The 71,842-nt window shown below is 45.8% G+C and overlaps 3 protein-coding genes across 3 annotated transcripts in view; all 3 read right to left on the reverse strand.

Annotated features, from left to right (window-relative positions):
- Window positions 1-8,698: 8,698 nt before the first annotated feature.
- On the reverse strand, window positions 8,699-41,718 carry LOC146342917 (vomeronasal type-2 receptor 26-like). The gene is made up of 9 exons (XM_084808075.1): window positions 41,700-41,718; window positions 39,896-39,970; window positions 34,848-34,992; window positions 33,192-33,483; window positions 31,850-32,404; window positions 18,663-18,968; window positions 16,026-16,253; window positions 12,508-12,634; window positions 8,699-9,600 (listed from the first exon to the last, which is right to left on the reverse strand). The coding sequence occupies exons 1-9, from the start codon at window positions 41,716-41,718 to the stop codon at window positions 8,699-8,701; spliced, it is 2,649 nt and encodes an 882-aa protein (XP_084664201.1).
- On the reverse strand, window positions 19,078-24,782 carry LOC146342918 (vomeronasal type-2 receptor 26-like). The gene is made up of 3 exons (XM_084807081.1): window positions 24,568-24,782; window positions 19,986-20,296; window positions 19,078-19,124 (listed from the first exon to the last, which is right to left on the reverse strand). The coding sequence occupies exons 1-3, from the start codon at window positions 24,780-24,782 to the stop codon at window positions 19,078-19,080; spliced, it is 573 nt and encodes a 190-aa protein (XP_084663207.1).
- A 24,036-nt stretch (window positions 41,719-65,754) lies between the features above and the next one.
- Window positions 65,755-71,842, reverse strand: part of LOC146342919 (vomeronasal type-2 receptor 26-like) — a 12,478-nt gene continuing 6,390 nt past the window's right edge. The window contains exons 3-4 of the mRNA XM_084808076.1: window positions 68,479-68,605; window positions 65,755-66,665 (exon numbers count right to left, since the gene is read on the reverse strand). Coding sequence (XP_084664202.1) covers window positions 65,755-66,665; window positions 68,479-68,605 — 1,038 coding nt within the window. The remainder of the gene's footprint in view (window positions 66,666-68,478; window positions 68,606-71,842) is intronic.

Here is a 71,842-nt window from a genome sequence, read left to right on the forward strand (position 1 = left end):
TAAAAAAAACACAAAAAAGCGCATATGCAAATGGCGGCACCCATGGGCGCCGCCATTTGCGTTCCTTATTTTGGCACGTCTAGTCTACGTAAACATTTACGTAGACTACGGCGAAAATAAGGGGAACGAAAATAGCATAGATGCTACACTATTTGCGTTCCCCTTATTTTCACCATAGTCTACATAAAAGTTTACGTAGACTAGACGTGCCAAAATAAGGGACGCAAATGGTGGCGCCCATGGGTGCCGCCATTTGCGTACGCGCGTGTCTTTTTTTTTTCCTCAGCCATGATAGGCTACGTAAAGATTTACGTAGCCTATCATGGTATATTTTAAAAATCTAGCTGTGATAGGCTACGTAAATCTTTACATAGCCTATCATGTTTTGTTTTTACTGGAAATGGCGGCGGCGGCAGCTGGTCGGAAGACCGGCCGCCGCACCGCCGCCGCTGCACCGCCGCCGGAGCTGCCGCCACCAGGAAGATTCCCCAAGATAAGTCCAGTCCCAGGGGGGGCGGGGGGGCAGACCGTTTCACCACTGATTTCGGGGGGGCAAATGTGCTGGCATTTGGCCTCCCCGAGATTCGTGGCGAAATTCTCTGACATCCCTAATCTTAAACCTGCAAGGAGCAGGGACTTGCGGGTAGGGATGGATGAACTCACCCTAGTCCAGTCTGCGCATCGCTTGTTGGACCCCCACCAGCCCGCCACCCCTGCTTGCCACGCGCAACTAGTGCTGGGTGGTCTGCAGGCGCCCAGCAAATGGCACATGGCCACCTGATCCCTCGCCGAGCTGCCGTTTTGCACAAAATGGAGGCTTGGCCTTTTTTGTAAATGCCCATGTCATGTGCACAAATGGCAGCCATGAATCAGCCATCTACGCAAGATTGCCGGCATAAATGGTCCATTTACACCTGTAACTTTGCAAAAATGGCCACTGACAGCCACCATTTGCACCCATGGGCATGGACAAAGAAGGCTGAGTTGCCATTTTTATGCAAAATGGCAGCTCAATGAGGGATCAGGCAGCTGCACACTTGCCCAACCAGAGTCCGAGGGGCCAAATGGGGAGATATCTGCCAGACTCCACACCTTCCCAGACTCTTGCGACATCCCTGCTTGGGGGTGCCAGGAATTAATCTGAGAGGATGGAAGTGCCTTTGAACAAACCAGGCAAGGCCCCAATCCATAACTTTCCCCTTACCTCTTCTTAAAAGCTTGGACCATGGGTGAATGGTTAACTATGTGAGTAAGCCCCATCCTGTGGCTAGGCAGATACTGCAGGTTTCTAATGCAAGGATTTTCATTCATTTATTTAAAGGGATTCTGTATAAAGTGAGTGGAGAAACAGAAGTTACCAAACACAAATAAACCAGTGGGAAACCCCCCACCCCCACCCCGGGGTCTGGCTAAAGCTCACACTTTTATAATTGTAACTTGTCTCAATACTCTTACATAAGCACAGCCTCCATGTACAAGGTGGAAGCTTGGGTATGCTCTGATATATGTTTCAGACAAGGCAAATGGAGATGGAGACAAATGTGTGGGGAGCTCATTCCTTTTTTATCTCTGATGATTCAGGACAGGACATTGACAGGAATCCTTACACCATTGCTGTCTCCGTAGGGGTGGGGTGGGGGACCTCACCTGTTTTATTTCTACATGTTCAGCTGACGTTAAAAGTAGGGATGGCAGAGAATTCTGCCACGGATTCCAGTGAGGCCAGATTCTTTAGAATCCGCCCCCCCCCCAGAATCCATGGCGGAATGGCCTCCTGCCCTCCTGCCCCCCCCCCGCAGAATCCCCCCGGGACAGAACTTACCTGTGGCGGATGCGGTGGATTCGGTGGCGGTTCCGGAGGCAGCAGCTCCGGAGGCGGTGGCTCCAGCGGCTGGTCTCCTGGCCGGCCGCAGCTGGGCTGCTGTGGCTGCCATTGCTGTCCTTGCAGCTGTGATAGGCTACGTAAGTATTTACGTAGCCTATCACAGCTAAAAAGGTGATAAAGGTAAAGGTGTCCCCAACCGGTCATGTCCGACTCTAGGGTGTGGTGCTCATCTCCATTTCTAAGCCGAAGAACCAGCACTGTCCGAGACGCTTCTGTGGTCATGTGGCCAGCATGACTGAACACCGAGGTGCATGGAATGCTGTTACCTTTCCCGCTGAAGCGGTACCTATTTATCTACTTGCAATTTCTTGCTTTCAAACTGCTAGGTTGGCAGAAGCTGGGACCGAAGACGGGAGCTCACTCCGTCACGCAGCACTCGGGTCTCGAACTGCTGTCCTGCCGACCTTCCAGTCTGCAGTTCAGCGTCTTAACCATTAAGCCACCATGGACCCATCACAGCTAATCCCCCCCAAAAAAACCAGCGTACGCAAATGGTGGCGGCTACAGCAGCTGCCATTTGCGTTCCCTATTTTTCACCGTTCTAGCCTACATAAATATTTATGTAGAATATTATGGCAAAAAAAAGGGGAATGCAAATAGCACAGTGGGCACTATTTGTGTTCCTTTTTTTCGCCTTTCTAGCTTATGTAAATATTTACGTAGGCTAGAACGGCGAAAAATAGGGAACGCAAATGGCTGCCGCTGTAGCCGCCGCCGTTTGCGTACGCTGGTTTTTTTTGGGGGGGTTAGCCGTGATAGGCTACGTAAATACTTAGCCTATCACAGCTGCAAGGACAGCAATGGCGGTTGCAGCAGCCTGGCTGCGGCCAGCCAAAAGACCAGCCACTGGAGCCGCTGCCGCCAGAGCTTCCGCCGCCGGAACCGCCGACAAATCCGCCACATCCGCCACAGGTAAGTTCCATCCCAGGGGGATTCTGCGGGGGGGCGGGGGGGCAGGAGGCCAGGCAGGATTCCGGGGGGGAGGACTGGATCACCTCCCCCCCCGTCAAGGATTCCGGGGGGGGACGGACCGCCTCCCCGCCACCGCAAATCAATACGCGAAAAGGTAAGTGAGTTTCGTACATCCCTAGTTAAAAGGCACAAGAGGGCAATCACAGGACTCTACCTGTCGCTCTCACTCCACCTTGCTATTATTAATTGAATGAGGAACCCAATGACTGAAAGCAATGATCTTAGATGGAAACTGCAACCTTCAGAATTGATTCACAGACAAAATATATTTTACAGCTGTGAATCAGCCGCTCAGATGTTAGGGTGTTCAACAGTGGAATAGAATGGCTTGGGTGATGATGGTGGAGTCTCCCTCATTAGAAGTTTTTAATCAGAGGCCAGGTGGCCATCTATCAATGGTTCTGTGGCAGTTGAAGTCCATTTCACAGGGGTGGGCTAGATGACCTTTGAGATCCCTTCCGACTTTGTGATTGCATAGCTTCTACTTCTCATTTCAATTAATATAAATCAAAATCAGTTAGTTATGATCCCCAAACTATTGATGCAATGACTTATTTATGTATTTAATTGATGAATATACCACTGAACATATTTAAACTTAGCTCTATGTGGTTCACAGAATGCATTATAACAAACATTAAAATACAATTAAAATACATACGAATTGCTAAAATATTAATATAAAACATTAATAAGACATTACAATAAATTAACATCAATTAAAACAACATAGTAATTATGAACAGACTGGACACAGCACATTCACTCAGGGAAGGCCTGGGTAAAGAAATGGGTCTTTAATAGGTGCCTAAAGCATGAAACTGTTGGTGTCTCTTTAATTGCATATAAATTGGGCACCACCATGAAGAAGGCCCAGTTCTTGGTTGCTGTGAGATGGCAATTTGCAGATCATGGTACAACCAGCAGGACTTCATCAGTTTCCTACACACACACACACACACACACACTTGTGCAGAATCACTGTTCACAGGGCCATCTTTGCGGGAGAGAACACCTAAAGCAGGGCATTCTCAATCATGTCTCCAGGTTCACTTTTTTTCTTTTTAATCCCTGCCCAGCTTCAGGTGGCTGTCTAAGCATTTCTTTTCTAGGTAAACCTTTCACAGCAGAGGTGGATGGGTGTTGTGAGGTGATACATTTCTATTTGCCATAGGTCTTCCATTCTTTTGACTGAACAAAATGCACTTTCCACAGTCCTGCTTCTGTCCTGATTGTAAGCTGCCTCAGATTGTAGAGTGCCAAGAAGAAATGTTGCAAATCCAAGACAAAAATCAAATGACAGGTAACGTGGGTGATGAGTCTCACGTGACATCTTGTACTGGAATTCTTCAAATGAACTTGTTTGAGATTTTATGCACAGCCAGATCCAGAGAAAGGGGTGGATATGCAAATCACACAACAGACCTCCCCAGTTTATACTCTGTAGTGTACAATACTTAGGCTGTAGTGTGATCGAGTACAGACTTCTCAATCTGGGGGCAAGCTTCTTTCTACACCAGAGATTTCTATACAGTGGAGACATGCCTTGCTTTCATCTGTTTCTTGTTAGCATAGCACTCAGAGGTAGTCACCCATACTATCTTATTGGAAGCTACTAAAGCCTTTTTTTCCTAGTTGAGATCCTCATGAGTCATTGGGCTCTGACATCTCTGCCATAATTTGCAACCTCTTTTCCAGGTCTACTATCAGAGATCCTTCAGGTGGAGTCTGGAGGGGATGTGAAAAGCCAGGAGATACTCTCATGCTCTCCTGTCAAGCTTCCGGGTACACCTTCAGTGGCTATGCAATGAATTTGGTGAGACAAGCTCCTGAAAAGGGCTTGGAATGGGTGGCATATATGGGTACTTCCATATTACTCAGATGCAGTGAAAGGGCGCGTCACCAGGGATGATTCGAACAACCAGCTTAATTTGCAAATGAACAACTTGAAACTGGAGGACACTGCTGTGTGTTTCTGTGCAAGATGCACGGTGAGGGGAAATGCATCTAGCCTCAGACAAAAACTTTCCACTGCAGCTTTATTAGAGTCTGTGTGTGTGTGTGTGTGTGTGTGCGCGTGTGCGCGCATGCGTGCGTGCGTGTGGTTATTGAACTAGATATTCCAAACAAAAATCAGAACAGGCAATTGACATACTTTCTTAGCTTTATTGGACAGTAAAAAAAATAGTGTTGTGAGCAGTCCAGGGGGGTTGATGTACTTGCACAGTTCTGCCTTATCACGTTTGCACTACCGAGGCACAGAAGTCATAGTGAACTGCCATAAGATATAAAAGGAGCTAGTAAAACCTACTTGGAATGGAACAATTAAAACCTGCTTGAAAGCAGTGGGGAAATGTGAGGTATTAAAGGAGGAACAAAGGCAAATATTTGCTTCACCATTTTGCTACACAACCCCCATCTGCCATCCCAAACCATGGGCAATGCTTGTCTTGCGCTGCGGAAGCACCCATGGGAACGGCATCCAGGTCCTTTATGTCTCCACCTGTCTAGGAAACCTGGCTGAGAAAGCTGCAGGTCTTCCATATTCAGGCCACCAACATTTGGCAAGAGCTCACTGGAAATTTGGCAAGGAAATTAAGGAACATGGAGTTGGATGCCAAGATAGTAAAAGGAGACAACTCAAACTGAGACTTCAGTTGGGTTCATGTTAGGTCTACCTCTAGATATCATGAACAGCCACAATGAAGAGTTAGGTGCTAAGCATGTATGGGTGCCAAGTAGGATGATGGTGGCATGGTTGTGTATTCCTCCTCCTCCTCCGCATCCTCTCTCTCTCTCTCTCTCTCCTTTTTCTCCCCCTCCCTCTCTCTCCCACTAGAACTCAGACAAAAACCCTCCATTGTCTTCACACTGGATAAAAGTCACAAGAGGGGGGTGCCGGAGAGTACAAAACTGACACTCATGGAGCAGAAGAGTTACGTATAGTAAGAATATACATTATATAAGAGTTATTCTTTGTTAACTTCTTTTATTCTTTAGACCAGCTGCCTGCTCTGAATTGTTGCAGGCAATTCCCCTCCCTGTCCATCCCCCTCCTCTTCTACATAGGTAGGGATTTATCCATTTCGTACTTTCCAGACTGAACACAGACTCGAATGAAATCTGTGGCCAAAGTCCATACATTTCCGAGTTTGCAATGTGATTTATGGATTCCCTCCTCCCCCCCCAAAAAACAGTGTTCAACCGCATGGTTAAAAGCAAATATGCTTTAATTAATGTGAGAAGAATGCCTACATTTCAAGGATGTGCACAGCTGATTTAAAAGCAAAACAAAACAAAAAACAAAGGTTGCAATCTGATACAGAGATGAGACTGAATGAGATCATAAGCACATAAGAACATAAGAACCCTGCTGGATCAGACCCAGGGCCCATCTAAACCAGCATTCTGTTCACACTGTGGCTAACCCCAGGGACCCACAAGCAGGACATGAGAGCAACAGCACCCTCCCGCCCCTGGTCCCCAGCAACTGGTGTACATCGGCATACTGCCTCTGATCCTGGAAGTAGCACATCGCCATCAGGACTAGTAGCCATTGATAGCCCTTTCCTCCAGGAATTTGTCTAACCCCCTTTCAAAGCCATCCAAGTTGGTGGCCATCGCTACATCTTGTGGTAGCGAATTCCATAGCTTAACTATGTGCTATGCGAAGAAGGACTTCCTTTTATCAGTCCTGAATCTCTCACCAATCAGCTTCAGGGATGACCCCAGGCTCTAACATTATGCGAGAGGGAGAAAAAATATCTCTCTATCCAGATTCTCCACACCATGCAGAATTTAGTGCAGATCTGAAGTTAAATTTGGAGAACTTTGAACAACTCATGTTTTGCTGAATCATTCACACGTCTCTATTTTCCCTAGGGATACATGAGGAATTTGATCTTTGCAAATTCTGATAAAAATTGACTTTTTTAATTCAAAAGTCTCTCAGACTAATATGAAGACCCCATCTCTCAGACTAATATGAAGACCTTGAATGTAATGATCCACCAGCAATCACACTTTCTGGATGTTCAAGCACAGTTGTCAAACTGTTGTCAAAACACACACACACAACACAATGCATTTAAACAACAACAACATATTTGGAAACATGTGCTTAGAATTGTATGTTTCAGGGTTTTTTAAAAAAATAAAAAAAAATAAAAATGCTTATTTAAATGTACATTTCAATGGTGTTATTTTTGCTTTGTTTTTATTTTTTTCATGTATGCAGAAATGGATAGAACAGATTTATGACTGAACATAAACAAAATGGAAATAGACTGATTCATCCATCTCTGCTAGTTCAGCCCGGAGAACCTGGATGATGGTGGGTTCGCACATCCCTAGCCCTACCTGTGAGAAACTGTTGGAGAATTTTTCCTCAGTTTGGAGAAATTCAGCAAAATAGCCCTCCCACTTTCTCTGCCCACAAATAGGGTGGAGTATAATGAGAAGCCATTTGCACATAGCTCTAGGATGAACATATTAGGTAGCATTTTTGGAGTCATGTTTTGCAGACATTTAAATATTTTATAAATATCATTTGTAAATCTACTCACTTTTACTTGAGTATAAAATTTAGCCCAGACTGACTTTAAAAATCTAGCCATGATAGGCTATGTAAATCTTTACGTAGCCTATCACATTTTTTTTTTTTTTACTTTACTTTTTTCTTTCGTGGCCGGGGAGACAGGGCGCTCCCCGCCGGCCAGAATTTCAGCGGGGAGGGATGGGGTGCCTCCCCCCGGCCAGAATTTTGGTGGGGAGGGGCGGGGCACCTCCCCACCCACCAAGAATTTTGGGGGGAGAAACGGAGCACCTCCCCCCCCCAAAAAAAGCTGCGGGACCAGGTAAGGGACTTTCGTCCATCCCTAGTTCTTAGTGGACCTATACCAGTCTAAAGTAGGAAGAAGTGAAATAATTTTTAGTAACCCTGTTACTCTTGCTTGCTTTCTCAGATTTTGTTACCATTGACCATGGCATCCTATTGGACTGTCTGTGTGAGTTGGGGGTGGGACACTGTTTTACAGTGGTTCCACTCCTACCTGCAGGGCTGGATGCATCATGCAGTAAGCAGCACTGGGTGATTATATCCCCCTGCCTCCCCATCAATTGAGCCAGGGAGTTCCACAGGGTATCATCTTGTCCCCAATTCTGTTCACCAACTGTATAAAGCTATTCTTTTATTACATTACATTTCTACACTGCCCTGAAGCTCTCTGGGTGGTTCACATCATGATAAAACATAACATAAAATCTTTAACATACAAACAGTTAAAACAATTAACAACAAGCCTAACAGCACCTGAGAAAAAATGAACATTGGTTAAGGAGAGAAGAGTAGAGGGGAAACTTCTCTTGTTCTACATTATTTGTCTCTTTCCGGGTACCTGCTCTCCAGTGATTCTGGTATGCAGCTCTCCTCTCTTAGACATGCTTCTGTTCTGTTCTGTTCTGTTCTGTTCTGTTCCATTTCATTCTTTTTTCTTAATATTGTTTTGTTTGATTTCTTTCTCATTCCATCCCATTCTGTGCATTACTTTCCTGTTATGAACCTGGCACCTATGGCAAAGAACACCACAGCTCTTCCCTGTTTGGTTCATTTAAATGCCAAAAAAAAAAAAAAAAAATCACAAGCCTCGGACCTGGTGACACTTAATAAGACAGGCAGTTCCAGATGGGCTGGCAGGGAGTTGGAGCAGTGACAGAAACTTAGGAGACACTGGCTTAACTTTAAATACAGTTCTGTAATTAATGTTATGGTAACTTCTTTGCTCCTAAAAGCCTTGGACTACCCACATAATGCTATAATAGGAGGAAACACAACATATTATTTTAATTCTTTCTCCTAATTAGTTGCTCCCTGCTGTTCAGCTCTGGCCTCAGCACAATGATGTAGCATTTAGGGGAAAAGATGCAGCCCAGTAATCCAGCACTAGAGGACAAGATGGAGAAAATCTCCACAGCCACCATGTCTTTGCCTCTTGTGCTCAGGTAGGTGGGAACAAAGGAGATCCACACACTGCAAAATGCCAACATGCTGAATGTAATAAACTTTGCTTCATTGAAACTGTCAGGTAATTTGCGGGCCAGGAAGGCCACAATCAAGCTAGTGATGGCCAGGAGGCCCATGTAGCACAGGACACAGTAAAACAGGGCAACTGACCCTTCATTACATTGCACAATGATTTCTTCATTTAGCAACTGCATGTCTGTATCAGGGAATGGAGGAGAGGTCACCAGCCATACAGTGCAAATACTGGCTTGAACAAGAGAACAGTAAAGGACAATGGAGGTGGCCAGTCTTTTTCCCACCCACTTCCTCATGCTGGAACCTGGCTTGGTGGCCATGAAAGCTACAACCACAGTGATGGTTTTGGCCAACACACAAGCAACAGCCACTGAGAAGATGATGCCAAAAGTTGGTTGTCGGAGAAGGCAGGTCGCTTTCCCAGGCTTTCCGAGGAATAACAAGGAAGAGAGGAAGCAAAGTAGGAGAGAAATGAGGAGAGTGTAAGTGAGGCCCCGGTTGTTAGCTTTGACTATGGGGGTATCTCTGTGTTTAATAAAAGTTCCTAACACCAAAGCTGTTATCAGAGAAAACCAAACAGCAACAGTAGATAAACTAATCCCTAAAGGCTCTTTATATGATAGAAAGCTAGTAGTCTTGCGGATGCATCTATCTTTGTCCTTGCTTGGATATAAATCTTCTGAGCATTTGAAACAGTCATCCATATCTGAAAAATAGAGAGGTCAAATGGCAGTGTCAGTTGATGTGTGGGTTTTGGATAACTCCTCCCACATGGAAGCTTTTGCTCATGCTGACTTTCTATTTTTTTAAAAAAGCCTTCTAAAGCTACCTGAAATATGAGTATTAATATGATAATCATAATTACAGTTACCTTCTGTTAGTTTCTAAAATATAATATTAAGCTTTTATTATTAGTTATGGTTTATTACATCTTAATTGTGATGTATTTGTATTATTTATGAATTATACAATAATATTGTTTATTATTTATTTTCTACATATAAATCAAACATGTCTCAGGCATGGTTGGAAGGCGCATGAGGCAGCCACTTTGCTGAAGCTAAGCAGGTCTTGGTCTGGTCAGTGCTTGGAGGAGAGACCACCTGGGAACTGCATATAGCCACCTTGAGTTCCATGGCAGAAAAAGGGTGGGATATAAATGTAATAAATAAATAATAAATGTTAAATAAGATCATATTGACTAGATGAAAAAAAAAAGAGACGTTTACTGTTTATATATCAAGGCACCCCTTTTTAATCAGGCGTGTGCACCGACCACAAGATTCAGCTGAGATCCCACGTCAGCACTCCAGAACAACCCCCTTGGCTAGAAGCAATTCAGAGGCTACCTGTTTCAACTTGGATCTGGAATGGATCTTGATTAGGAAATCCAAATCTCTATGCCTCCCTTTGACTATCACTGGAAATCAGTACACAGCTATAGTTTTTTGGGGGTTGTTTTTGTTTGCCAGAATTGGGTGGAATTTGCAGGTTTAGTCTTCTCTTATTTGGGAGTACACCTGCCAAATTTCAGGCATGAAATCTTCTCATACATGCTTTCAAGTTTTCCTTTTCTAAAACAGGGAACTTCTCATAACTTCAACAACAATTTCTCCTTCTTCTCCTTCTCCTTCTCCTTCTCCTTCTTCTCAGAATTGGAAGACCTTTGCAGGGATAGTTCCCCTTTTTGCAGTGATGTCTCCAGCCAGGTGAAGATGAGTGGGTGCAAGGAGCTTTGTGCAAAAGCAGCCTTTGGAGTTCAGAAGCTTAGGATGTGCTTATCCCACTATGTTTCCTGTGGGCAATTGTTATGAAAATGTCACACAACATAAATGTGGTCCTATTTAAGAAACCTGGAACATTTCAGAATGATAGGTGGGAGGAGAGTGTTCAAACATTGTGTGTGTGTGTGTGTGTGTGTGCATGTGTACATGTGAGAGAGAAGTGTTCAAACTTGGGGGGGTAAGCACTTCATTTCCCTTACCTCCCCATCAGATTTTTTTTTTTTATAAAAATGATATGTCATAGAGGTGTCCCTAGGTAAGAAAACTGCAAAATTTTAGAAGGATTGCTGAAGGGGCTATGGAGTTATGATAAATGGGTTCCTCGAGGAGGAAAAAAAGGCAGGATATAAATGAAATAAATAAATAAATAAATAAATGATTTTTAGATTTTTGTTTATTTTCTGCTCAATGCGCACCAAGTTCACAGAAAGTGCAATAGGACAGGGTGGGTGGCTGATGCGTGTAGAGCTTATACTGGAGGAAGTAGAAGGACTTGAGCATCCAGAATTTTCCAAGCAAGCACCCAATGCTTGGAAATACCTGGGTCCCACAGACTCCATCAAGCTTGCCCCTTGGAGAGTGTACTAACAAAGAGCACTGAACAGCAGATCAGTGCTGTTATGTATTATTTTAACATCTCTCCTTCCAAGCACAGGGATTGGAGAGCCCTGGTAAAACTGTTCAATGTGATTAAAAGCTAGAGGTACCAGTCACAAATCTACATTCAACATTTTTATTAATGACTTGGATGAGGAGGTACAGGGAATGCTTATCAAATCTGCAGATGACACCAAATTGGGCAGGATAGCTAATACACTGGAAGACAGAAACAGAATTCAAAGTTATCTTGATAGGCTGGAGCACTGGGCAGAAAAAAAACAGAATGAAATTTAATAGGGGTAAATGCCAAATTCTGCACCTAAGAAAAAAAAACCAAATACACACACAGTTACAAGATGGGTGATACTTGGCTCAACAATACTACAAGTGAGAAGGATCTTGGAATTGCTGTAGATCACAAGCTGAATATGAGCCAAAATGTGATGTGGATGCAAAAAAGGCAAATGCTATTTTGCGCTGTATTAATAGAAGCATAGTTTCCAAATCCCAGGAAGTATTAGTTCCCCTCTACTCACCACTGGTTAGGCCTTATCTGGAGTACTGTGTCCAGCACCACACTTGAAGAAGGATGCAGACAAAGTGGAGAGAGTTCAGAGAAGGGCAACAAAGATGATCAGGGGACTGGAAACAAAGCCCTATGAGGAGAGACTGAAAGAACTGGGCATGTTTAGCCTTGAGAAGAGAAGACTGAGGGAAGATATGATAGTGCTCTTCAAGTACTTGAAAGGTTGTCACAGAGAGGCCAAGATCTCTTCTCAATCATCCCAGAATGCAGGACATGGAATAATGGGCTCAAGTTCCAGGAAGCCAGATTCCAGCTGAACATCAGAAAACACTTCCTGACTGTTAGAGCAATACGACAATGGAACCAATCCCCTAGGGAGGTGGTGGGCTGGACAGCCATCTGTCAGGGATGCTCTGACGTGGATTCCTGCATTGAGGAGGGGGTTGGATTCGATGGTCTTATAGGCCCCTTCCTGCCCTACTATTCTATGATTCTATGATCCCTGTGTATACAGGATTCTGGCCTTAATTTTGTAAGGTCCCCTGTGCAAAGAACTGGAAATGTAAGAAAGACTGTATTTGAAGCATGTGGGTATGGTAGCATAATTTACTGGGCATAATTTGCAAGTGTAAAAATGGTCATTGCACAGAAAAAGCTGAATTTAAATTCTGTGATCGAAAAATCAGAGAACAGCATGACCTACCTTTCTTGTTTGAAATCTTTCCTTCTGGGCATGGAGTACAATCATAGCAGCAAAATTTTTCCCCTTCCTTCCTTTTCTTCTGATAACCGGGAAGGCAGAAGTCATTGCACAGGGAAATGGGCATCACCTATCCAAACCACACAAGGAGTTTAGGATGGGAGAAATCTGTGTGCCTGTGTGTTTATGTGGGGCGTTCTCTTCCCAGCACCGCTACCACCTATGCGGAAACTGCTCTTCACTGGACAACCCCATCTATAGGTTTTCTTATTTCTAGCAAATGCGTATATTTCTCTGTCAGTATAATTCGGGGTTCCTCAAGCTGACCCTTTTCCACTGCCACCAGTTCTCTTAGAATGCTTTTAACATCTATTAGCCTGGTATAAGAAGCTTAGGCATGGGATTGGCACCAAAACCAGAGACAAGATGAAGTATGAAACCAACAATGTGTACATAAGGGAATAATAATATTTACTTCAGCTCTTTCAAAAGAATGTTTCTTAAGGACTCAAGAAACGCTGTTGCTAATACAAGCCTTTAATTACTTCTTTTACCTCAAGCCAAAGGCCCTAACCCTTCACCCTAAGAAGAACATATGAACATAAGAAGAGCCATGCTGGATCACACCAAGGGTCCATCTAGTCCAAAATTCTGTTCACACAGTAGCTAACCAGCTGTCGACCAGGGACCCACAAGCAGGCTATGAGTGCAACAGCATCCTCCCACCCATGTTTCCCAGTAACTGGTGTATATATAGGCTCACTGCCTCTGGTACTGGAAGTAGCTTTGATGAGCTTCTGCCAGGCTTTAAAAACCTGGTTATTCAGGCAGGCATTTGGGGTGGGGTGGGGTTTTTTAGAGCAGTGTTGTTTTGTTATGTTTTTGGTTTGTGTTCAGTTGATTATGTAAATTTGTTATTAGCATTGTACGCCAACTAGAGTGGCCGGGTAGCCGGCCAGATGGGTGGCTAATAAAGCAAATTAATAAACAAACAAACAGATAAACAGCCATCAGGACTAGTAGCCATCAATAGCCTTTTCCTCCAGGAATTTGTCTAACCCGCTTTTAAAGCCATCGAACCCAGGGGACTGGAAACAAAGCCCTGTGAAGAGAGACTGAAAGAACTGGGCCTGTTTAGCCTTGAGAAGAGAAGACTGAGGGGAGATATGAGAGCGCTCTTCAAGTACTTGAAAGGTTATCACAGAGAGGAAGGCCAGGATCGTTCCTCGATCATCCCAGAGTGCAGGACACGGAATCATGGGCTCACGTTACAGGAAGCCAGATTCTGGCTGAACATCAGGAAAAACTTCCTGACCGTTAGAGCAATATGACAATGGAACCAATTGCCTAGGGAGGTGGTGGGCTCTCCCACACTGGAGGCGTTCAAGACGAGGCTGGACAGCCATCTGTCAGGGATGCTCTGACTTGGATTCCTGCATTGAGCAGGGGTTGGACTCGATGGCCTTGTATGCTCCTTCCAACCCTACTATTCTATGATTCTATGATTATATGAAACTGGTGGCCATCACTACTTCTTGTGGTAGCGAATTCTATAGCTTAACTATGTGCTGCGTGAAGAAGTCCTTCCTTTTCTCTGTCCTGAATCTCCCACCAATCAGCTTCATGGGATGACCCCGGGTTCTAGCATTATGAGAGAGGGAGAAAAAAAATATCTCTTATCTATCCACATTCTCCAAACCGTGCAGAATTTTGTGCAGATCTGAAATGAAATGTGGAGACTCACAGCCAGGTCTAGCTTTTGTGTATAGTCTTCCTGCGATGCCAGTGTTCCTCCCGTTGTATTTCTGGCTGCTTAAACAAGTTTATCTGGGTTTTTAGTTAAGCCTTCAGTTGGCATTAATAGGACTCTTTGCAGCTGTCAGCTCCTTGCACGCTCCTTGCAAGGAAGGAGAGCACAAGGGACCACCGCTACTGATCAACCGCGCCTCCTTCTGTTGGTGTGGTGCCCGGCAGGGAGAGGCGCGGGTGCTCAGTGGTGGTGGTAGCGCCCCCTCGTACTCTCCCTCTTTGCAAGGAGAGTGCGAGGGGCTGACAGCTGTAAAGAGTCCTATTAATGCCAACTGAAGGCGTAAAATGGTCCATTTAGAGCACTTGCACCTGTAAAGCTGTGTAAATGGGCCTCTTTACATCTGCCAAGGGCGGCTCGGAGGAGGAACGGGGCCTTCCGTGCTTGCCCGAATCGGCGTGTGCCAAGTCGGGCAAGCGCGGCGGTCCGCAGGCTCCAGTCCAGGGGCCTGAGCTGGCAGTAAACCAGAGCTGAAGCCTGCAACCGGACTCTGCCATTATTCTTAGCTTTGTCTAGCTAGGGATGTGAAAACCCATCCCAGCTCTGGGTGCCCGCCAAACTCTCCCCCCACTCACTGGCCCTCCGGGCTGCAGTCAAGCCCCCTCCCCCCCGCTCAGTGAGCAGCCCACCACTTACCCAGGCCTGTTTGTCTGTTCATTTAAAAAACATGGTGATGGGCAGCGAATGCCCATAGACTTATACGCAAGATAGCACTGCTACCTCCTCCTTAACTCACATAAAGTGCATTCCGTTTTCAGGGATTCTTCTCCACCATCTCAGCTCCTGCACCATAGTCTACCCCATTCAGCAGTGGGGCCATCCCTTTGTGCAGTACCTTCTGAAGGCTGGAGGGGCTGCTGTGGAGAAGAGGTGGCCAAGAATCCCATTTCCACCACCCCATGCCACATGCATAAATGTGGATCCAACACATTGTTCAAATGCTAACCTGCAGCAAAGAACTTGGCTATTTCTCCCAGTACCATATCCCACAGAAAATGTAAACAATGCATATGTAAACAATGCATGTTAAATATTCACTATGATGCTCTTGTCTTGTACAGAAAATAGTTGCAAGGAATAGAGGTAATTCCACACTTTAGTGTTACTTCTACCTTTTGAATATGTTAGCTAGCACTGAGTTAATTATAAGGCCTGATTATTCACAACAAGATCAGGTTATGCAGAAAAAAGGAAACTAATGTGAGGAATGGGTGAACTCACCAAAGCTCACCCCCCGCACCACTTGGCTGACCCCCACAGGTTGCACAGCACAATGAGCCCCCAAGCAGTACACAGGTGAGTGGTTCATGCAGCTGCCCACTCCCTCACCAAGCCGTCATTTTGTGCAAATAACCATTTACGCAAATGATGGTCTTAAGGGGGGCATTTACACAACATTATGGGCCTAAATGGTCCATTTAGCCCTGTAATGTTCTATACATCACCAGTTCACAGCTGCCATTTGTGTAAGTGGTTATTTATTTATGAAAGAGTCTGAACCTCCATTTTTACTCAAAATGGCGGTTCAGCGAGGGAGTGGGTGGCCAAGTCAGGCAAGTGAGGGGATCAGTGGACTGGCATCCAGGGGTCCAAGCCAGTGAGAAATCACTGAGCTTTGAGCCCCAACCAGATGCCCACACCATCCCTAATTAATGCAACTCAAGAATGTCATCTGGAAAACAGAGAGACCCCAAGAAAATCCAAGAATCCATACCTGGTTAAAACCTCTGTGCCACACAATAATATCTGCATTAATGATGAATTCTTTTCCTTGAGGAGCCTTTGGATCTACCCTTCCAACTTTCACTCTCTGTAAGGAATTATTGGGGAATGCTACCATGTTCATGATGTCAAATCCACCTCCCATTTCCCAATTATCATTAAAGGACATGGTTTCTCCAGCTGAGTTGTTAAATGAAATGCCTTGAAGAAATGGGTGGAGCTAGTTCAAAGAGAAAAAAAAAGCAAAAAGATAACACAATATATTGGAATCTTTGTGCTGAGATCTACCAAACAAACACATAAAACATTTCCTTGCTGATAAGTAATTTCATCTCATCTCAGATATACAGCTATATTTGCAACGGCTGAGGACTTAAAATTCCCAGTTCCCTGGATTTCCAGGCTCCAAGTATAGGATTGCTACTGTTTTGTTGGGGACTTTCACAACAGGAGATTCTGCCAGTCCATTGGTAATTTGCAGCCACAAACAGAATGTGGTACATAAAACAGACTTTATTTGTAATCACACAAACCAGCTTTATTAGAAATTACTCAGTTTTCAGCATATTGCTTCGAACACATGCGGTCAGTAGAGGAAGCTGAATCAAATATATATCTCTGTTCCCCATATATGTTAAGCATTACATAGCAGAAGTTCTTACTATTCCTTAATTTAGTCCTTGCAGCCATCCAGTTCTCCAACTAAGCAGAGGTCATTTGGACCTCTTTCTCCTTCTAGGACCCATACCAGTGTGTGTGTGTGTGTGTGTGTGTGTGTTAGCCACTAGCTCCAAGACCCAGGTGACCTGATGGGCCATCTTCATCTTGAAATAAACACAGCCCCATATTTCAGATCATATAACACACAACTTTGTAGATTGGAATGTCCTTATAAGGGATTATAGCGTGCCTTGATCATACATATGGAGCATGTCATGATTTGTGTTGGATAACCTAATATTTCTGGCCTATAATAACTTCCATCAGTGTTCCCTTACTCTCCCCTTCTGTATTACATTACACTTCCCTCTCCTAATCAGCTTAATTATTTATCTAAGCATTTTTTTCCCCTACAGGTATCCACACACATGCACGCGCACATGCACGCGCACACACGTCTTAATCAGGCTTCTACATTTGAAACTCTATTTGTCATTTGAGTTCTTTTGTTCCCTTTCACTGGAATAATAAGCTAAGTGAGCAGCTTACAGCAACATCACAAACTCAGGCACATGCATAATGGTCATGGCCTTCTGCAACCTGGCGCCCTCCAAATGTGTGAGGACTACAATTCCCATCATCTCCAGCCTTAGCTGTCCTTTATGAACCTGTGAACTGTCCTTGTTCCATTTCAAAACACTGCAAGGACAGTGGCATTAAGAACCTACTAGATTCTTCATGGTGAGATGTAGAAGCAATTTTCTGTGATGTGGGGACAACAATTGTGTTTTAGAAATACATTGCTTAATAAAATTAATCAAACTGGAAACTGGAATGGATACAATATAAGTCAAGCCTAAAATCAAATTATTATTATTATTATTATTATTATTATTATTATTATTATTATTTTCAGATGAATGTCCTTGGGAAACAGACTTATTATGAGTCCAGCTGTTCAGGCATGCCAAAATTAGGAAGTTAATATATTTCAATGCCTTCATTCCCCACTCCCACCAATACACACAATGCAAGGGAAGTATATGCTATACTGAGTAGTTGGAACTCAAAATATTTACAAACCTTCTAATAAAAACATTTACCAAATAAACAATTTCAGTTGGTTAGAACATAACAAATATAACAACCACACAAAGCACACATTATTGATTTGATCAGAGAGAGAGAGAGAGAGAGAGAGAGAGAGAGAGAGAGAGAGAGAAGCTATTGGGGAGGGGGTCATATTTGAGGTATTTATATGGCACATCAAATAAACCTGGAATAGTTCTTCAGTTTTGTCTAAAGAACAGGCAGAGGGAGGGGCCATAGCTCAGTGTGATAGAGCACATACTTTGCATGCAGGAGGTCCCAGGTTCAATCCCTGGCTTCTCCAGGTAAGGCAAGGACAGAATCCTGCCTGAAACCCTGGAGACCTGCTGCCAGTCAGTGCAGTGTTGACAATACTGGGCTAGATGGAACCACAGTCTGAATAGTATAAGCAGCTTCCTGTGTTCCTATGTTCTTACGTGTAAGTCAGATAAACCTGCTAAATCCGATTTCAAACATTTTAGGAAAGTGTTCAAAAACCAGTGTGTTCCAGAAAACCCACATCATCATCATATTTATTTCATTTAGTTACTATACTGCCCGATAGCCGACACTCTGGGAGGTTTGCATCATCGGCGGCTTAACTTGCCAGTAGTGTTTATGCACTTTTATCTAACAAAGGTCCAGTATAAAAAAAACTGATCTATTTTGACATGGTTGAAGATAAGAGAAGTGATAATGGAAGAGTGGAAGACTGAACTTCTTTTCATGAACTAATTATGGAGGACACCCACAAAACTTTGTCAATGAATAAAGTGTACAACAGCTTTCTACCAGATTCATGGAGCAGAGAGCTGGATATGGTCTCGTCATGTACTAAGATGTCCATTGACATTAACATATCACATGGTAGAGATATTACCTGCCAAGGCTGCAGTTCTTGAAGTCCAACTTTTTCTACCCCCAACATTGCTCTGTGGCTCGATCTAGATGAGAACATAGCTTGTAAAGCATGAGCCACAGCATAGATGGCATTGTAGATGCTGTAGCTGTGGCCAGTCATGAGTGGTTCAAAAACAGTCATAGGGAGGCACTCCAGATTCTCCTCCCCAGTACACATTCCATCAACTTCCATTGACACCACAGGATTTGGCAAAATACAGTCAAATGCTTGCTCCCAGAAGTCCTTGAGAAAACCATCTCCTTGTGTCCAATCTGGTTTGATGACCTGAACAAATTTCTTGAACCCTACAAGATCTTCTGAGTGAAGTGTGAAGGAAATGGAACCCTGTAAAAGCCTGAAGTCCCAGCCTCTTTGAAGGCCTGTTATTATGAAATCAATCTGGGTTGTCATAATCCACAATTTTCTGTTTGATGTATTTCCCTTATTTTCAGGAACCCCCAGAAAAATGAATGTTCTCAGCCATATAATGGCCAAAGATTCTCCATAGATTATAAATATGCTAGTTTTATTATCTGTGAAATGCACATAAATGTTTGAGACTATAGCATTAACTTCATAAATAGCATCCAAATCCAAATATGCTTGTTGTGGGATTCTTGCTGTGAAGGCTGAACAGATTCCATTCTCAGAAAGCAATGGCTCCAGGGCCTTCAAGAAATGGTCTCCACTGTCATCATTCACAGCAAAAAGCCCTACCCAGGTCCATCCAAAATGGTGAAGCAACTGGAGAATTGCCCTGTACTGAAGGGCTTCATTTGGGGCTATGCGATAAAAGGATGGAATCTGCTTTGTATGAAGCTCCTCTGGGGCATACGAGCCATACGTGAGCTAAAAGAAAACATACAGACATTGTAGAGTTACTTAGGAGAAGCCTATAGCATATGAAAACCACAAGCTGTCTTATATGGCATCCAGCTACTACTGTCAACATTGACTGGTAGTGGCTGTTCATGTTTTAAGACTCAATTTGTTTTGAGCCGTGCCAGGAGATGCTGGGGATTGAACCTGGAACCTTCTGCACACAAAGCATATGTGCTCTACTACTGATCTAGAACCCCTCCCCTGCTCCCCATAATGTGTGCATGTGACTGTTTATGCAACACATATTTCTTAAAGGAATCTGTAGGTTCAGGGAAAGTTAAAGTCAAGGACAACTTCTGGTGGAATTTTATCTAGTTATAGGAATATGATGGAGTTTTGGTTTTTTTGGTTTTTTTCTGTCCTGAGTCACATCTCTCACAAAATGACAAGACAAGAACTTAGTTTGGAAAAATCCCTCACCCTTATGCATATAACCTACCTGTGGAATATTGTAGAGACCTAAGATGTCTGCCATATGGAAGGAGGTATCAGCTCCAAGTCCCCCAATGATGGCTATAAGCTTTTTCTGGGTGTCACATTTGCAGTTGGGGACAAACTTGTGAGATTTGAAGAGCAAATCTAAGGTAGTCCGATAAGTCATCCTTAAATCATAGTAACTGTCATAGATGTGGAAACCCAGCGTGACATTGGGCAAGATCTTGGGATTCTTGTTAATCTCATTTACAGCAAATGCCAAGGCAAGGACATGCTGGTAGAATTTTGTCACCACACTGCCAATAGAGTTAATGTACTATTTCAGAAGTTAATTCTACAATGCTTTGAAGCTGTTATGCTATAATTCTGATAATTCCCATAATTCCCAGTTTAGATATAAGGTCATCATATCATCTGTGATGGATATTTCTGAGCTTATAAACATATTCTTATTCAGTATAAATTATAGGGCACTGTAGTGGCCCTATGTTATTGGTGAATCAGCCGAATTGTGTTCTGCCACCATAATCAGAAATGAGTGAAGTATATTATGTGGCGTATACTGAGAAAACAGCTCAGTGGACTCATCTAGGGATGTACGAAAGTCACTTACCTTTTCGAAGGGTGACATTCATGGTGGGGGGGAAGCGCTCCGTCCCTCCCCCCGAAATCCTACCCCAGCCGGCTCCGCTCCGTGGTGACTCTGCGGAGCCGCCAGCCAGGTGCATCCACACAGCATGTCTGCGGACACAAATGGCGGCCGATGTAGCAGCCGCCATTTGCATCCCTTCGCTGACCCGTGATAGGCTATGTAAATATTTACGTAGCCTATCACGGCAAAAGTGGGGATGCAAATGGCGGCTGCTATGCCATTTGCGTCCCTGCTCTGAGCCATGATAGGCTATGTAGATACTTACGTAGCCTATCATGGCTTGCCAGGGACACAAATGGCAGCCAGCGTAGCAGCCACCATTTGCAGCCGCAGCCCAGCAGCGGCTGGAGCCGCCGGAGCTGCTGCTGCCACAAGACCTGCCACCGCCACCTCCGCTGGAGCCGCCACCACCGGAGCCACAGCCAGGTAGGCTCCATTTCGTGGGGCTTTCGCAGGGTGGTGGGGCGGGTTGCTCCATTCTGCCACGGATTCCAGGGGGCTGAATTCACTGGAATTTGGTCTCCCTGGGATCTGTGGTGGAATTCTCTAACATCCCTAGACTCATCTGAAATATGGCAGTGTAGGGTAGGGATGGGGGAGAATTCCACCACAGACTCCAATGAGGCGGGATTCTTTAGAGGTCTGTGTGGAACGGAAGACACCCTGGAGTCTGTGGTGGAACTGAAGACTTACCCCTGTCTCCAGGAGGAATCCTCTTCAGCCGGATCCTCCAGCTCTGGATTGCCAGTGATACGGCCGCCATGTGCTATCGCTGGTAGTAGGGAAGTGACTGTGGATGCAAATGGCATCCATCCAGGATGCCATTTGTGGCCATAAAGGCCTTAGTTTAAGGTAACTGCAGCCATAAATGGCTGCATTTACCTTAAACTAAGGCCTTTACGGCTGCAAATGGCGTCCTGGATGCCATTTGTGTCCACAGTCAGTTCCCTCCCTTCAACCAGTGATACGGCATGTAGGGAAGGTGGGGCTGAGGATGGATCATGCCAATTTTGAGGTAGAAAGGACAAGAAATTGCTTATTTATAAGAGTTTAATGAGTGCCCACTAGCCGTTTGACAGGTACTGTCTGTTATCCCCCCCCCCATAGACCTATGTGTGGTTTATTTGTAGTAACATTTCTCTGTTTCTACAGCATCTTTTGGAAAACAGACTGTCACATTAGATGACATGGGAGGAGTTGCAATATGTCCTTTTTCCCTAGAAGAAGTATAAGGTATTTGTAGGTTTTGGAAAAAGTGTGATTTTTTCCCCCTGACCCCATTGTAGCCTATGAGATTCATAAGCTCATATTTGCAGGATGGGATGGAGAATCGAATGCAGTGTGAATGCAGCACTCTGGTGGAATGTCAACGTATCAGCCCTTTTCGACCCTGATGAGTCACTGTAGGGGGATGCTGAGGGAACCCTGCAAAAGGAAAGAGAGAGATGGTAAGGGGAGCTTTTGAAGAAAATGTGAAGAGGCAGAGACAGAGTTCCTGAGGAGGTGTAGGAAAAACCAGGAAAGAGAGAAGCAGTAGCATCTTCTTTCCTTCCCCCCAGTCTGACTGTTTCTGGAACTTGGGAAAATAGGCAGCTGCCTTAAATTGAGTCAGAGTCTCGGTCCATGTAGCCCACTATTGTCAACTTTGACTGGTAGTGCCTCTCCAGGGTTTCAAGAAAGGGCTTCTCTCCTAGCTCTACCTGGGGATGCTGGGAATCTGGGACCTTCTACATGCAAAGCATGTGCTCTTACCACTGAGCTATGGCCCATCAGTTACTTCTTCCCCACTTTGTCACTTATGAACTTTGTAGCAGAAATGAACTAATGCCCCAGAGATGTTCCTAATTCTCTTTCACAGTGCCATGCTCAGCACTCATCCTGTGTTACAATCTTAAGCTACAGTTCATGGACTCAATGCCATATTCAACTGTTGCTGAAAGAGCATCTGGTTCTGTATATTATCTGTGGGTGCATAGCTTTTAACCTATGGAGGGGTGGAGACAGCCTGCAATCCTAAATGTAATTACCTGGGAAGGACAGACCTCCTATGAAGGTTTGGGGGAACTTTTGGACTTGCACTGGGCAAAAGATGGTGGGGTGGGGTTTTTCTCCCTTTCTTCAAAACAACAACAGCAACAACAACACTCATCTCTCATTGGTTCGGAAAGAAAACTACATCAGTTCTAGTGCTGGCATAGTATTTCTCTTCTTGGTGGTGGTGGTGGTGTGTTTGGGGAAAACCCTCTCCTGATCCACCCCTAATCTGCCCCTAGAATGGGATAGAATGGACTGATGGGTAAGCAAATGCAAAAGTATCATGGAATGGAAACAGAGTGATCTGGCCATGCATATTTCTGAATAGGCATGCAATGTCCTGTGTTGCATAGGAAAGATGCACATTGGCTGGTACAATTGTTCCCAGTATGCCTTTAGCAAAGTATTTCATGACGCTATGAACCCCTTTCAGAAATACTTTCATAAAAACAAACATTTTCATGCTACAGGCTACCCTTTTGCCATTAACCATCTCTATGGAGAAGGTTATCAGACAAACAAATGATGAAATCAAATTGCAGTATTAGGGATAAATATTCAAAACATAAATCAAGTACATATTAAATTGGCAAGATGTAGGTTTGGATCAAGACTTAGTTAGAGTAGACCTATATAAATCAAAGGGACTTAAATTAGACATGATTTCAATGAGTCTACTCTTAGTATGACTAAGTCTGGTTCTACCCATAGTCTTCAGCAGAAAAAGGTAAGAACATTGTGCAAAAAGAGGCTCAGAAATCAGTGCAAGATGCAGTAAGAAATCTAATATTGAGAGTAAGGTGTGCAAACATTCTGATGTCTCAAGGAAGACATTACCATATGGAAGTAAAACTCACCATGACAGAGAATAATGGAGAGCAATTATTCTCAGGAAAAAGAATAGGATGGAGAAAGCACAGTTGTTTAAAAGGGGAGACAGAAGATGACCTGGTGGAATATTGCAGGAAAACTACAGCTGAAAAGAAGGTGATGGGAAAATCTTGAAATGAATTATGGTTTCATAGAAAAGGCACAGGAAAGGGGAAAATAGTGCATCCTAAATAAATTAGGGAAGTCCAATTCTAAATCCAGAAAAGTAAGCATATAGCCAACAGTGAGTCTTGAATTCATTTCTAATCCCAGATTATTAATATGAAAAAAAAATCAATACTTTGCAAAACAAGTACAAATGTATCAGAAGATCTTTAGCACTAATGTTGGTTATTTGGACACATTTTCACAACTCCTTCCATCCAAACACATACCTTGACCAGTCTTTTAAAAAGATCTTTAAAGGTTTGTTTGAAATCTGATTGTCTATTCATGAAATTTTGCAATGGTTTCTTTTCCACATATTCACCCAGCATTTCTGTCTATTTGCACATTCATATAGCATTTAGTTTTATTTGTTACTGTACTCAAACTTTCAGATTATTACAATTATTTGCATTCACTTGCCAGTGGCTGTACTGAACAGAATGTGTCTTGTACATATCTGTAGCAACATGCAAATATGGTGCAAAAAAAAAAATCAACATAAACTAACTGTGCAATACTGTACATGTCTACTCAGAAGTGAGCCCCATTGAGTTCAATGGGGCTTACTCCCAGGAAAGTGTATATAGGATTACACTGTTAATCTCTCTTGGATCTTACTTTCTAAAATAGGAAGCACTCTCAGAATGGGAGAATCCACATCAACACTGAACAGAATAGATGCACATGAATCAGAACGCAATTGAGAAGGAGTTGAGGAAGCTACTTAATCCTGTTCTGAGCATCCTTTCAGTTGTACAGTTGTATAAACAATGCCTTAGGATTTGTGATCTGTGAAAGCTCACACAGTGCAGAAGTGGTGGTGGTGGTGGTGGGGATTCTTACTTTGGAACCTCAAACAGCTCCTGAGAAGGATGTTCCTTTAAGGAAACCACAAGGGAAACATACAGAATATGAGAAGCAATCCCGCCTATGAGGAGATGACCTGCCTGGTACCATTCATGTGGAACAGGGAGGGGATCAGTCACAGGACAATCCAAAACATTTACTTTGCTCACAATAAGAGGTAGCGAGAGCAGCAATGTCAAGAGCCACAACATCTTGGCAGCAGTAAAATCTCTCTCTAGCTGCAGACTCTTCTGTGTCCATCCCTGGTGATTGTTTGACTTAAACACCTTACAATGGATAGTGCCTGGTTCTGCCAATCTGACTCTCAAATAGAACTGTATTTGCCTTAGTTTTAGAATCAACAAGACCCAGAATATTAACTAGCCACTCCAAGTTAAAGTATTCCCAATAAAATGAAAATGGGTGGTAGAGGGAGAACGGACAGAGGTCACACTGAGAGAGCTTGTACCAATGTCTGCTCCCAACTTTCAATAGCACCGGGGGGGGGGGGGGGTTAGAAGAGTTGTAAAGCTGCTTACTGCTTATTTGCTATTTTCATCTGAAAAGCTACTGGAGTTTGGGACATGTGAACAAATTACAATGATCTGGATAATTGCAGAGGCTAATAATTGTTGGAAGTGTGGGTGCTACTCAGCTAGCTTCAAAGAGGAAAAAGCAAGAAAGCCAGAAGTGTCTGCATGGAAAGGGATTAGACAGAGAGAGGACCTCCAATCTTCCTAGACTATCCTCTGATCTGTGCTGACCTTCCTTCCCATAGTAGACTGATAATCTTAGGCAGGGGTGTTGTTATAGAAGGCACACTTTGACATGGGCCCTGGATCTTTTGACCTGTCCTAATAGCTTTTTTTTTTTTTTTACATTTCCCGGTTGACTTGCATTGGAAAACAGAAAAGGCCTTATCACTTTTAGTTTGTATAATAAATACATGAAATTCAGAGACCTGGCAGCTCCTGTAGAGCTTTTAACCTGCCAAATTTCAGACAGTTAGGCCCAGTGGCTTTTGTGCTACACACACACACACACACACACACACACACATATATATATATTTCAATAAAACCTGTCCAAGCAAAGAGCTATAATGTTTTTGTTCTTCCACATAAGTGCATAGAATTTGGAGACCTGGCAGACCCTATGGAGCTGACTGAACCTGCCACATTTCAGACAGTGAGGTCCACATAGGGCGGAGATGGGCTTGTGTCCATCCCGAATTTAAGTACATGCAATCCTTACAAACCCTCCACAGCCTCCTAAATTCCTCTGAAGTGCTACCTCTCTCAAAGGAGCCACTTGACTTAGGTAATTCTCCACACACACACACACACACACACACATTTCCAATCACCATTCTTCTTTTTTTCTTCCCTCCCATATCCTGTTATTTCTTTCTCTTCAACATTCCATCCAGAGCATATCTTGGGGAATTCTTCAAGAGAATTCTCTTCAGTGGGCAAGATAAGTTCTGAACAATTTGACTTTATACCAACAGACAAGAGGGTTTGTTTTTCTCCTTCTCCTCACTAGGGATGGCGGAGAATTTCTCCCCGAAATTTCGGGGGGCCGAGCACCAATGTGTTCGGCCCCCCGAACAAGTTTCGGGGAGAAATCCTCTGAACCCCCCCGCACCCCCCCCCGGGATGGGACTTATCTTCACCGAATGTCCCTCCCGGTGGCGGGTCCGGCCGGCAGTTCGGCGGGTGCTCGAGCGGGGCGGGAGCGGCAGCCGGTCTTTCGACCGGCTGCTGCCGCCGCCATTGCAATCAAAGAAAAAAAAAAACACCCCCTGATAGGCTACGTGACGATTCACGTAGCCTATCATGGCTAGATTTGCAAAGTCAGCCGTGATAGCCTACGTCAATCGTCACGTAGCATATCACGGCTGACTTTGCAGATCTAGCCGTGATAGGCTACGTGAATCATCATGTAGCCTATCAGGGGGCGTGTTTTTTTTTAAAAAAAACCTTTCGCGTTCGCGGCCGGGCGAGGCGGGAAGCCTCCTCCCCGGCCTGAATTTCGGCCGGGCCGAGGCGGGAAGCCTCCCCCCCGGCCTGAATTTCAGCCGGGCCGAGGCGGGAAGCCTCCCCCCCGGCCTGTACTTCACGGGGGGAGCAACGAAGTGCCTCCCCCCCACCGCGAACGTCCTTCGACGACAGGTAAGTGCCTTTCGTCCACCCCTACTCCTCAGTCAAGTCTTTGAGAAAAGTGGGTTCACATGGTTACAGAGAAACAAATCTGGGGCTGTTTTGTTTGTCAGTCACCATTATCCAATAGGAAGGGCTGCAGCTCAGTGGTAGAGCACATGCTTGGCACACTGAAGGTCCCAGGTTCAACCTCCAGCTTCTCCAGGTAGGGCTAGCAAATAATCCTCTCTAAAACCTTGGAGACCTGCTGCTGCCAGTCAGTGTTGACAATACTAGGCTAGATGGCCCCAGGGTCTGACTCAATATAAGGCAGTTTCCTATGTTTCTATGAACAGAAAGCTTCCATAAAAATAGGTTTTGGTTTGTTTGTTTTTTTAAGTATAGGGGAGATAAATACTGCTCATTTATACAATCCTATGCATGCCTACTCAGAAGCCCTGTTATGTTTAATGAGGCTTAACCTAGGGGTGAACGAAAGTCGCTTACCTTTTCTCGCAGCTTTTTCGCGGTGGGGGGGAGCGCTTCGCTGCTCCCCCCACGAAGTTCAGGCCGGGGGGGGGAGGCTTCCCGCCTCGCCCGGCCGAAATTCAGGCCGGGGAGGAGGCTTCCCGCCTCGCCCGGCCGCGAACACGAAAGTAAAAAAAAAAAAAAAGTCCCCTGATAGGCTACGTGACGATTCACGTAGCCTATCACGGCTGACTTTGCAAATCTTGCCGTGATAGGCTACGTGAATCGTCACGTAGCCTATCAGGGGACGTGTTTTTTTTTTTCTTTCATTGCAATGGCAGGGGCAGCAGCCGGTCGAAAGACCGGCTGCCGCTCCCGCCCCGCTCGAACACCGGATGAACCGCCAGCCGGACCCGCCGCCAGGAGGGACATTCAGGGAAGGTAAGTCCCGTCCCGGGGGGGGGGCGGGGGGCGGGGGGGCGGAGGATTTCTCCCCGAAACTTGTTCGGTGGGCCGAACACGTTGGCGCTCGGCCCCCCGAAGTTTCGGGGAGAAATTCTCCGCCATCCCTAGCTTAACCTCAGGAAAGTGTGCATATTTCTGTGTAAACCTGCAGAACATCCGGGTGCAAACCTCCCTGCAAAAGTAACTTGTGCATAGGATTCCAGCACAAGTTACTTTTGCAGGGGGGTTTTGCACCCGGATGTTCTGAAGGTTTACACAGAAATAGGTCCTGAGTTGTGAGCATGGTACTGCAGGCTTAATACAGTGCCTACCCAATTCTAATGAATTGACTACCCTTTCAGCTCAGTCCGAATCATGTTTTGTCATTCGTGTGTGTGTGTTTTCTATTTTGTTTTGTTTTTGTGTGGTTCCCCCCCCCCCCCATTTTTCATGAACTCTAGCTTCAGGGGTGAGGGAAAGGCTTTTAGTACATGCTTCGAGTTTATCCATAACTTAGACCTAGTTTTGATTTTGAAAAACAAGACTCATTGGCTGAATCCTGGTGAAGTCTTGGCACAAATGAAGTTATGGGGAGGAAGATACAATGAGAGCTTGTGCATAACAAGGTGGAAGTAGAGGGAAGTTGCACAAAACAAGGCATCTGTTTTTATGAAGAGCTGCTGGAGGATGGTAGGATGAGGAGAAATGGTTGCATGGAGGAGAATAGAATTGGTAGGGGGAGAATGTAAATGCTCAGTGGTGAAAGAAGAGCATTCTGCATATTCTCAGAGGCACCTTATACTTAAGAACATAAGAAGATCCGACCAAGGTTCATCTAGCTAGCCCAGCATTCGGTTCACACAGTGTCCAACCAGATCCCCACGGGAAACCCACAAGCAGGACATGAGTGCAATAGCACCTTCCCACCCATGTTTCCCTGCTGCTAACATTGGTGAAATGTAAATAAATTCTAGTAATTCTAAATTTGCATGCATGTATACCCTTCAGAAACTTTGTAGGTTTCTTACCTGGGGGACACACCTCTAATGACCTGTGCATGTTTATACAAACTTACCCAAAAACCATTTGGGGGGGAGGGAAGGAAAAGCAAATCACTCCCTCTCCCAAATTGGGGAACTCAATTTTGTGAACCGCCCAGAGAGCTTCGGCTATTGGGCGGTATAGAAATTAAATAAAGAAATAAAAGAAATAAACCCCCCTTCCACACGAACTGCTGCACCTATCTTTCTGAAACTTTGCTGCTTTCTTTCTTAGGGACACGTCTAGGCTGTCTGTTTCAGAACAATGGTCCATAAGGAAGATAGGGAGATATGTCCTCTTTTGGAGACCTCAAAATGTCAAGGCTACCCTTGCACAAAAAACCCTGTAGCTATCATTCTGAAATTTGGCAGTCATGATGTCCTCTGAGCCTGAATTTTTTATCCAGTTCTTCCAAGGAACAAAAATGTTATTGGCAGTTCCCTTTAAAAGAAATTCAAAATGTTAACCCTGCACCTATTTTATTTTTTCTGACGTTGGGCAGGTGTAATCCCCATCTATGGGGCTACTATGCCTGAAATTATCATCCAGATCTGACCAAGAGGGGGGAAAAAAGTTACAGGTGGTGGTGGTGGTGGTGGTGGTTTTTCTAATTTCCCATGGTAGTCAACAGGAAGCATAAAGGCTCATTTTTCCAAGCCTTGACTCAGGTTTGGTGCTGAGCTGAAGTGGACCGACTACAAATTGGCCTCAGCAGAAGCGGGCTGTTTTCCAAAGCACTGAATCAGGGTCTGAGTTGACGTGGGGTGTGGGGTCAGTGCACACTTCTTAGGTATGTCATGTAATCTGTACACACACATACACACCACAGGAACACCACATTTGCGCGCACACACACACGTGTGTGTGTGTGTGTGCTCGAGCTTAGACTTGATATATATGCAAATTTGTGTTATGGGCCTGTGCCCTGGATCTTTTAAGAATCTAGCAATTCCCCTGATTGTAGGATTGCTGACCTTACTTCCTCCTTCCTCTTTCTTCATGCTCTTGCCTTTCAGAAAGGAGACATTTCTTTTGGTCTCCCTGCATCTTGAGTTGGGGACCCTCCTACGCAACATTTCCTGCAATAAATGCAAACTTTCTTATTCCTTTGACCCAGAGTCTCCAGTGTGATTTACCCAGGGCAAAGCATGCTCCTTCAACTAGGATTTCACACAGCTCAGCCTCGTCGAGTGTATTGCTTTTCTGCCAACAATAATTACCACTGTCTGCAGTGAGTATTAGGCTATGAGTGTTACTGTCGGTAACAAAGATGTCTTCTTCCTTACTTTTTCCTCTTAGCCCAGAAGTCCGTTCTGCTCATAAGTGGAACAACGAACAGAGATGGGTTCCACATTTTCATGCTGGATAAATATCAACAGGAAAGTTAGACCCACTTTCCAAGTTAAACCTACTTGGCTAAAATGAACCAGCAGAAAATTAGAGGCAAAACATACAAATCCCCCTCCCCCAGCAAAACACACACTCACATACATTCCAAATGTGCATTCAAATTTGTTTCTTCTGTGACTGTACAGAGCCATACCACTGTGTATTTCTGACAGTATACTGTAAGATCAGGAGAATTGCCAAGTTGGGCTGGCTCAAATAAATGTTTAAGAATAAAACATTCATAAATTTGAGTAATTTGTTCAGAATCATTTTACAGAATTTATTTTGATGAATGGTCATGTATAGATTTTGGATTTTTTCTTACACCTACTTTTACTTTAAGTAAAAAATAATAATATTTAAGAGTCTTGTGGCACCTTAAAAAGTAACTTTTTTATATAATTTAGCAGACGTTTTCAGATACATCCCACTTCATAAGATGCTGTTAGTAATACTGAACCACTTCCTACCTTTGCTGATGACACACAGGGTTATATGCTATGTTGCATATCACTGCAGGGAGACTTTGTAATAAATAACCCCTAAAACATGAAATATTTGCCGTTTCATTGAGCATGCACAAAGTGCTTTCAATCTCTTCAATTTTGGATTTAAAATTGTGAGTAAACATACTGAGGGAGGAGCTTTGTGGCTGTAACAGAGCCATCCCTTTATAAGCAGAGAGGCCTGAAGTCTCATTACACATAGGAAAGATTGTTATAAAGCTTTTATTTGTTTGTTTGTTTATTTATTTTAAATAGTGGTTAGAGTAGTTGAGGGAAGCAGCTTGCTAGCAACTCTTCCACACTACAACCCAAATCTCTCTCTCTCTCTCTCTCTCTCTCTCTCTCTGTCTCTTGCAATCAAAGTATGCTCCTTCTGAACATAGAGGCACTCTCTGGTTATCTTGCATAGAAGAGACCTGAGTCTATTGCTTTTTTTGGGGGGGGTCTCTTTCTTCCTCTTGAAATCAAAGGTATACTCCCTCTAAATATGGAGGCTCCCTCAAGTGAGATCTCCGATCAAGATCTTCCTCTTTAGCATTGTTTCATATTATGTTCCATAAAATGCAGCCACAGATGGACTGTAACCATTGTCTCCAGCCTGAAATGTCATTAATTAGCCAAATGAAAAATAAGTCACTGAAGACTCAGATTGAATGCAAATGGCTGCAGTGATTCAGAATTAGCACATATACTTGGGAGTGGGTCATTTTGGACTGAGGGGGATTTACTTCTGCAGAAGCAAGGTCTGCGTTGTGGATCTTGACCATTTTCTTTTCCAGATGGGAATGTGAAAGAGACCGTGTTTAAAACGCTACTGAACCGTTCCATTCCTAATTGATCACACACAGGCATTTATCTGTTGTTGCACATTGGTGCAAGGTGACAAAGCTTTTTGCCAGAGTCACGGAGGAAAAAACTGGATGTGGTTTCACCTTTTACTAAGATATTCATTTAAATTAAAATATCACCTTGTAGAGGTATTACCTGCCAGGGCTGCAGTTCTTGAAGTTCAACTCCTTTTATCCCCACAGATCCTCTCTGGTTGGATAGAGATGAGTACATGGCATGCAAAGCATGAGCCACAGCATAAATACCATTGTAGATACTGTAGCTGTGACCAGTCATGAGTGGTTCAAAAACATACCCAGGAAGGCTTTCTAGCCTCTCCTCTCCAGTACATATTCCATCAACCTTGTTTGGCTCCCTGGGATTTGGCAAAATACAGTGAAATGCTTGCTCCCAGAATTCCTTGAGAAAACCATCTCCTTGTGTCCAATCTGGTTTGATGACCTGAACAAATTTCTTGAACCCTACAAGATCTTCTGAGTGAAGTGTGAAGGAAATGGCACCCTGGAAAAGCTGAAAATCCCAGGGTCTTTGAAGGCCTGTTGATATGAAATCAATCTGGGTTGTCAAAATCCACACCTTCCTAAATGAAGAGTTTTCTTGATTTTCAGGGTCTCGCAGGAATATGTAAGTTTTCAGCCATGCAATGGCCAAAGATTCTCCATAGAGAATAAATATACTGGTTTTGTTATCTCTGAAAGGTACATAAGTACCGGAGAGCATATCATAAATGCCATCTACGTCCTCCATATGAGCTTGTTGTGGGATTCTTACTGTGAAGGCTGAGCAGATTCTGTTCTGGGAAAGCAATGGCTCCAGTGTGTTCAAGAAATGTTCTCCACTGTCATCATCCACAGCAAAGAGTCCAACCAAGGTCCATCTGAAATGTTGAAGCAAATGGATGATCCCCACGTACTGAAGGTGTTCATTTGGGGCCATGCGGTAAAAGGATGGACTCTTTGTATGAACCTCCTCTGGAACATAGGAGCCATAGGTGAGCTAAATCAAAACAAAAATCAAAATCAAATCTATGTTTGTGTGTCAACTTATTGCGGACGGATTAATCTATCAGTTTCTCTTTCTCCAGCATTTATTTATTTATTTTAAATTAAAATAATGTAATTTAAATAATTTTGGTAAATTCTCATTAAAAAAATGTACCAATAGCAAATTCTTATTCATCTGCACTGGCCAAATTGAATAGGCAAACATTACCAATATGAAGAGGATTATGTTGTACGTATCTGGCCCTGAATGGAAACATCTGTCAGTGTTGGTTTCTCCCACAGTCAAACATCTTTAATCTTAAATTCTTTTCATCCCCTTCAGGGAGAAATTTATGGATTTGCGTATGTTCTTATCAAGAAATGGACCCAAGGAAAATGTCACCAATCCCTAATTTTTATGCACTGATTATTTTGGAAGGAATTAAAGACAAGAACATTCCCGTTCACACTTGACTCAAAATGATGTTCTAGGGTTCCAGAAATTTGTTCAGGTCATCAGACCAGATTGGACACAAGGAGGTGGTTTTCTCAAGGACTTCTGGGAGCAAGCATTTGACTGTTCAATGAGAATTAAAGACAAGAACATTTCTGGCAGAATTTTCTCTCGTTATGGGAATACAATGCAATCTCGGGAAGGGGGGTCTGTTAGTCACACTCCTTCCTTCTTTTGAACCACAGAATCACTCACAGAATGACTAGATGATGAGAGCATTTGTGAAAGAAAGAAAGAAAGAAAGAAAGAAAGAAAGAAAATACCCACCCACATTCAGAGATCTTACCTGTGGAATCTTGTAGACACTTAAGATTTCTGCCATATGGAAGGAGGTATCTGCACCAAGTCCCCCAATGATGGCTACAAGATTTTTCTGTCTGTCACATTTGTAGTTGGGGACAAATCTATGGAATTTGAAGAGCAGGTCCAGAGTAGTACGGTAGGTCATCCTCAGATCATGGTAGCTGTCATATATGTGGAATCCAAGCGTGACATTGGGAAAGATCTTGGGATTCTCATTGATCTCATTTACAGCAAATGCCAGTGCAAGGACATGCTGATAGAACTTTGTCACCACACTACCAATAGAGTAATTTTACTGTTTCAGAGGTTAATTCTACAATGCATTGGACTTGTTAGAGTATGGTACTGGTAATTTCTGTCTCTAAAGGTGCAATCTTGTGTATGTTTAGATAGAGAAAAGGCCTACAACTCCCAGTATGCCCCAGCCAGCATGCATAGGATTGTGCCCTAAATGATTTCCATTGCAATTTTACAATGCATGGACTTGTTAGAGTACTGGTATTTTCTGTCTCTAAATAGTTTATGTTGCTATTTTAAACACATTTATTAGGGAATAACCCCTCACTGAACAGAGCAGAACTTACTTGTGGATAGACATTCATACGTCTGAAATAGAAAAGTACGGTACAGGGATACTGTTCATTTGCTGCTGATGTTTCTAAGCCAATAAACACCTTATTGTTCTGTATAAATATAATTTATGAGGCATCAGGGAAAAAAATACCAGCATACCTTTGTATATAGTCAGGCGATATCTACCTATTACCTACCTGCCCACTTAACTGACCACTTTATGCATCTGATTAACTGTATTCTGCCCATGAAAGCTCATGCTGCAATAATTAGGGATGGAGTGCTGCCCCCGCTCGAGTCCCCCCGATCTCGCCAAGCCATCTGCACTCACCCTGTGTCTCATCTGCAAGTGCCCACCATTTTCCTGAGCTTGTTTTCATGGGGAAAAAAAGGAGGTCTTTAAAAATGTGCATATTTTAATATGTGCCAATTTGGGCTGGGAAAGGTTGATATGTGCAATATTAGAGGCATAAATGGGCCATTTATGCCTCTAATATTGCATAGATCAGCTTTTCCCAGGCTGAATTTGTGCATATTTAAATATGCACAGTTTAAAGACCTCCTTTGTCATAAAAAACAAGCTCAGGAAAATAGCAGGTGCCCATGGTCAGGTCTGGGCGTGTGTGGAGAACATCTGGGAGGATGCAAGTGGAGGTGAGTGAGGCCAGAGGCTTGGTGGGCAGGGTCCAGGGTCATGGGCAGGGGGGAGCCCGATGGGCTCCTGGACCCAGTCAGGCGCCCATGCCATCCCTAACAATAATTCGTTAGTCTTCACAATGGCAGATGACCCTTTATTAGTTTTGCAATATTTGGAAAGCAGCTACAGAAGGGGTGGGGGTCTTAGACTCTGTATCTTGGTCTTCCATTATCCATCCTTCAAATGTTCACTTCTGGACTTCGTAGCAGTATGAACTAATGTCCCAGAATATTCTGAATCTTGTAGCACTACACCATAATCAGCCTATATATGCTTTCTTCATGCATTTAATCCCTTGTATAAAGAATTCTTAGAGTTGTGATCTGGCCATGCTGACATGATGAAGAGGAGGGAATAATAATTCCTTACTTTGGAACCTCTAACAGCTTCTGAGAAGGATGTTCTTTGAATGAAACTCCATAGAAAATGTAAATGATGTGAGAAGCAATCCCGCCAATGAGAAGGCCACCTGGCTGGTACCACTCATGTGGAAGTGGAACAGGGAGGGATTCATCTGCAGGACAATTCATAACATCTACTTTGTGGACAACAGGGGATAGCAGCAACACCAGTAGCCTCAACATCCTGACAGCAAAGTCTCTTTCTAGGTGCAGATTCTCCTGTGGCCATTAACTGCAGTTCTCCGATTTCAATAGGCTACACTGGATGATGCCTGAATGCCAATACCCCTCTTAAAAAGAAATGTATAAGCCTTAGTTTACAATCAACAGCGTTTCAAATGTATGTCTCAGATACTACTAGCCACTAATAGAAATGAAATAAAGGGGGTGGACAGGGAACAGAAAACTGTCCGAGACCAAATGGATAAAGACAACTCAGTCCCTACACCCAGCCTCCAATAGCAGAGATGACTTTAAAAAGAGTTTTAGGGCTGCTTCCTTGGGAGTTCCCTCTGAAAAGATGCTGAGGTTTGGGACATATGAATAAATTACAGTGATTTGAATAATTGCAGAGGGACATAATTACTATTGCAGAGTTTGGTCTCTGAGCGTTACTGTTGGTGGCAAACTTCTTCTTCTTCTTCTTCTTCTTCTTCTTCATCTTCTTCTTCTTGTCTTGTCTGTGGGAGAGCAAGCAGGGGATGCTTTCCAGATTTTTAGGTGAAGAAACACCAACAGGAAAGTTAGCTCCTAAGGTTGGGGATGAGGACAAGTATGACAAGTACAAAAGTGCTCCCTCTCAGCACAACCCCCCCCCCCAAATGTTAATTCAAATGTGTGTCTTCCATGTTCAAAGCAAAGGTGATTATGAGTGCCACTTTGTTCTTGCACTGTGATGCAGGAACAAAGACCTGTGCTGGTCCCAACTCAAACAAGGAGCAAAAATACAGACTCCCTGCCCTGCTGTGCTATGGCTGGGCATGAGGTTGACTTCCACACTACTCACTCATGGAGAGCATTTCTCTGTTTGTCTGATCATAACCCAACAGAAGCAACCCTGGGCTACAGCAAATCATCCCCTATCAGTGATAGATGGTGGTTCTGGTGGTGCGGCCCAGGAGAACCTGTTAACATTCTGGGTCCCAGGGGGTGATGGAATGAGATTGTTGTCCAAGCCATCCACATGGGCTGTGAGCAGCCCCTCAATGTCAGGCTGGCAGCACATCCACCTGCATTAGTCAAAACTGACACACACCTGTGCCCAGTTCTGCAGGGGAATAGGCATGTGCCCCTGATAATCCTGAGCATTTGTCAAAGGAGAAGGAATGGATGCTCATGAGTTAGAGAAGTAGAATTTCAATTTAGTAAGCATCTTGCCAATTTTCTATGACAAGTAGGAGTGCACGAAAGCCACTTACCTGGTCTCGCAGCTTTTCGCAGTGGGGAGGAGGCGCTTCGCTGCTCTCCCCCCGAAGTTCAGGCCGGGGGGGGAGGCTTCCTGCCTCGCCTGGCCAAAATTCAGGCCGGGGGGGAGGATTCCCGCCTCGCCTGGCCGAAATTCAGGCCGGGGAGGAGGTGCTTCGCCTCGCCCGGCCGTGAAATAAAAAGTAAAAAAAAAAAAACGCCCCTGTGATAGGCTACGTGACGATTAACGTAGCCTATCACGGCTAGATCTGCAAAGTCAGCCATGATAGGCTATGTAAATCGTCACGTAGCCTATCACGGGTGACTTAAAAAAAAAAAAGTGCATAGGCAAATGGCGGCCCCCATAGGGTGCCGCCATTCGCGTTCCTTATTTGATCGCAGTAGTCTACGTAAATCTTTACGTAGACTACGGCGAAAATAAGGGCAACGCAAATAGTGTTGCCCTTATTTTCGTCGTAGTCTACGTAATCTTTACGTAGACTACAGCGACCAAATAAGGAACGTGAATGGCGGCTCCCTATGGGGGCCGCCATTAGCCGTACGCGCTTTTCTTTTTTTTTTAAGTCACCCGTGATAGGCTATGTGACGATTTACGTAGCCTATCACAGCTGACTTTGCAAATCTAGCTGTGCTAGGCTATGTTAATCGTCACGTAGCCTATCACGGGGGCGTTTTTTTGGTTTTTTTTTACTTTTATTGGAATGGCGGCGGCGGCAGCCGGTCAAAAGACCGGCTGCTGCCCCCGCCCCTGACGAAGACCCGACGAACCGCCACCGGGACCCGCCACCGGGAGGGACATTCGGGAAAGGTAAGTCCCGTCCCGGGGGGGGGGGTGCGGGGGGGTGCGGAGAATTTCTCCCCGAAACTTCTTCGGGGGGCCGAACACGTTGGCGCTCGGCCCCCCGAAGTTTCGGGGAGAAATTCTCCGCCATCCCTAATGACAAGGCTCTCCTCTTAAAACTGCTTGAACTTGCTTCCTACTTCATAGACTCCTTCACACATATTAGAGGTGGACTGAATTGGCCACCCCCAATTCTTCATCACATTTATTGGAGGGAAATTGGAAGCAACCATTTTGGAGACCAAGATTGGAGCCCTGAAACAGTTTCATAGGGGAGCGGGCTTACCCTAGTGATGGGTGAACTTAACCCAACAGAAATGGTAATTTGGTCACCAGGTTCCAAATTCCTCTGTCCAATCTCGGATGGAAATTCTCCACTATTCTGAGTTCTCATATGTATGAACAGTTGCACAGATCTCCTCTTTGCCCATCAGCCCGCCCACCCAGGCTGCATCACTTCCCTACTGACCACCTCTTCCTTGAAATGCCCTGTGTGTGTGCATGCTTGTAGCAATCACAGTTGCGAGCGGAGATGGGTTAAAGAAGACGCAGACAACAAACTTGGGTTGGAAATTGGGCCACATTTATTGAAGTAGCTGCAAAGGGGTAACTAGGACGGGCATCTAACTGTGTCAGCGGCTAGCTGGCACTTCTTGGGTGAAAACATACCCAGCCTGAGGGGTGGCGGTGATCTCGCCATCCCTCCGGACTGCCCCTTTTGGGGGAGGTAGACCTTCCGGTATCACCCCCAACCCGGTGCCGCACAACACCTGGGTGAGTGAGTAGGGTTGGTCCAGGCAACCCTTATCCCCCCGCCGAGCCGCACAACCCGTTCGGGGGGCCTCAGGCGTCACCTGTCACCATAAGGTGCCTCTGCATGCACACCATCCCTACTTTCCTGTTTTTGCCAGTCCTAGCCGCCAACTGGAATGTGACCGATGATAAGGACCATATTCCCTTACAGGACACACTCGACCCGCAAAACAGTGTGACATAGGCAAAAAAGACTCACAGTAATAGGCCAATCGAACTGTGAGCCAAAAAATTCCTACATGGTTCCCGAAGGGCAACTGGTAGTAAACCCACACTGCTTAGGGGAGGGTGGGAGGGAGCTGCATTGAGCCAGAGAGCTAAGATTGGGAAGGGGGCTGAATTTAAGGCAACTCAGCCTGCCCCTCCTTGCATGGTGGTGCCACTGGGGTGCACCAATCAGAGGTCCCTACATCTTGTCACCCCACCCACCCGCAATGCCCCCCCCTTTCAGCCAGACGAGCTGGCGCCGGGGTGAGGGCATTTGCGAGTGGAGATGGGTTAAAGAAGACGCAGACAACAAGCTTGGGTTGAACATTGGGCCACATTTATTGAAATAGCTGCAAAGGGGTAACTAGGACGGGCATCTAACTGTGTCAGCGGCTAGCTGGCACTTCTTGGGCGAAAACATACCCAGCCTGAGGGGTGGCGGTGATCTCGCCATCCCTCCGGACTGCCCCTTCTGGGGGAGGTAGACCTTCCGGTGTCACCCCCAACCCGGTGCCGCACAACACCTGGGTGAGTGAGTAGGGTTGGTCTCCCAAGAAACCCTTATCCCCCCGCCAAGCCGCACAACCTGTTTGGGGGGCCTCAGGTGTCACCTGTCACCATAAGGTGCCTCTGCATGCACACCATCCCTACTTCTCTGTTTTTGCCCGTCCTAGCCACCACAGGAGTCACAAGCCTAGAGCTTGTGAAACTCCCCCCACCTGCGCAGAAGAACTTCCTGCAGGCCCCTTTGCAGATCCGACAGACATATGTTATTCACTAAATGAGACAGGCGGACACCGTCCTACCTGTAACGCTCCCTCCATGTCCACAGAATTCCCTGGCAGGTGGTGCATCCATCACCTCATTCACCTGGCCATAAGCCATTTCTCTGTGCACTTTCGGACGTGCCCTGCTACTGGCAACGTCATTCCATTCCTTCCCATTGATCCATGGGAGCAGTGAGGGCTGCAATAGGCTACTTCCGGCCAGGTATGCCGGACCACTTGCATCTCAACCAAGGCCTGTTCCATCAGGTCCTCGCCTGGCTTACAGCCGAAGTCATTCCTCTCAATGTGCAGCACCTGGACCTGCGGAGGAAGACATACAAACTTGGTGAAACAGAGTGAGGAGGGGACTCCCACCTTATGCCACGTCTATGGAGCCACTGGATCTTAATGTGACAGGGTGACAGAAGCTGAAGTCTGAAGACGACATACAAGCCCTCCATGCAGCTCCAGACATCACAACGTGCCCATGTAAGAGCACCCGTACCGGCGTACGACGAGTCTGCTGGTCTAAGGAAGAAGCACATTAGAGCAAGAAAAGCGAAAATTGTGTCAGGGAGAAGCGGACAACTCACAAATGAGGCCAAAACGCTGTGAAGCCCCATTTTCAAAATGTCATAACATGCCTGAGAGACAAACCTCCAGTGGCTACCATGGAGACTGCTTTAATGTAACAACAGTGGGTTCTGAACTGCAAATTACCTAGGCCTAGCAGGGTAAAGCTAATGTAGAAACTGCCCAATTGCCCTTAAGTCAACAGTAAACGTTGAAGTGATAAAATGGAGGCCCCTCTTCGGGCCCGTGGCATTCCGTAAAACCCATAAGGTGCTGACAGGGCATAATCCGTTGACTTGCGTTTGGCCATGGGCCACTGCCGTGCCCTTGCCATACCAATCAGTTTGATCACCAAGTATGTAAATGGGTTACATTGGGCTAGACCTGTACCTTGAAGCATACCAAGGCCCCCCAGGACAAGTCGGCCTTGCGAGCCCAGAACAACCCTGAATTCCGTGAAGGGAGCTACGTGGAACAGGGAAACGTCTTATTGGAAAGCTCACATGGAGGGCCCTTACTCCCGGAGCCTGAAAGGGGTATCCGGAGAGAGAGGGTGGTTAATTTACTAATGCAGGCAACAACTGTGCCCAACACTATATTGCACGTTGTACCCTAAAATCTAACATGGAGTCAGTGAATCCCACCGTTGTGGGCCGGAAGACTAAATGGTCAGCTTGCGACTTATGGTCCCAGATAGTCTGCTGTTCCTTAAGGAGGTGTGAAATTGCGGCCAATGATCTATAGATAAGGGCCATGAATCCTATCGCTGAAGCTTTGCCTAATGCGCGGCACACCCTACCTGCTCTGTCGCAGGCGGCTCCTGTACGGAGAGCCGTGGAATGCAGGCTGGCATGCCTGGCTTCAGTATCCCGGTCTCCCGTAGTACTGCAAGGATGGGATCTGGGAATGGAGCACCCGCGGGGCTAAGGCCCAGAAGACGTTGACCTAATTTCATGACAAGTCATCGACAATTGGGTTCGCGTAACCCGGCACATGGTGGGCCCAGAACCAGATGTTGTAGCACTGACTCTGAAGCGCAAACATACTGACACATGACATGACACTCCAATTTCAGGAGGATGGAGATTGAATAACATGGTCATGTTGTCATACCGAAGGGGGGGGGTACTGACTTGGCTATAAGGTTATCCCAAAATGTGCTTGGCGGGGGCAGCAGGTATTGGATTGGCCTCACCGAATATTGATGTGGGAGACAGGCCCTCAGCCTTTGTGACCTAAGGGGCACCAAGGTAACAGGAAAGGGGAGCAATACTTGCGTTAGGTCAGAACATTGACCACTGTCTTTGGACTCCATGTAGCACATGCCCATCAGGGACCCGTGGCCGGGATCCCAGACCAAGACAGCTGCCTCATCGAAGAGCTGTGTCGCACTGAGCAGAGATGATCAGGGATCTCGTGATTAACTGACTGGCCCTCAGGGAAGAGAGGTTACGAATCAGGATAAACTCCCTAGAGGATTTCCTGGGCAGCATTTCGAGAAGGGAGATCCCTAGAGTAGCTAATGGGGTGTGGAAAAAAAAGGGGGGGGACAAGAGGTGCAAGAGTGCTGACTGCTACACGGGAGCCTTCACGACGAAAACTGCACGTGTCCTGGGAGCATGTGCCCACTGGGGCTTTACTCCCAGCACAGATAGCAGTGCGGAAGCAGCGGGCCCGCCATCGGCCGAGGGCCAGTGCGGGAGACCGCCTGGTGCATGTGGCCACTGCCAGATCTGTTGCCGAACCCGGCTGGGAAGGAGTCAAAATTGGAGCGAAAGGTCCTGGTCCAACAGGTCCTTGTGTGGAGAAGGGCAATGGCGGCCCTCCTGCAAAGGCCTCAACATAAGCCAGTCACACACCTCCTCAGGTGAAAGTCATTACGAGAAGGAGAAGCCCTGGTGACAATACAACTCGCCGGATTAGCGTAGGGATCTGATATGCCCCTTACGTGGATGCCCAAGCGGGCGGGGGCAGGCGAGGGATCCAAAATTAATCCAGCAAAGCCCTGTAAAATGCTGCGTTAAGCGGCTGGGATTACTGGGGTGTGACTGACGGAGCTGCAAGCGGCCCGGGCGTCATATAGGGAGATGACATTGGGAGGGACAGCCGCCCCAGGGAGGTAAGCTAAGGCGGCAACCCCACAGCCCTGAAGGTCACCCGTCTGGACAACTGGGGTGAGGTGCAGTCATCTCACCCATATTCAGGGCAGCCATGTCTGGGTCCCTGGGAACAAGAGAGGCGATGCCTCTTGCAGTGCTCCTGACAGAGATGCCCCATGAGGGTGGACCGCCTCCATCTGTGGTGTGTCGCCTGGGCGAAACCCCAAGAAGGAAGATGTTGCTTGGATTACTGCTGATGGAGATGCCGCAGGAAGGTGGACTGCCTGCAGTGGTGGAGTGCTGCCATGGTGAACCTGCGAAGGCGAGATGGAGGCCTCAATGGCGTCCAGGTGCACTGAACCCAGAGACGAGCTGAAATAGAAAGAAGTAACGAGCGTTGGGTCTGCTGTCGCATTCACTTAGGCTGGACCGCTGTGGGTTTCTTAGGCCTGGCTGGGGAAGGGGGAAGTGATCCCCGAAGAACGCTCAGCAGCTTCCAGACGAGCAAGAATTGCCGCCAGAACCGGGTCTGTTTCATCATCAAACTCAAAATTGGGCCTTGGCAGCGAACTGTTGGGGAGAGGAGGCAGGGCCCTACCCTTCCGGGGTCCTACCCTTCCCGTTCTTTCAACCTTGGCCCTTCTCAGGGGCCATGATGTAGAAAGTGAGGTAAGCTTGGCACGACATTGGCAAGAAGAAGCAAGGGCCCGGGTGCCTGGACCCAGTCCAACACACCAACCACCACCTCTAGAAGTAAATGCAGCAGGCACATAGCAGGAGGTTCCTGTGGGGTACTCACTGGACACCCAGGGCAACAGGCAGCAGCAGCCACTACCGCCAGACAGGAGGGGCACTCTCAGTGTCTGGCAGTGGCTGGAGAGGTGAGCGCAAAAACATAGATCCTCTCTCTGTATGTCTCTGTGTGTTCACATTTAAGACACCGTGTGTCTAGCCATTAACCTTATTAGCTTATAGGGCTGGGGTGGAGAATCTGTGGCTCCCCAATGGCTCTGCAGGGGTTCAGATAGGGGTTTTCTAGCCCTACTTGGAAATGCCAGGGACTGGACCTGGGACCTTCTGCTTGCCCAGCCGGGGCTCCAGCCCTAAACGATGCCCCTGGAAAGGAGACTAGAACCTGGGTGTCTCAAGTCCCAGTCCAACACTCTAGTCACTCCAACACAGTGGCTTTGAAGGAGGCACAGTTGCCGCCTGCTGCAAGCCTGGCGCCGAACAGGCGCAGCAAGGGCCCGCGGCCATGGGAGCCGCTCTTGAGCGCGGGTGCCCCCAGGAGGTTTTTGGTTTTGTTTTGTTTTTTGGTGTTTCTTTGTGTATTTGGGGGGGGGATGCACGTGCTGCTGCCGCGAGCACCCCACACTCACGGGAGGCAGCGAGAGCCGGCGCCGATTTGCTCGGCGCCCAGGCCCGTGTGACCGCCAGCGAGGACAAAGGCGGAGGGGGCGGCACGTCGCCACCGCAAGCGCCGGCACCCCTCAAAGCTGGTAACTGCCCGCAGCCACTGGCGCCATGCATGAGCGTGCGCCGAAAAAAAGGGGGGCGGGTTTTTTTGTGGCTGAATTCTCTGACATCCCTAGCTGCAAATCAGGCCTTGTGGCATGCACAGCTCTGTTCTCCAGCCTGGAATGTTGGAAGGTGCCTTATACTGGGTCAGACCATGCCCCATTTTTTTTTTTTTAAACAATGGCTCTCCAGGGATTCAGACAGGATTTTTTCCTAGCCCTGCCTGGAACTGCCGGGGATCAAACCTGGGACCTTCAACCTGCAAAGCAGGCGCTCCCCCCATGGAGCTGCGACCCCCAGTGGGGAGGGGCGGGTGCTTGGCTGCCGGGAGCATGGGCACCCCAGCAGGGGAGCGCACTAGGAGGCGCCACGCCCGGTCGTGCGCCCGCACAGCCACCAGCGCTCCCGATGGGTGGCAAGCGCCAGCCAAGGGGGCGGTGCGCGCACACGCGCCCCCACCACGAGCGCCGGCAACCCCAGGGCCGCAGCGGCGTAGGCGCGCGGCGACTGCCCAAGGAGGCGGGGCGGGCGCTCGGCCGCCAGGAGTGCGGGGGCCCCAACAGGGGAGCCCACTAAATTCTGATGAAAACCAAACTGAAATGAGTTTTTCATACATCCCCATTTAGAATCTATTCCTCTATCTGGATTTCTGAATGGACACCTAATCCAGAAATCCAGATAGAGGAATCCCTGGAGGGAACAATAAAAGGCCTGTCCTTCTCCCTCTCCTATCAAGCCTCCAACTTCACCTTTAGCAGGTATGGCATGAAATGGGTGCAACAGACTCCTGGGAATGAACAAAGAGACTGCCTCTCAAGATGGTTTAGGAGTTCCAGCTGTTACAGAATTTAGCTGCCCAGTTGCTTGTTTTTTTCGCTGACTTAATTTGAACTTGTCTCAAGCTTGCATTTTTTTAATTGTTGCTGCTTTTATCAATTTGTTCTTGACATTAGATGGTATTATTCTATTATTATTTAATATTTATATCCATTTTGTAAGATCTGATTTTATTTTGTATTGGGTATTGTGTAACCTGTCTTGACTCGAGAGAGCTGTATAGCACTTCAAGGAATTGTATCAATAACCAGCATCATTCACCACTGCCCAGTACAATGTACATGGAAATCATCACTGGCTAATTTCTAAAAAGAGTCTCAAACATGTCTAGAAGTGGGCTCTAGAAACACTCTGAGGAAACAGAGATCTCTGGATGCTGCCTCCATAACTGTGAGATGTGTGCTTACGAGGTCACTGAGGATTAACTGCATACTGGCCTTCACTGGGTGGTCTGGCTATTTGCATGAAGATGCAAGAGATAATTAGCTCACTGGGATTTGGGAATAAATGGCCAAACAGGCAGTTATCGTTAACACGAAGTTTGTATTAGGTGATTTGGATCCATTCATAACCTTAAAAGGTAGCAGGTGCTTTAGCTGTGCCTAAAGCAGCTGGAGAGGGGTCTACCCTTGAAGGCAGCCTAAAATATTTTAAAATAAAGAAATAAAACTTAAAGCAAAGGCAGTTAATCCAAATATATCCTAAAAAGATCTACACTGGAGTACACCACATTGAACTTCCTTTTCCATACCCATGTATAGGATTGCATTTGTCTTCTAATTAAATGCTATATATTTCTCTTCACCTTCTCTCAGCATCCTTCTATTTTGTTTTATTCCATTTCACCCCTTTCACAGATAATCATAGAGATGGGAGGGGACATTTATTTAGGCCATCAAGTCCAACCCCCTGCTCAATGCATGAATCCAGTTTAAAAAGCATCCCTGACAGATGGCTGTCATGTCTTCGCTGGAATACCTGCAGCGAAGGAGAGCCCATCACTTTCCTAGAGTGCGTCGGCTATTGGGTGGTATAGAAATGAAGTAAATAAATAAATAAAAATATAATAGGCAGTTGGTTCCATTGTGTGACTGCTCTGACCTGCTCAGACGTTAGCTTCTTCTGGATTCTTCTCCAAGCTTTTTCAGCTTCCAGTTCCAATCCAGACTGATTTCCAGGGCCAAATGCACACACCTTGGACTTTCTTTGCTGTGTCTCTGCCTCTTATTATATTCAGCCAGAACCCTCTAACCAAAGAAGAAAATACACTCTGGCAGTCCAGTCCAACATCTCATTCTTTTTTAACAAGTGACCAATGAAACTGACTTTTCTCTCCTTTTTAAATTGACTGTCTCATATACAAGCAATAGTTTCTAATGTCAACTGAAACAACAGAAAACCTCACAAGACATGTAGTCACCTCTTGAGTAACTATATCAGCATAGCTGTTTCTTGGCAGACTGCCAACTGTAGGTCACCTCTACATTCTCTTAGGTTTCAGTTAACATGAACTGCCAGTCTAATACCCTTATTCAGTAAACTATTCACAGACCAAGGCATTAGCATATTTATTAGCTGGCATTTTTTTTAAAAAAAGAATAAAAATGTTGTGAAGAGACAAAAACAAACAAACACCCTTCTGTCCTGGCCAGTGCAAGTTTGGCAGGGCTTAGGAACGGACATGTCCTCCACCATGGGTTCTCCCCAACCCTTGACCTCCATAGGATTGCTTTGTTATACATGTATCTCTCCCACTTATATATTCTCTTCTGTGTAAGCAGAGAAAGGACCTGAGAGTCAGATATATACTTCCACCATCTGCATGCCGAGATTCCAATAAAACTTTCAAATTCATTGTTCTTATAGTCTGAGGGTGTTTCTACATTAAGCAACACACACACACACACACCCTGCAAAACCCCACATCCTTTCTGGAACTTCCTGCTTTCAGTTTCTTTGTGGGATTGGGAAGGGTTTCTGTACGGGGCAGCCACCTGATTTGAACTGAGAGAGTGCCTCCCTCCCTCCCTGGCATATCTGAAAAGGCGGGGGGAGTCTGGTTTTCATAATTTAACTTCTGCTGTACTGTTTTCTCACAGCCCCCAGGAAACCTCTGACTTACTTCTGAGTAGACATAAAATGTAAGATTGTGCTGTAAGTCTGCAGACCTTGGAATACTTATGTGGGGGTAAGCCCCATTGAACTCAATGGGACTTACTTCTGAGTAGACACCAGATCACCCCGCAAGTCTGCAACCCTCAGCACGCTGTCTTGGGAGTAAGCCCCATTGAACTTAATAGGGTGCTCTGAAACAACAGAGGACTTTGCTTCTGAGCTTGGTGGGGTGGGGGATCAGATGTGTCTCCCTTCATTGCAGGGAGGCATTTTACCCTCTTCTCCCTCCAACTGAGAAATGCGGAGGCAGGAGTCGCAATCAGCACGAGATTCTTGCCCCCATGCCTGTCAAATCTGCTCGGTCGGGTCTCCTTCCCGCTCCCATCCTCAATGCCTTTGTCACCCTGACCGTGCCCCCAACAATTGAAAACAAATGCCCACAGCAGGCAGACACAGCAGTTTCTTCCCTGTTCCATGGGCTGGGAAAAATACCACATTTGTTGTGTTTGGGGAAAACACGAGATAGGCTGGGGGAAATTGCGGGAGACAACCTGGAGGGTAACAACATCATCTAAAGAGCCCACAAACGTCCAAGAGACAGCCATCTCAATAGCAGTGTAAAAGCTTTGTGTGATGAACCCCTGACTCTCAGGTCCTTTTCCTGCTTACACACTGGAGAAAAAATTGAACCTAGTCTAGCTGATAAAAGTGTAGACACAAGAAGCAAAATGTTTTCCCTCCCCCCCTCTTTCCATCTGCGCATTCTCAATTATAATTTATATCTATGTAAAAACAGATAAACCCATGAAAGAAGATGTATGCAATTCTTTTACTTTTATTGTAAGCCACCCAGAGAACTTTTTTCCCCTTGCATGGCATATGCATGCCATTAATAAATATATAAGCCAGAAGCAAATTCTGAACCCAACCCAGCTTCTAAGACCCGGTTTATATTTCACAGGTCACTGGGGATAGGTAGGACTTGTGCAAATCCTTTGTATGGATTTTTAGGGGTGGGGCGAGTCCCTCTTCAAAAGAGAATACCTCAGATTAAGGATCCTCACTTCCTCTGTAGTCTGAAGTCTCTCTTTTTTCTGCCTAGGGAGAACTTTCCATTACTTCCATTATGAAATTATTATTATTAATCTTGTTTTCATTGGTGGCCATTCCAAAATGTAAGTGAAAAGCTCAGAACATTGGTTTGGTTCATACACTGATGATATAATGTATTATGTACATTGTGATGTGTTTTATTCATGGCAATGTTCTCTCTTCCGAAGGGGTCTTCTTGGAGATTCAGCTTGTATCATCTGGGTCAGGAATGTTGAGACCTGGAGAGAATCTTCGACTACTCTGCAAAGTGACAGGTTTCCCCATTTCTACTCAGTATTATAAATGGGACTGGATTTGCCAACATCCCAGGAAAGGTCCAGAATGGATGGCAGCAATACACCCCTATGATGGAGGCACAGCATATGCCCCCTCCTTTAAGAGCCATTCAACCATTTCTTCAGATACTTCCAAGAATGAATTCTCCATCCAGTTGAACTCCCTAACAACTGCTGATTCAGCTATATATTTCTGTGTCTGGAGAGACACAGTGAGAGAAGGTTGGTTGGAGCTATGTACAAAAAGAGGAAATAAATTCTGAATACAAGTTTCTGCCTCTATTCATGGGTAAAAACCTATTTAGGCAATTAAGGAAGTGGAAAAGTACCCATTATGGCATATGACTGCCATTATTATTTATTACTAGCATTTATATACTGCCTGATTTGCTAAAAAGTCATCAAGGTGGTGTACAGCAATTTAAAATGATGAAACACTGCAACATTTATTTTTTTTAAAGAACATTAAAACATCAAAAATACACATTTTAGAATGCTAAACTGAAAAGATGGATCTTTACACCCTTTCAAAAGACCAAGAGAGTGTTGACCAATCATAGTTCTTGAGTGAGCGCATTCTATAGTTTAAGAGTAACGCAGCAGAAAGGCCTTTTATGTGTGCCTGACAAATGGGCCTCTGGGTATAATGGTGCCCTCAAAAGGGTGTCTGATGCAGATCTTCATATTTCAGCAGATTCATAGCAAGACAAATGGTCCCTTACATAGCTAGGTTCTAAGTAGGGATGGACGGACTCATTTCTGTTCAGAGTTGTCAGTCACTCACCGACAGCCATTGCTTGCTTCTATGTCCTCTGCTACAGGCACTTGAACCCCAAAAGGGAACTTAATAAACCAAACTATTAAGGGGAAAGGGGGGAGCAGAGGGGGTAAGGGAATGGGTGGGAGCAAAGGTCAGTAAACAGAAGGGGTTGGGAGAGTACAGATTGGTGAAGGGGTAGAATCTGGTCACCCTGAGGGGATCGCTTGCCTGCATACACATACACTCAGAAGTCCCAAAAACTCACTACTTAGCTGTTGTTACTGCTGCTTTTGCTTTGTCTCCATGTGGCAGTTATTCCTGTCCCTTCAACATTCTGATGCTCCACATTATGAGTCTCCCATAGACTGTCATTATACAAATAAAAATTATATGAAAAATAAGTAAGTTGAATTTCAATAATAAATACCATTCCACCAACTACAATAGAAAAGGAATAGTAAAACATCAATGTTTAAAATAAGGAGCCTATAGTTTTTTCACAAATCATAAGAAGAGTCATGCTGGATCAGACCAAGGGTCCATCTAGTCCAGCATTCTGCTCACACAGTGCCAACCAGCTGTCAATCAGGAACCCACAAGAATGGCAGGAGCGCAACAGCATCCTTCCACCCATATTCCCCAGCAACTGGTGTACATAGGATCACTGCCTCTGATACTGGAGGGAGCAGATACCCATCAAGACTAGTAGCCATTGATAGAGTTTTCCTCCAGGAATTTGTCCAACCCCCATTTAAAACTGTTGTAGCAAATCCTCTCCAGCAAAGGAGATCATCACCTTGTCGTGGTGCTGGACCTTGAGGACCTCAATGATGCCGTGAGTAGGGATGTACGAAAGTCACTTACCTTTTCGTGGATTCTGTTCATGGGGGGGGGCGCGTTCCATTCCTTCCCCCGGAATCCTCGATGGGGGGGAGGCAATCCAGTCCTCCCGCCCGGAATCCTCGATGGCCGGCTGAGCTCCGCAGTGGCTCCGCGGAGCAGCTGGCCAGGCCCAGGCCAGGGCCGTCTGCAGCCAGATTTCTGGCCGCGGAGGGCTCTGGGTAAAAAAAAACAAAAAACGCATAAACAAATGCGTTTGCGTTCCTTATTTTTCGCCATCTTAGTCTATGAAAATATTTATGTAGACTAAGATGGGCATGGGACAGAAACGGCCTTGGTCGCCTTGGTGGATGATATGAGGAGGGCTCTGGATAGGGGTGAATGCTCCTTCCTTGTTCTCCTCGACCTCTCAGCGGCTTTTGATACCATTGACCACAGTATCCTCCTGGACCGCCTGGAGGGGTTGGGCATTGGAGACACTGTATTGCGGTGGTTCCGGTCCTTCCTCTCCGGCAGGTACCAGAGGGTAGCACTGGGAGAGGAGGTTTTGGACCCGTGGCCACTTACTTGTGGGGTGCCACAGGGTTCCATCCTCTCCCCGATGCTATTTAACATCTATGTGAAGCCACTGGGGGCTATCATCAGGAGGTTTGGGGTGCAGTGTCATCAATATGCGGATGACACGCAGCTCTACCTCTCATTCAAATCTTCACCAAGGTTGGCCGTAGAATCCCTGTCCAAATGTCTGGAGATGGTGAGTGGCTGGATGGGGAGGAATAAGCTGAAGCTGAACCCTGACAAGACCGAGGTACTTTTGGTGGGAGACAAGAGGAAGCTGGGGGATGTTGACCTGGTGTTGAATGGGGTACGGCTACCCTGGAAAGACCAGGTCTGCAGCCTGGGGGTCATTTTGGACTCCCAGCTGTCCATGGAGGCTCAGGTGTCAGCTGTGAGCCCGACAGCGCTGTATCAACTCCATCTGATACGGCGGCTGCACCCCTTCCTTCCCGACCATCTGCTCCCATCGGTAGTACATGCCCTGGTCTCCTCTCGTTTAGACTACTGTAATGCGCTCTACATGGGGTTACCCTTGAAGACGGTTCGGAAGCTGCAGCTGGTACAGAACGCGGCAGCTCACCTGATTAAAGGCAGCCGCCGGCAAGATCACATCACTTCAGTGCTGAAGGAGTTGCACTGGTTACCAGTTGTTTTCCGGGCCAAATTCAAGGTGTTGGTTTTGACCTTTAAAATCCTATATGGTTCCGGCCCAGCCTATCTTAAGGAGCGCCTCCAGCAACACCAGACAGGCCGCTGAACAAGATCAGCCTCGGATGGCCTTCTCTCTGTCCCATCAGCCAGGACAGCTAGACCGGTGGGGACGAGGGAGAGGGCCTTTTCTGTGGTGGCCCCCACTCTGTGGAACTCCCTCCCTAGGGAACTCCACCTTGTCCCCTCTGTAATGAGCTTCTGCCACGCGTTGAAAACGTGGTTGCTCAGGCAACCAAAGCCAAAGCCACCGCTGGAGCCGCCACCGTCAAAACATCCGCCCCAGGTAAGTCTCATCCCAGGGGGGATATGCGGGGGGCGGGGGGGGCAGGCCATTCCGCGATGGATTTGGGGGGGGGGGTGAATGCACTGGCATTCAGCCTCACCGAGATCCTTCGCGGAATTCTCTGAAATCCCTAGGTGTGAGCTAAACCGTGAAGGGACACCCAAGACGGGAAGGTCATGGCAGAGAGGTCAGACTAAATATGATCCCTGGGAAAGGTAACAGCAACCCACCCCAGTATTCTTGTCATGAAAACTAAATGGATCAGTACAACCAGAGCTATGCTGGTATACCATCAGAACATGGGACTCCCAGGCCGAAGATGGTCAAAATGCTACTGGGAGGGAACAGAGGAAAAGTTTAACTAGCCCCAGATGTGACTGATGATGCAGCTAGCTCAAAGCTGAAAGGACAGCTAGCGGCTGACGGTGCTGCTGGTGAATGACGAATCCGATGTTCTAAAGATCAACACACCATAGGCACCCAGAATGTAAGATCTATGAGCCAGGGGAAATTGGATGTGGTTATTGGGGAGATGTCAGGATTAAACATAGACATTTTGGGTGTCAGTGAACTGAAATGGACTGCAATGGGCCACTTCACATCAAATGACCACCAGATCTACTACTGTGGACAAGAGGACCACAGAAGAAATGGAGTAGCCTTCATAATTAATAATAAATTGGCTAAAGCAGTGCTTGGAGACAATCCAAAAAATGATAGAATGATTTCAATTCAAATTCAGGGTAAGCCATTTAACATCACAGTGATCCAAATATATGCCCCAACTACAGATGCTGAAGAAGCAGAAGTAGATCAGTTCTGTGAGGATCTGCAGCACCTACTGGATAATATGCCAAAAAGAGATGTTATTTTCATTACAGGAGACTGGAATGCTATGGTGGGTAGTCAAAAGACACCTGGAATTACAGGCAAGCATGGTCTGGGAGAACAAAATGAAGCAGGACATAGGCTTGAATTTTGTCAAGACAACTCACTGTGCATAACAAACACTCTCTTCCAACAACCTAAGAGATGACTTTATACATGGACTTCACCAGATGGTCGACACCGAAATCAGATTGACTACATCCTTTGTAGCCAGAGGTGGTGGACGTCTGTACAGTTGGTAAAAAGAAGACATGGAGCCAACTGTAGTTCAGATCACAAACTTCTTATTGCACAATTTAGAATCAGACTAAAGAGAATAGGGAAGACCCACAGAGCAGTTAGATATGAGCTCACTAATATTCCTAATGAATGTGCAGTGGAAGTGAGGAATAGATTTAAGGGAATAGATTTAGTAGATAGGGTCCCGGAAGAACTATGGACAGAAGTTCGCAACATTGTTCAGGAGGCGGCAAAAAAATGGGACAAAAAATTTGGGACAAAAAAATGTCCCAAAGAAAAAGAAAACCAAGAAGGCAAGATGGCTGTCTGCTGAGACACTGGAAGTAGCCCAAGAAAGGAGGAAAGCAAAAGGCAACAGTGATCGGGGGAGATATGCCCAATTAAAGGCAAAATTCCAGAGGTTATCCAGAAGAGATAAGGAATTATTTTTAAACAAGCAATGTGCGGAAGTGGAAGCAGATAATAGAATAGGAAGGACAAGAGACCTCTTCCAGAAAATCAGAAACATCGGAGGTAAATTCCAGGCAAAAGTGGGTGTGATCAAAAACAAAGATGGCAAGGACCTAACAGAAGCAAAAGAGATCAAGAAAAGGTGGCAAGAATATAAGGAAGATCTGTATAGGAAGGATAATAGTATCAGGGATAGATTTGACTGTGTGTCGTAGGGATGTACGAAAGTCACTTACCTTTTACGAAACTTGATTCACGGTGGGGGGAGGCGCTCCGTCCCTCCCCCTGAAATTCTGGCCGGGGAGGAGGTGTCCCATCCATCCCCCCTGAAATTCTGGCTGGGGGGGAGGCGCCCCGTCCCTCCCGCCACGAATCCTGGCCGGCCGGGTCTGCAAGTGGCGGCAGCCGTAGCCGCTGCCGTTTGCATCCCTGCAGTCAGGCGTGATAGGCTACGTAAATGTTTACATAGCCTATCATGGCTGAGTTAAAAACAAAACAAAACTGCTCATATGCAAATGGCAGCGCCCATGGGCGCCGCCATTTGCGTTCCTTATTTTGGCACGTCTAGTCTACATAAACATTTACGTAGAGTATGGCAAAAATAAGGGGAACGCAAATAGTGTAGACTAAATGTTTACGTAGACTAGACGTGGCAAAATAAGGAATGCAAATGGCGGCGCCCATGGGTGCTGCCATTTGCATACGCGCGGTTTTGTTTTGTTTTTAACTCAGCCATGATGGGCTATGTAAACATTTACGTAGCCTATCATGGTATTTTTTAAAAATCTAGCCGTGATAGGCTACGTAAATCTTTACGTAGCCTATCACGTTTTTTTTTTAAAAAAACTGGGAAATGGCGGTGGCGGCCGGTCAAAAGACCGGCCGCTGCAGCTGCCGCCACCGTACTGCCACCACACCACCGCCAAAGCCACTGCCGCCGCCAGGGAGATTCGCCCAAGGTAAGTCCCGTCCCGGGGTGGGGTGGGGGGGCAGACCGTTTCGCCACCGATTTCAGGGGGCCGAATGCGCTTGCATTCAGCCTCCCCGAGATTCGTGGCAAAATTCTCTGACAATGTGTGTGTGGTCAGTGAGTTAGTGCCAGTCATCCTGAAGAGTGAGGTTGAATGGGCCTTAAGAAGCATTGCTAATAACAAGGCAGCAGGAGACGACGGTATCCCAGCTGAACTGTTAAAAGTCTTGCAAGAATATGCTATCAAGGTGATGCATGCCATATGCCAGCAAATTTGGAAAACACAAGCATGGCCACTAGATTGGACAAAATCAACTTCTATCCTCATACCAAAAAAGGAAAACACTAAAGAATGTTCAAACTATCGAACAGTGTGGCACTTATTTCACATGCCAGTAAGGTAATGCTCAAGATCTTGCAAGGTAGACTCCTTGAATTCATGGAACGAGAATTGGCAGATGTACAAGCTGGGTTTAGAAAAGGCAGAGGAACTAGAGAACAAATTGCCAATATCCGCTGGATAATGGAGAATGCCAGGGACTAGGGATGTACGAAAGTCACTTACATTTTCGACGGGGTGATTCGCGGTGGGGGGGAGGTGCTCCGCACCTCCCCCCAAATTCCTAACCTGGCTGGCTCTGCTCTGTGGCAACTCCATGGAGCCGCTGGCTGGGTGTATTCGCAGGTGCCATGTAGACCCTGTGGACACAAATGGCACCGACTATGGCAGCCGCCATTTGCGTTCCTGTTTTTTGGCCTTGATAGGCTACGTAAATATTTTTATAGGCTAAGTAAATCTTGTTGTTGTAGGCCTGTTCTCTCTGTTGCAGTGCATGCTCCTACATCCATTGTTACCCCTAACATTGCATCTCCCTTCCCCGTAGGATTCAGTTTAAAGCCCTCCCGATGAAGTTCTTCATGCTGTGGGTCTCGATTCCACGCAGCATGGAGTCTCCCCCTACTACCACTCTTCTCTTCTTGATGTTGTAGGCCTGGGTTTCATCGCCTCTGTTTGACTGACCTTCACCCTCTTGCTCACTCTCATGTAGGTTCCCCTGTGATTCTTCCTCTGCAGGCTGTTCTCCAGTCTCATCTGCAAGTACCTGGAATCGGTTCTACAGCTCCACTGCTTCCGCTGGTGCAGAGTAGCGTCTAGTTCTTCTTCTCCTAACTGTCACCCTTTTCCACGGAGTATCCTCTACTCCATTTTTCTTCACCTCAGCATTTCCCACTTCTGCCTCATCTTGCTGTTGCTCTTCAAGCTTCTGGTCTTCCCTTTGCTGCTGTAGTTTCCCCATTCTGTCCAAGAATGCTTTGTGTTCTCTTATTCCCCAGAGGGTTGACAGACACCGCTCCAGTCCACTTACTTTTTCTTCCAGCAGCGTGATCAACTTGCACTTGTTGCAGGTGTAGGCCATGTTGTTCTCAGGCAAGAGAACAAACATTGCACACACCTTGCAGGTTACCACCACTGGAGAGTCCTGTCCTTCCATTGCCTCTTTTCCCTTTTTGTGTCTAGCTTTGTGATTGTTCTGGACTAGCCTGTGCCTGCTCAGTAGAGGTTAAAAGCAGAGTCCCACTGGTGTGGAAGTGTGTGTTACAAGACAAATAAATGAAAAAAGTTAGTTAAAAAAAATGGGAAAAAAAATGAAAAAAATGTTAGGGGCCTCCCCCTTGACCTCCCCTGCCGAACTCCCCTGGCCAACTCCTGTTTGCTCCCCCTGTTCGCTCGCTCTGGTCGCTCTCTCTCTGGGAGCTTGCTTGCTTCTGTAGTCCCTGAACCAGCTGGAGCAGCTTGCTCTGCTCTGCTCTGCTCTGCTCTGCTCAGCTGGGAGGCGGGAAACAGACTGAAGCTTCCCACCCACTCAGCTGCTGGGAGTACTCAGGCCACACACCCTCAATTCAGTTGGAGCTCTCAGAAGCACCTGGTGAGCTCACAGCCACTCACAAGGATAAAGGGCAGCCCCCTGGGCTTCCTGCAGCCCACTTACCTCTTATCTCTTAGCCTCTGTCTCCTTTGTCTCCTTTGTCTCTTCTACCACTGCAACTCCCCTGGCCAACTCCTGTTTGCTCCCCCTGTTCGCTCGCTCTGGTCGCTCGCTCTCTGGGAGGTTGCTTGCTTCTGTAGTCCCTGGACCAGCTGGAGCAGCTTGCACAGGGTTTTGGTGCTTACCTAACTGAAAGGAAGCGGCTGAGGGAAGGGAGGGTTTCACTCTTCATTTTACATGTTTTAGCCTTTTCTGTCATTTCAGCCTTTCTTCCTTGAAAACAACCCCAAAAGACTTATTCAAGACTTCCTCCACTGTAGCTTTCCTGAGTGAGGAGTTGTTGAAAGCTCTGTCAGTCGTCGTCGTCGTCGTCCTCCTCCTCCTCCTTTTAAATCTTTAAATGGCTTTTAAGATCAGCAAAATAAAACCACAAATGCCTCACTTAGCTTTCAGGATGTCAGCAAGCAGCATCCATGGAAAAACCCAAGGGAGGAAGTTCTGGTTAAATCCTCTGGAAGCTTTTGCAAAAAGTAAAGCAACCAGAGGGGTAAGAATATTCCACCCCCTTCCAAAATTGTTAGACACAATTTCTTTTTGCCTGTCCCCCCAAAGTATGGTCAAAAATAAGCAGTGCTAAAGTACCAGATTTCTGAGATTCAATCATACATCTCATGCCTTGAATACTTTGACTCTTTGTCCTCATGCTCTACTAGATCTAAAATTATACTATAACTGAGAAATAATCCCATCTTTATACTCTGTGAAGTCCTTGAGGTCAGGGACCTATGCTGTTGTATTTTGTCAAGCATGATGCAGATGATGAGGACGATAATCACAACACAATACACTTGCATGTTGCTGATAATTCTGTAGGTTTCAAAACTCAGATGACAATGGAGAATAAGACAGTTCCTTACAATGGTAACTCAAAGATCAGTTCCTGAGAAGGGTGTTCCTCAAAGGAAAGTGGGCTTAAAATATAAAGGATATGAGAAGCCATGCCACCAATGATGACATCACCTGGCTGATACCACTCATGAGGAACACGGAGGGGATCATTCACCGGGCATGTCATGGTGTCTACTTAAAATATAAAGGATATGAGAAGCCATGCCACCAATGATGACATCACCTGGCTGATACCACTCATGAGGAACACGGAGGGGATCATTCACCGGGCATGTCATGGCATCTACTTAAAATATAAAGGATATGAGAAGCCATGCCACCAATGATGACATCACCTGGCTGATACCACTCATGAGGAACACGGAGGGGATCATTCACCGGGCGTGTCATGGTGTCTACTTAAAATATAAAGGATATGAGAAGCCATGCCACCAATGATGACATCACCTGGCTGATACCACTCATGAGGAACACGGAGGGGATTGTTCACCGGGCATGTCATGGTGTCTACTTAAAATATAAAGGATATGAGAAGCCATGCCACCAATGATGACATCACCTGGCTGATACCACTCATGAGGAACACGGAGGGGATCATTCACCGGGCATGTCATGGTGTCTACATAAAACATAAAGGATATGAGAAGCCATGCCACCAATGATGACATCACCTGGCTGATACCACTCATGAGGAACACGGAGGGGATCATTCACCGGGCGTGTCATGGTGTCTACTTAAAATATAAAGGATATGAGAAGCCATGCCACCAATGATGACATCACCTGGCTGATACCACTCATGAGGAACACAGAGGGGATTGTTCACCGGGCATGTCATGGCGTCTACTTTGCACACTATCTGAGGCAACAGGGACAGGAGCAGCTCCAGTACCACCGTCAGTTGGAAAATTGTCTCACTAGATGCAGATTCTCCTGTGCCCATCTGCATCCTCATCACGTACATTGCCCTAGTTTAAAGAAGCCCTCCTGTATGGCAGAGGTCTCTTTTAGTACACTTTGTAAAGAGAAGCATCTCTCTCTTATCTTTACTATCCACAAAGTTAGAAATACATGTCTGGAATGACAGCCAAGGTGCATTGATCTGAAGCCATAATGATACAACAGAAGGGAGAAATTCTCAACATTCAAAACGACAGGGTCTGGCCTCCCTATTTTGCCCACCTCCTGGGTCTGAACGGCACACGTGGAGGGGTTTATAGCCAGTTTCAGACTTGCTTGAGGATTGTTTTGCGACTGTCTTCTGAAACGCTGCTTCAGGTTGCCATGGATAATCATTGTCTTCAGATAATTACAGAGGAGACAATTACCTGTGCAAAGTGTGGCCTCAGAAGCTGCACTATCGGTAGTAAAACATCTTGTCATTGGTTTTATTTCTCCTCTGATCTAGGGATGTGTGGATCAGCAAAACCTGAGCATACTGAAGTTCTCTGGATTCCTTCTGAAAGCTCATTCTGACTCAAGTCCGTATCAGATTGCGAGCTTTATTTTTTCCCCTTTCTTATGAAAACACATGTATAATTTGTGCATAGTTCCCAAATATATGCATCCGTTGTGCACATCTTTGAAATGTATGCATTCATCTCCCATTGTTTAAAGCATATTTATGCACATTTTTCAGAAGTACACTTTTTTTCATGTCCATTTTTTCAAATGTACACATCTTGTTGAACTTGTTTTGGTCTGTGAGTCACATTGCAGGCTCAGAAACATATGGACTTTGGCTGCAGGTTTGGTCCCAATCTGTGTTTGGCCTGGAAGGTGTAAATTGAGAAAACGCTAAAATAAAAAATAAATAAAACGCTAAAATAAAAAATGTACTGAGACTTATTTCTGTGACAGACATCCCTACTTTGATTCTTAGTGAGAGAACAGGTGCATGAGGATTTGTAAAGCCATCCAAATGAGGGAAGCAGCAAGAGGAAATCCTCTATGACCTCTACTTGGTCTTCTTCTTGCTAGGAGGAGGCACTGAGGGAACCGTGTCAAGAAGAATGAGTTAATGCTTTAAGCAGTACATAGGCCAACACTCTGCCCCTCTTTGTGCTGCCCCCAATCTTTGAAGTCCCTCATCCCAAAGCCTTTAACCAGGGTGGGAAAATGGCGGCAGGGGGGATTTATCTCTGTACAATCAAAGCCAGGCTATTGAAGTTATGGCATAAGTTGCATTCATAATAGGTCTTCCTCTGAATGTCTCTATCTGTCACAAGTAGGAAGAAAGTGCTGGCTTGAATGCACCGCATATACAGCAGAGGGAGGGTGTGGAGAAAACTATTTCTCCTTATATCCATTCTCATGTAACGTCTGAGAATGTTTGAGATGGTACTAATGGATTTCTTATCCAGTGAGAACCATGACCATAAGGGATTATTCAGCACGCATAAATATAGAAGGGGGGATATGTCAATTTCTGTCTCATCCATATTGTCAGGTTTTTGAGGTCAAGCTCATTTCATTCCATTTACCCATCCCTGCTCGTAAACCCCCACTGAATGTCACATCACAGCTTAATAAGAACTATCTCACAATGAAACTATGAATCAGAACACGCTGTCACAAGCTTCCTGCAATGGGGCAGCAGGAAACATAAGAACATCAGAAGAGCCATGCTGGATCAGGCCAAAGGTCTATCTAGTCCAGCATTCTGTTCACAGAGCTGTTCACAAAAAAGAACTAAAAAGATGATTGGCCATAAGGAGAATAAAACTGACATTCAACTGTCCTGTTTTGGTGGTTTCAGCTCTGAAGTTGACTAGTTCCGTGACATTTTTTCAATGCAAAATTGATGCCTGAACTTCAAGAGATTTCCATCAGTTTTCTCTAGGGGTGGACGAAAGTCCCTTACCTGTCCTCGAAGGATGTTTGCGGTGGGGGGAGGCGCTTCACTGCTCCCCCCGTGAAGTTCAGGCCGGGGGGGGGAGGCTTCCCACCTCGCCCGGCCGAAATTCAGGCCGGGGAGGAGGCTTCCCGCCTCGCCCGGCCGCGAACGCGAAAGTTTTTTTTTTAAAAAAAAAAACTCCCCCTGATAGGCTACGTGACGATTAACGTAGCCTATCATGGCTAGATCTGCAAAGTCAGCCATGACAGGCTACGTCAATCATCACGTAGCCTATCACAGTTGACTTTAAAAAAAAAAGCGCGTACGCTAATGGCGGCCCCCATAGGGAGCCACCATTCGCGTTCCTTATTTGGTTGCTGTAGTCTACGTAAATCTTTATGTAGACTACAGCAACCAAATAAGGAACGGGAATGGCGGCTCCCTATGGGTGCCGCCATTATCCATACGTGCTTTTTTTTTTTTTTAAGTCACCTGTGATAGGCTACGTGATGATTGACGTAGCCTATCACGGCTGACTTTGCAAATCTAGCCGTGATAGGCTACATTAATCGTCACGTAGCCTATCAGGGGGTGTTTTTTGTTTTCTTTTATTGCAATGGTGGCAGCGGCAGCCAGTCGAAAGACCGGCTGCCGCTCCCGCCCCGCTCGAACACCCGCCGAACTGCCGGCCGGACCCGCCGCCGGGGGGGACATTCGGCGAAGGTAAGTCCTGTCCCGGGGTGGGCGCGGAGGATTTCTCCCCGAAACTTGATCGGGGGGCCGAACACGTTGGCGCTTGGCCCCCCGAAGTTTCGGGGAGAAATTCTCCGCCATCCCTAGTTTTCTCCTAAGAACAGAGCTGGGATTACCCAAAACCAGCATGTGTAACAGGAAGATGTAGAACAGGTGGGAAACCCACAGCCTGTGGCTCTCATTTGTGGCCCATGTATGCCCTACCAATAGTCTAATAATCCTCCTGCCTGTGTCTCTCCTGTTATATCTTTTTCATCTCCACTAGAGCCTAAAACAAACTCATTTACCACTCTGGCTCACTGCACACTGTGTTCTCTCTCTCTCTCTCTCTCTCTCTCTCTCTCTCTCTCCCTCTCTCTCTCTCTCTCTCAAAAAAAAAATAGTATTGAGAGGGAAACCACAAATTATGGAGGGCTACACTCTCTTTTACCACTCTAGTCCACTGTACCCTATGGTTCCTCTCTCAAGAATGGCATTACAGGCAAGCTCACATCTGAATGATATGCAAAGAACATCAGACCAATAAGATCTTTTTGCAGAGATGTGGTATACAGGGAGTACATTATTCACTCTGCTACACTAAAGTGGAGAAAGTAGCTCAAGGCACCAACAAAGATGAACAACACAAGTGTTTCTTTTACTGCAAATACTAACAGAAAGGAAGAATGGTTTCATACGCCACTGCCTAGCACTAGACAGGCAGACTAACCCTAATAACAATGATGTACTGAGTGTGGTCTCAGAAGCGGCAACATTGGTAGTAAAACATATTGTCATTGGTTTTATTTCTCCTCTGATCTAAGGACGTGCGAATCAGCAAAACCTGAGCTTACTGAAGTTCTCTGAATTCCTTCTGAAAGCTCATTCTGACTTAAGTCTGTATCAGAATGTGAGCTTTATTGTTTTCCTTTACTTATGAAAACACATGTATATTTTTGTGCATAGTTTCCAAATATAAACATCCATTGTGCACATCTTTGAAATTTATGCATTCATCCCCCATTGATTAAAGCATATTTATGCACGTTTTCTAAAAGTACAACTTTTATATGCATTTTTTCAAACGTACACATAATGTCGAACACATTTATTTATTTATTTATTTATTTATTTATTTATTTATATTAAATTTCTTAATCGCCCATCTGGCCGGTCACCCAGCCACTCTGGGCAATGTACAATAATACAAGCAGTTTAAAAGCAATAGAATCACACTTTATTCATTCATTCATTCATTCATTCATTCATTTCATTTCTATACTGCCCAATAGCCGAAGCTCTCTGGGCAGTTCACAAAAACATCATTTTCTAAAATTTCCCGAGCCCACCCCAAATGCCTGCCTGAGCAACCACATTTTCAACGCGTGGCAGAAGCTCATTACAGAGGGGACAAGGTGGAGTTCCCTAGGGAGGGAGTTCCACAGAGTGGGGGTCACCACAGAGAAGGCCCTCTCCCTTGTCCTCACCAGCCTAGCTGTCCTGGCTGATGGGACAGAGAGAAGGCCATCCGAGGCTGATCTTGTTAAGTGGCCTGTTTGGTGTTGCTGGAAGTTCTCCTTAAGATAGGCTGGGCTGGAACCATATAGGGTTTTGAAGGTCAAAACCAACACCTTGAATTTGGCCTGGAAAACAACTGGTAACCAGTGCAACTCCTTCAGCACTGGAGTGATGTGATCACACAGGCAGCTGCCTTTAATCATGCAAGCTGCCGCGTTCTGTACCACCTGCAGCTTCCAAACCGTCTGCAAGTGTAACCCCACGTACAGCGCATTACAGTAGTCTAGACAAGAGGAGACCAGGGCATGTACTACCGATGGGAGCAGATGGACGGGAAAGTAGGGGCACAGCCGCCGCATTTGTTTTGGTCTGTATTTGTCTTGTTTCAGAGGTAGGAGAAAGCAAAGGTCTTCTCTTCCTGAATGTCACAGTCACTTGGAGATTCAGAGGGCAGAGGTTACCCCAGGGTATTCATGCTTCTGCTCTAGGGATGTATGGATTCCCCACCATCTGTTCTGATGGGGAATCCACGGGGGGGGAGGCGGTCCATTCCTCCACCCCGGAATCCTCCCCCCAGAATTCCGCAGAGCCAAAGGCCGCAGAATCTCAAAGATTCCCCCCCACACACACACACACAAACATTTGCTCCAAATCTACAAGAAGGGTTTTCTTTTAATCCCTCCTGAAACCTCCGAACATTTGGCCCAGCCTTAGTCTAAAAACTTATCTAGCCATTCCTTTTAGTTGGAATTGTAACCTTTTCTCAGTGCTAAGCCAAGAGAATTGTGGCTGCTGATAAAAAATACAAAAACAAAAAGCCTAGAAGTACACAGCTAGCTCACATTGAAAGAATACTTGTATGGTTGAAAAAAAAAGCGGGCTAACCCCTATTATTTGAAAAATAAGTGCTAGCATTTCAGACTGCTATGCTTGGGAATAATTCACCACAACAGAATGAAATCTGCCATATCTGTCGGAGATATGCAACACTTAAATTTATTGGTGTGGAGCTCTTTATTGAAGCAAAGGGTAGATACACCCTGACAGGACTAAAATAAATACTATGAAATCCAAACTTGCTCACATTCAAATGATCCAGAATTCAGTTTCACAGAGCTTTGTGGGGCGCAGATGATGCCTCAGGTTGCTAAAGGAATCATTTATTTAAAATAGCCCCGGTCTCATGTTTTCCATGGTGGGGAAAAGACAGTGATCAACTTATAAAACAGGAAATAGGCTTTATTTAACAGGGATGGGGAAAGGGGTAGGATGCAAAACAAGCCTCTAAATGAATAAATATTTTAAAGTAAGTCTCTAAATGATAAAAAGGAAATGGAAGGAAGGAAAGAAGTCTGATAGTGGTATGTTGCTGTTGTTTGTTATTGGTGTAATTTTTAATTTCATTTCTTTGTTGTTTATTCGGTCAGTTGCTTCCGACTTTTCATGACTTCATGGACCAGCCCACGCCAGAGCTTCCTGTCAGCCGTCGCCACCCCCAGCTCCCCCAAGGTCAAGTCCGTCACCTCCAGAATATCATCCATCCATCTTGCCCTTGGTCGGCTCCTCTTTCTTTTGCCTTCCACTTTCCCTAACATCAGCATCTTCTCCAGGGTATCCTGTGTTCTCATGATGTGGCCAAAGGACTTCAGTTTTGCCTTTCATATCATTCCCTCAAGTGAGCAGTCTGGCTTTCTTTCCTGGAGTATGGACTGGTTTGATCTTCTTGCAGCCCAAGGCACTCTCAGAATTTTCCTCCAGCACCACAGTTCAAAAGCATCTATCTTCCTTCGCTCAGCCTTCCTTATGGTCCAGCTCTCGCAGCCATAGGTTACTACGGGGAATACCATTGCATGAACTATGCGGACCTTTGTTGTCAGTGTGATGTCTCTGCTCTTCACTATTTTATCCAGATTTGTCATTGCTCTCCTCCCAAGAAGTAAACGTCTTCTGATTTCCCGGCTGCAGCCAGCATCTGCAGTAATCTTTGTGCCTAGAAAGACAAAGTCTGTCACTGCCTCCATGTTTTCTCCCTCTATTTGCCAGTTATCCATCAAGCTGGTTGCCATAATCTTGGTTTTTTTGAGGTTGAACTGCAACCCAGCTTTTGCACTTTCTTCTTTCACCGTTGTCATGAGGTTCCTGAGCTCCTCCTCGCTTTCAGCCATCAAAGTGGTATCATCTGCATATCTGAGATTGTTAATGTTTCTTCCAGCAATTTTAACTCCAGCCTTGGCTTCATCAAGCCCAGCATATCGCATGATGCGTTCTGTGTTCAGGTTGAATAAGTAGGGTGAGAGTATACAACCCTGCCATACTCCTTTGCTAATCTTAAACCAGTCCGTTGTTCCATGGTCTGTTCTTACCGTTGCTACTTTGTCATTATACAGATTCCTCAGGAGGCAGACAAGATGACTTGGTATCCCCATACCACCAAGAACGTGCCACAATTTCATTTCTATACCTCCCCAAAGCCCAAGCTCTCTGGGCAGTTCACAACAATTCACAAGATAATAAAATACATTATAAAAATGTGTGTGTGTGTGTGTGTGTGTGTATGTGTATATAGATAGGTAGATAGATAGATAGATAGATAGATAGATACACAAAAATTAAAAACAATTTAAACACCTAAAAACAATCTCTATAAGAGACTAGATCTGTTAAGAGAGCTGGCATATATACCCCATCATATGTCTTTAAATGCCTGGGAGTAGAGGACAGTCTTAACCTGGCACTGAAAAGATGAGAGTGCTGACAAGAGGTGGGCCTCAGTGGGGAGATCATTCCAGAATTGGGGGGCCACCACTGAAAAAGCCCTCTCCCTTAATACCACCTTTCAAACCTCCCTTGGAGGTGGAACTCAGAGGAAGGCCTCAGGTGTTGATCATAGTCTTCAGGCAGGTCCAGGTCAGGAGGGGCCAATACATGCAAGGCTTGATAGGTTAAAAACAGCACCTTAAATTGGGTTCAGGAATGTATAGGCAGTCAAGGCAAGCAGATCAGAATTGGTGTTCTATGTTCAGAACTTCTGGTCCCAGTTATTAAACTTGCTACTTATGTTCACTAAAGGTAGGGTATTTCTTAAAATATTTTTAAACTGTCTCTAGCTGTGTAGTCCTGGACTCAGAAGTAATTGCAGGCATCAGTTACTGATAGTTGGTATCCAAGCATCTACTGACTGGGAGGGATAGACAGAGGTTTGCTGGGCACCCAACAAGCCACCGCCCCCACTGGTGGACCCCAGACACACTCGTCGAACCACCATGCTCAGCCGGACCCGCGTGCGGAGCGCTCATGCACTCAACAGGCAGGTCTACCTGCTTCCTTCCTGAGTCACCACATTGCATAAGTATGGTGGGTCGGGTATTTCCATAAATCCAAAGGTGCAGAAATGGCAGCCGTAAAGGGGCCACTTCTGAAACATTACAGGCAATGGCTTGACAGGAGGAGGATGAAAGGGAAGCCCCTCTTGTCCTCCTCCTGCCCCACCGATGCTACTGCCACCATGGTAGCTAGGATGGGAGGAGGAGAAGGGAGCTCCCTTCTCCTCCTCCCATCCTAGCTGCCATGGTGGCAGTGGCTTGACAGCAGGAGGAGGAGAGGGAAGCTTCTCTCATCCTCCTCCTGTCACACTGCTGCCTGTAATGTTGTGAAAAAAGGCCCTTTATGGCCCCCATTTCGAGAACATGGGATTTACAGAAATTCTCTTATTCAGACCTTTACATCCCTTAGCAATCTGATGCTGGAGGTACTGCTGCTAGAAGGAGAGGGTCTCTTGGAAAGGAACAAAGCAGAGATTGAAACTGAGAAGTTCTTTGACAAGTATGGAATATGGATCTGTTGGGCTATACACAGTAGCATGCAGAGAGGATGAGACTGATGAGGATATTTAGAAGGGGAATATGCCTCTGCAGGCCTCCATAGCAGACAGGGGGGACATCCACAAGTGAGCACTTGAACAATACTCCCATAAGAGACCGGCCATAGCTCAGGATGATAGAGCATATGCTTTTCATGCAGAAGGTCCCAGGTTCAATCCACAGCTTCTCCAGGTAGGGCAAGGAAAGAATCTTGCCTGAAAACCCTGTAAAGCCATTGCTGGTATTCAGTGTTCACAATACTGGGCTAGATGGACCCACAGTCCAACTCAGTAAAAGGCAGCTTCTTATGTTCCATATAGATATAGATATAGATATAGATATAGATATTAACCTACATACATAGGTTAAAAATACAGCACTGTTTGGGCAAATTTAAAGACCTGAAAAAGAAAAAGAAATGATTGCATTTGTGCAGAATGACACCACTGAAAAAATCTGAAATATCTGTGTTAGATCAACTCACTCCAGATTGATGCAGGCAGGAAAAAATGGAATACTGCCATGGCCAAGCTGGTGAACTCCTTTGAGAGTGCACTATGAAATGGGATTCTCACACATGCCTAGTTGAGTTGTTTTCAAAGTATAAGGACATACTCTTCATGATTATTGTTTATACTAGTGTAATGTATTTCAGCTGACTCACATACAGTAGGCCTACCTGACATGTAGAGCAGGTAAATTGCCTGCATACCATAGACAGCTCAGAGGAAATACATACACAAGGACAGTTAGAATGCATCATACTTTCTCTTTATTAACTGCCCCTTCTTATTCAACTCAGGCCTTAGCACCACAATGTAGCATTTGGGGAAAAAGATACAACCAAACAGCCCAGCACTAGAACTTAAGATAGAGAAGATCTCCACAGCTACCATGTATTTACCCTTAGTGCTCAGGTAGGTTGGAACAAAAGATAACCAAACACTGCAAAATATCACCATACTGAAGGTGATAAACTTGGCTTCATTAAAAGTGTCTGGCAACTTCCTGGCAAGGAAAGCCACAGTGAAACTGATGATGGACAGAAGTCCCATGTAGCCCAGAACAAGGTAAAACATCATGACAGATCCTTCATTACATCCCACAATTATTTCTTCAGTCACTGAATGCATATCCAAGTCAGGGAATGGGGAAGAGGTAGCCAGCCACATTGTACAAATGCTTGTTTGAATCAGAGTGCAGGTAAGGACAATGGAGCTGGCCAGTCTTTTCCCCACCCATTTCTTCACACTGGAGCCTGGTTTGGTGGCCATGAAAGCTACAACCACAGTGATGGTTTTGGCCAACACAGAAGAAACGGCCACTGAGAAGATGATACCAAAAGTAGGTTGTCGGAGAAGGCAGATTGCTTCCCCAGGTTTTTCCAGGAATAGGAAAGAAGAGAGGAAGCAGAGCAGGAGGGAGATGAGGAGAATATAGGTGAGGTCCCGGTTGTTGGCTTTGACTATGGGAGTATCTTTGTGCTTAATAAATGTTCCAAGCACTGAGGCTATGATCAGGGAAAATGAAATGGCAAGTGAGGCTAAACTGATGCCTAAAGGTTCTGTATATGATAGAAAGCTTATAGTCTTGGGAATACATTGGTCTCGGTCCTTGCTTGGATATTGATCTTCTGGGCATCTGAAACAGTCTGCCATGCCTGGAAAAAAAGAAGTACTAAGGGAAATCTCAGAGCAAATTCATATGTTAAATGTGGCCAATTCCCCTGGCTGCTACTTATAGGCAGCTGCTGTGCTGCTTTTCTTCCTGCTGATTTTGTGCCATCTGGGGAGGTGGGGAAAACATTTTACAAAATTGTTCTTTAAAACTGATAGCATTTAGGGATAGTTCAGTTTCTTCCAGTCACCGGAAAAGATACAAATATTGAGGGCTGCCACCCCCCGCCCTCCGTTATGTATGACAGTGTAAAAATTTAAAAATCAATGTATTGTGTATGATTGTGTGCAGGTGTGCATGATGTGCCGAGTTTGAATAAATGTGCATCATGTGCATAGAGATGAGTGTATACTATGTGTGTGTTGTGTGTGGGGTGGGAGGTGCCATACACTTTAGCTTTAACCCACATGTCTGGCAGGCAGCCCACAGAAGGCCTTGTGGAACAGGAGGTGGCCCTTGGTCACACACACACACACACGTTTCCCCTCACTTGCTTTAGTGTGTATTCAGAAAAAAATGGCCTCACTGATTTAACTGTCCATAAATGGGACTGAGAATGTTGAGTGCAACTGGGGGCCAACATTGCAAAGGAAGGAACATTGCATAAGTTGGGAAAGGAGAATGCCTGGATGCAAATGTCTCCTCCCATACCCCCACCCCCACCCCATTGCTCACTGAGTAAAAGCAAAAGTGACATCTAGAACTCTGCCTACTTTTGGCTCTGTTCTTACCCAGTAATGGGATCTGGAACCAGTTAGGGTTTGCTTTGCTTGTGTGTGTGTGCATGTGTGTGCGTGTGCCTTTTTTGTTTTGCTTTATTACTTTTAGTTCTCTTACTAAACCAACCAGACCTTAATAGACAAAAGAAGTTTGCCATATAGTCTTGTCATAAGACATTACCAACAGGGATTTGAAAATCCTTGAAACTCAAGCTCATTGGATTTCTCTGATTTCCATCCTCATAGCTCATCCCAGCTTAGGTCCCTATCAAATCATAAGCTTTCTTTTTCTATCCACACAAAAATTAGCAGTTCAATGCACATTTTCTGAAATGTACATTTTCCTCCCATTAATAACAGCTTTTTAGTGTGATTTTTTTTTAAAGTGTGGACTTTTTCATGTACATTTCTCAGATGTGCCCAATAGCATGCACACTCTTCTTTGGCCTGCAAACAAGATTGCAAATGTGCAGCCATTGGCCACAGATTGCATGCAAGTTCAACTTTGGAAGGTGTGAGCTTGCTCAATCTTGGTCTGAAATTAACTGGAAAATATTCTCATAATCTTGGGATGGGCAAATGAGTGATGTTCAAGATCTCTAGGATTCTCCAAACCATGTCTCACCTGTCATCTCATTCCTTTTCACATTTGTGATCATAGTCCACTTTACACGAATGGGAAACTTATGCAAATGAAGTAGCAATCACATAGAAGATTGGTGCATATCTTCCCAGATTTGTACGTATCTCCCCAAATATGCATATATTTCCTCCATAGACTGAAGCAGGGCAGATTGTGTCTACAGAAGAAATTTGCACAAATTAGGAAATGTGTGCAAACCAAACTGGAATCAGGAAAGAGACAAACATGAGCATGTGTTCAGCAATTTGTGAATATTTTAGGCGGACACGTGGTTGTGCTTACATTCACGCTAGCACTAGGTGCTTCAAAAAAGGCATGCTCATATGTTTTGAAGGGAAAAACTAAATTTCCATACATCCCTACATGCATCCCTACTTACAAGTGGTCACCTTGCCTGTATCCACTCTGTTAGTTGAATGGACCATATCACCTACCTTTCTGGTCTGAAATCTCCCCTTCTGGACATGGAACACAACTGTAGCAACAAAATTTCTCCCCTTCCTTCTTTTCCTTATGATAACCAGGAAGACAGTGAGCATTACACAAAGAAATTGGCTTCACCTATCCATACATATGAAAGGAGTTTAACAAAAGAAGAAATACTGAATAAGTGTTTGTTTATTCATTTGTATGTTATTCATCAGTTGAACCACAAAAAGGTGGGCAGTTGCTATGGATTAATGGGATAATTCAATAAAATTATTATTATTATTATTATTATTATTATTATTATTAGCATTTCTATAGTGCCCCACAGCCGAAGCTCTCTGAGCAGTTTACAGAAGTTTAAACATTAAAATATGATATACAGAGTTTAAAAGCCATTCACATAAAAGCACACAGACAGTATACACAAAAAGCATATAACTAAAAACTATTTTGAATAGTCAATCAAAACTAAAAACACTTTGAGGTCTGATTCAAACTCATCATGTGCTGCCAAATGCCTGGGAAAAAAGATAGGTCTTGACCCGGCACCAAAAAGATAACAATGCTGGCACTAGGTGGACCTCATCAGGGAGCTCATTCCACAGATGGGGTGGGAGGACCACTGAGAAGGTCCTCTCCCTTGTTGCCACTTCCGGAGCTTCCCTTGAAGGAGGCACCTGGAGGAGGACCTTAGATCCTGAACGTAGAGGGTAGGCTTTTTTCAGGAGAGGTGTGCCATCAGGTATTGCGGTCACAAGCCATGTAGGGCTTGATAGGTTAAAACCAACACCTTGAATTGAGCTCAGAAGCATATAGGCAGCCAGGGCCAGTGGGCCAGTGTTGGTCTTATATGTGTGGATCTTCTAGTCCCAGTTATAGACCTGGCCACTGTGTTTTGCACAAGGTTCAGCTTCTGAACCACCTTCAAAGGTAGCCCCACATAGAGCGCATTGCAGTAAACTAGCTTGGAGGTTACCCCAGCACAGACAACTGAAGCCAGGTTATCCCTGTCCAGATATGAGTGTATCTGGGGCACCAACCAAAGCTGGTAGAAGGCACTCCGTGCCACTGAGGCCACCTGAGCCTCAAATGACAAAGATGGTTCCAGGAGCGGCCCCAGACTATGGACCCCCCACTTCAGGGGGAGCGCAACCCCATCCAGAACACGTTGAACACCCTCCATCTGGTTAGCAGAACCACCCACCATCAGCATCTCAGTCCTGTTAGGGGTGGACGAAAGTCACTTACCTTTTCTCGCAGCTTGTTCGCGGTGGGGGGGAGGCGCTTCGCTGCTCCCCCCGCGAAGTTCAGGCCGGGGGGGGAGGCTTCCTGCCTCGCCCGGCTGAAATTCAGGCCGGGGGGGGGAGGCTTCCCACCTCGCCCAGCCGAAATTCAGGCCGGGGAGGAGGCTTCCCGCCTCGCCCGGCCGCGAACGCGAAAGTTAAAAAAAAACAAACAAACGCCCCCTGATAGGCTACGTAAATGTTTACATAGACTATGGCGAAAATAAGGGCAACGCAAATAGCGTTGCCCTTATTTTCGCCGTAGTCTACGTAAACATTTACGTAGACTACAGCAACCAAATAAGGAATGGGAATGGCGGCTCCCTATGGGGGCCGCCATTATCCGTACACTCTTTGTTTTTGTTTTTTAAGTCACCCGTGATAGGCTACGTGACGATTGACGTAGCCTATCACGGCTGACTTTGCAAATCTAGCCATGATAGGCTACGTGAATCGTCACGTAGCCTATCAGGGGGCTTTTTTTTTTTCTTTTATTGGAATGGCGGCGGTGGCAGCTGGTCAAAAGACCGGATGCCGCTCCCGCCCCGCCCGAACACCCGCCGAACCGCCGGCTGGACCTGCCGCCGGGAGGGACATTCGGCGAAGGTAAGTCCCGTCCCGGGGGGCGGTGCGGGGTGCGGGGGGGGGTGCGGAGGATTTCTCCCTGAAACTTGTTCGGGGGGCAAACACGTTGGCGCTCGGCCCCCCGAAGTTTTGGGGAGAAATTCTCCGCCATCCCTAGTCTGGATTGAGCTTCATTGTATTAGCCCTTGTCCAGTCCTTTGTCACAAATAGAACTAAGTGTCATCAGCATACTGATGAAAGCACACTCCAAAACTCCGAATGACCACACTCAGCCATTTCAAGTAGACGTTGAATGGCATGGGGGACAAAACTGACCTTTGCACAACCCCATACTGGAGAATCCACGGGGCTAAGCAATGTTCCCCAAGCACCACCTTCTGGAGCTAGGGGTGCACGTAAGTCACTTACCTGGTCTTGCAGGTTGCTTCGTGGTGGGGGGGAGGCGCTTCGCTGCTCCCCCCGAAGTTCAGGCCGGGGGGGAGGCTTCCCTCCTCGCCCAGCCGAAATTCAGGCCGGGGGGGAGGCTTCCCGCCTCGCCCGGCCGAAATTCAGGCTGGGGAGAAGCGCCCCGTCTCCCTGGCCGCGAACTTCAAAAAAAAAAAAAAAAGCCCCTGTGATAGGCTACGTAACGATTAACGTAGCCTATCATGGCTAGATCTGCAAAGTCAGCCGTGATAGGCTACATTAATCGTCACGTAGCCTATCACGGGTGACTTTGAAAAAAAAAAGCGCGTATGGCTAATGGCGGCCCCGATAGGGAGCCGCCATTCGCATTCCTTATTTGGTCCCTGTAGTCTACGTAAAGATTTATGTAGACTACGGCGAAAATAAGGGCAACGCTATTTGCTTTGTCCTTATTTTCGCCGTAGTCTACGTAAATCTTTATGTAGACTACAGGGACCAAACAAGGAACGCGAATGGTGGCTCCCTATGGGGGCCGCCATTACCCGTATGTGCTTTTTTTTTTTTTTAAGTCACCCGTGATAGGCTACGTGACGATTAACGTAGCCTATCACGGCTGACTTTGCAAATCTAGCCGTGATAGGCTATGTTAATCGTTACGTAGCCTATCACAGGGGCGTGTTTTTGTTTTGTTTTTTACTTTGCTTGTAATGGCAGCGGCGGCAGCCAGTCGAAAGACCGGCTGCTGTCCCCGCCCCTGATGAAGACCTGCTGAACCGCTGCCGGGACCCGCCGCCGGGAGGGACATTCGTGAAAAGTAAGTCCCATCCCGGGGGGGGGCGGGGGGCAGGGGGGGCGGAGAAGTTCTCCCCGAACAACCTTTGGAGGACCGAATGCGTTGGCGCTCGGCCCCCTGAAGTTTCGGGGAGAAATTCTCCCCCATCCCTATCTGGAGCTGACCCTCCAAGCAGGAGCACAGCCACTGCAATGCAGGGCTTCCCACTCCCAACTCAGAGAGCCATCCCAGAAGGATACCATAGTCAATGGTATTGAAAGCCACTGAGAGTTCAAGGAGAATCAACAGGGTCACACTCTCCCT

Source organism: Heloderma suspectum, chromosome 6 (assembly GCF_057233095.1).
Source record: "Heloderma suspectum isolate Gila_16-S chromosome 6, 16-S_ref, whole genome shotgun sequence".
Lineage (NCBI taxonomy): Eukaryota > Metazoa > Chordata > Lepidosauria > Squamata > Helodermatidae > Heloderma > Heloderma suspectum.

Bases quoted from the DNA above. Each gene is read 5' to 3' on its own strand.
- LOC146342918 (XM_084807081.1), bottom strand. From the start codon at position 24,782: ATGTTGTGGCTCTTGACATTGCTGCTCTCGCTACCTCTTATTGTGAGC. The intron at 20,297-24,567 runs GTAAGAATCCCC...CTCTATTGGCAG, and splicing joins GAGCTGTTTGAGGTTCCAAA to TGTGGTGACAAAATTCTACC. The intron at 19,125-19,985 runs GTGAGGGATTTT...CCTGAAAATAAG, and splicing joins GGTAGGTTATATGCATAAGG to GGAAATACATCAAACAGAAA.
- LOC146342917 (XM_084808075.1), bottom strand. The intron at 33,484-34,847 runs GTAAGGAATTAT...CTCTATTGGTAG, and splicing joins AAGCTGTTAGAGGTTCCAAA to TGTGGTGACAAAGTTCTATC. The intron at 18,969-31,849 runs GTCATCAAACCA...AAATTTGTTCAG, and splicing joins GGTTCAAGAAATTTGTTCAG to GTCATCAAACCAGATTGGAC.